The 60,650-nt window shown below is 42.7% G+C and overlaps 1 protein-coding gene across 1 annotated transcript; it reads left to right on the forward strand.

The window, feature by feature from the left end:
* The first annotated feature begins 7,788 nt into the window (after positions 1–7,788).
* On the forward strand, positions 7,789–57,102 carry Stxbp3 (syntaxin binding protein 3). The gene is made up of 19 exons (XM_041650554.1): positions 7,789–7,922; positions 20,789–20,838; positions 21,316–21,397; positions 22,468–22,544; positions 26,648–26,726; positions 27,326–27,426; positions 30,473–30,627; positions 33,986–34,076; positions 37,221–37,345; positions 41,306–41,401; positions 41,526–41,583; positions 46,062–46,127; positions 46,932–47,012; positions 48,376–48,514; positions 49,334–49,440; positions 50,510–50,602; positions 52,558–52,643; positions 55,435–55,586; positions 56,414–57,102. Exons 1-19 carry the CDS (start codon positions 7,874–7,876, stop codon positions 56,506–56,508), a joined length of 1,782 nt encoding a protein of 593 aa, XP_041506488.1. The 5' UTR covers positions 7,789–7,873; the 3' UTR covers positions 56,509–57,102.
* Positions 57,103–60,650: the final 3,548 nt, after the last annotated feature.

The following is a 60,650-nucleotide window of genomic DNA, read 5'->3' on the forward strand; positions in this document are numbered from 1 at the left end:
AAATAGGTGAGCTACAGGCTTGAAGGGACTCAGCCCACTCAAGCATGTGGCTCTGGCAGGCCTTGCCCTTCTCCCCCAATTCTCTCTACCTTGCTAAAAAACCATTAGATTACATCCCTGAAGCTAGCCCCCAAAATCTATTCCTGTTTTTTGGCCAATCCCTCCTCCTGAAGTTGACTACCAAGGTCTAGCTATCAAATTATTGAGATCAAGCAATCAAAAGCTCCCCTTGGCTGACCTAATTAACATGCCCAATTCAAACTGAATACCTCATTCTAACACACGGTTTGCCCTTGTACCTTTATAAACTGCGGTGTTCCTGACAAGTTTGTTTCCACTCTATCCAGAGGCAGTCCTTTGTCCCTCGGGACAAATACCCCTGCTCCCTTTCCTGTGTTCCCTTCCCCTTCTCCCCCTTCGTCTGTCTTCCTCTGTCTTCGTCCCTTATCCCTGCCCTCTGTCTCTCTGGGGCAAATAAATCTCCTTCATGCTGAGAACTTGGTCTTGGGGATCCTGAGCCAATACTTTCCTTTCAAGGTTTAGTGAGATCCTACCTCAAAAATCAAAGGCGGAGAAGTAACTGAGGAAGGCACCCGACATCGTTCTCTGGCTTCTGCACACACATGCTCCCACACAAATGCTCCCCCAACATACAAAGATAATGTATCACACACAGGTACAACGCAACTGGTTTGAGTCCACACTGCTAGTAAGAATCAGAGCTAGCAGCCTACAAACCGCAATCCCAGCCGGGTGGTGGTGGTGCACGCCTTTAATACCAGCACTTGGGAGGCAGAGGCAGGCAGATCTTTGTGAGTTCGAGACCAGCCTGGTCTACAAGAGCTAGTTCCAGGACAGGATCCAAAACCACAGAGAAATCCTGTCTCAAAAAAACCAAAAAAAAAAAAAAAAAAAACAAACCAAAAAAATAAACCCCTCAATCCCAGAGAACTTAGACAACAATGAGGACACTAAGAGAGACTTACATAGACATAATCTACATGGGAGGTAGAAAGTAGAAAAGACAAGATCTCCTGAGTAAATTGGGAGCATGGGGACCTTGGGGGAGGGTTGAAAGGGGGAGGGGAGAAGCAGGGAGGGGAGCAGAGAAAAATGTAGAGCTCAATAAATATCATGGAAAGAAAAAAGAATCAGAGCTAGAATTTGCACATTGTGAATTTGTGTATGTGTGCACTGTCCCTGGGCCTTGAGGGACACATGTCATAACCACAGCTCCTGTGACAGTATTTCCAGCTCTGAAGTGCATTTTGTGTCACTTCCTGACACCTAGGCTTTTGAAGGGTCCAACGACGTGGAGATATCTCACCGCCCCACTTCCTCTGCTTGACCCCCAGGGTAAGCAACCCCAGAGAGACCTGTTCCGTGAGGGTGTTTCTTAGGGGTTGGGCTCCACCCTACTATACATACTAAGCAGAACTTGATTTAAATTTGAAAAGGGAGTGGGAAAGATGGTGCGTATATTAAAAACTGTTAGTGACTGAATCCATTTAGAGGAAGCTTAAGGCTCCAGCTTCTATTGCCACAAAAACCTTGTTGTCATTGTTTTCTACTCCCGTCCACTTTGTTTTCTGGGTAGCACAAGCTGATCCTTTCCTGGTGCAGCACTTGCCGTGAAACCTTGGTCATGTGCAGCATCAAGTCAGCCTTCTCTTTTCTGTGGTCGCTTGAAGATAAAAGAGATAATCCACTCTGTCTGATATGTGGTGCACACTAAGCACTCAGTCCAATTTAGACATTATTAGGAAAAGCACTTACTAACCATTTCACTGTGTGACCGGTGTGAATCTTTGAAACTATGGGCTCTTTGCAAACTCCTGTAGGAATGCTAATGTCTACCGGTGTAAAAATGGTTGCCAGGGCACTCAGTAACTGAGCTGATTAACTGCTTTGCTTCTTTCAGATCCTGAGACTGGTTCTCAAGTAGTCTGTTGCCTAAGTTATCTTGGTATGAGCTCAAATCAGTTCCTGTTCATCAGTTTTTGACAATAATTTTAGGTCTTAAAAACATCAATAATCTTCTCCATGCATTTTTTTTGTACACACTTGTTAAATAACAGAGGATTGTTTTCTTGGTGATTTTTTTTCTGTTCCTATGGCATTCACTTTTTTAGGGCAGTGTCGGGACCACAATCTCTGCTCTTGGTTGAGAATAAGATCACTACCACAATTTAAAGCCAAATTTGAAGCAAGCTTTAATTAAAATACTGGCCAGGTTGATAGACTCTGGCTAGGTCCATCTCTGGGTTTCCAGAAAATGGCTCCTAGTCATGGTTTGCAGGGCTTAAAAAGGCAAACGCCACAATTCACCACATTTTTCATCGGGTCCAATCAGGAGAAAGCTTACGTCCTGGCACATTTCCTGCCTATGTGTCTCCTGCCTACACATGACCAAACACAACCAGTGTAGTTGGATCAAACTCTTTTAGGGAAGTGAAAACAGCGGGGCTTGTTACTGCCCCGTAAACAAAAGCCTCCAGCATTTCAGGAAGTGTTTGTCCTTGGGAAAGGGGCATATAGGTCAGAGACATTTTTATTTCATGGATCTCTTAGGCACAGCAATTAGAAAGTTAGCTCTCGTGGTTAGCCTGAGCTGGGTATGTAGCCAAGGCTGACCTTGGCCTCCTCATCTCCCGGCTTTCATCTTCCAGGTACTAAGACTGCAGATTTGGGTCACCACATTTGGTTTTAAACCATTCAGTGTTTCAAACCTCTTTTGATGACTACAGGAGGCTGAGGAGCTGCCTTACTCCACTTTGAAAACAGGAGCCATTTTGTCGTAGTGTTAAACAAGTTTCCATTTACTCCAAGAGCTGAGTTTCTGTTTCCTGGAACCTGACCCAAGACCTTGACTTGTTTTTGAGAACACCTTAACCCTTGTAACTAGTGACCACATGGTGATGGCTGTTTCTCGTGTTTGAGATTTTCTGTTCATCCTAACTGCCCTATTGCCTACAAACCTGCTATGCAACTACTTGTGATTTTACTCCTTAAAAGGGCCCTGAGAAACGTACACGCAACACTTCTCTCTCTAACCCGATTTAGGAAACAATCGCTGGCCAACTTTCTGGTACACCCAAATAAAACAAAATTTGCTTCCAATATGGCTCAAAAATTATGCTAGTGGGCCTATTCTCACCCAGAGAATTACCATTTTCTGGAAGCCCCAGTGAGATAAGACCACCCACCCAAATTCTTTTTTTCTTTTTCTTTTCTTCTCTTTTTTTTGTTTTGTTTTGTTTTTGAGACAGGGTTTCTCTATGTAACAGCCCTGGATGTCCTGGAACTAGCTCTGTAGACCAGGCTGGCCTCGAACTCATGAAGATCCACCTGCCTCTGCCTCCCTAGTGCTGGGATTAAAAGCATGCACCATCACTTTCCAGCTCTCACCCATATTCTAAAGTCAGACTTTCACTCCAGGACCCCAGAGTTGAGGGGCCACCTCAGGAGGTGTACACTTTGAGAAGTTCCAAAGCTCTGAGGCATGCTTTTGGTTTCTAGGACTACCAGAGTGAACTACCATGCTGAGAAAAGCAGCAAGCATCAACGGAGGCCTCCCTTGATAAGACATAGTAATTTTCTGTGACATTTGGTTCTGCTAAGATCCAGATCTAGAATGAGGAGGGTATGGCAAGACCCAGTACTCTTCCATCCAGAACAAAAAGCAGGACATCACACTGCCCACCTGAGATTCTTGGTCTGGTTTTGTGTCTTGTTTGTCTTGTGTTTGTACATCTTATCTTTGGCCTCATTTTACTGTCTCAGTCATATGTTCTTTCTCTGTCCTGTGTTAATTGATTTATCTTAGACTTGGAGTAACTGAACAGATGGACAGTATGGGTAATAACTAGCAAGTCCAAAAGCCCCCTAGTCTGTGTTCTAAAGAATTATAGCAAACTTTACTCCCCCACACCAGAGTCAAGGGAGATTATGATTATCCCATCACTATAAACTGTAGTAAATAGGGGCGGCGGGGCTCCGTCCCCAGCACCCCGGTTGCCTGGCTAGCTTATGCCCGAAATAACAACACACAAACTGTATTCATTTAAACACTGCTTGGCCCTTTAGCTCTAGCCCTTACAGGCTAATTCTCACATCCCGATCAACCCATCTCTAATAATCTGTGAGCACCAGTCTTACCAGGAAAGGTTCAGCATGTCTAACCTGGCGGCTTGCTTCATCGCGTGCGTCTGCCCGGGAGAGCGGAGCATGGCATCTCTCTGAAGCGTCTGCTCCCGAGAGGAGAGCTGTGGAGTCTGAGGTCACTTCCTCTTCCTCCCAGCGTTCTGTTCTGTTTACTCCTCCCACCTATCTTCTAACCAATGAGGGCCAAGCAGTTTCTTTTTATTTAACCAATGACCTTCCTCCATCAATAAACTACCTCCCAACATCCTGTGAAACTGAATGACCCACATTCAAAGTTGACTGGCCTCTCGATGACGCTTTGATTCTCAGATAGCCTAGGAGGTGGTGAATGTTTCTCTTAGTAAACCCAGCCACCCAAATTATATTGAATACATCTTGCCCTGGCCCTATGCAGAAATTTGGGCCCCACATTGGGTGCCATTTATAGTTGGAATTTTCTTTGGACCACCAAAGAAATATCTACTCCTTCAAAATTCAATCTATTCTCTGGAAGGGGAATGGAAAAAGTTGTTGGTCCAGAAAATTCCCACAGTTTGGGCAGAGGACAGTCCTCCTGGCTTGGTCAAACATGTGCTGCTCCTTATAGTGCATCTAACACCTGAAGCTATTCCCTTTTGAGTCAAGCAATACCCCATCAGTTCAGAAGCCAGTGAAGGGGATTAAGGTTTTCAGCGGGTGCCTTCTTGAGATAGGCATACTTACTCCTTGCCATTCAGTCTAGAATACCCCTACTTTCGTGTCCAAAAGGTTGGAACTAAAGACTATACACCAGTATAAGACTTGAGGAAAGTGAAAAAAATGGGCAGAAATCATTTGCCTGACTATTACAAATCCCCATAGTTTGCCCAATCTATTACAACCAGATAACATTTACACAGTATCAGACTTAAAAGATGCATTCTTCTTCATCCACCTGTCAAAATTAAGTCAGCCCATCTTCATATTTGAACTGGCCATCCCTAAACTCAGGATATTGGGACAGGTAATCTGGACCAAACTGCCTCAAGGATCCAAAACCTCTCCCACCACCTTTGATGAAGCATTCAACCAGGAATTAAGTCTCTTTTGTATTAAGTACCCCAAGGTAACTTTGCTTCAATATGTGACTGATTTACTATTGACTGTTAGAGATGAAGAGGACTATTTGAGAGCCACCCAAGGCCTTTTGGAAACTCTAGCCCAATTAGGCTGTAGAGTTTCTAAAAAGTAAGTCCAAAGTTGTTCACTCCAGGTTACCTACTTGGGATATGAACTGAGAGAAAGGAAAAGAAGGAAAAGACTCCATTTCCCAGGTTGTATAGAGGCCATAATGCAAATCCCAGCTCCAACCACCAAAAAACGTTAGGGAGTTTCTGGGAGCTGTTGGATATCGCTGTCCTTGGATACCTGGGTTTGCTAAAATTGCCAAACCCCTGTACTTTGCCAGGGGTAACACCCCTTTGGGGGTGGACTGAGAAACATGAACAGGTCTTTAATAAACTTGTACAGGTCCCTGATTTAACTCCCCCTGATGTCTCCAAGCCCTTTCATCTTTACATCCATGAAAGAAAGGGTACTGATTAGATCCTGGATCTAAAAGGATAATAGCTTACATCTCAAAGAGACAAGATCCTATAGCCTCTGGATGCCTCCCTTGTTTAAGAGCCATGGCAGCCACTGTGATTCTTGTAAGAGAAGCTGACAAGTTCACACGTTTCTAAATATAACAGCCCAGCCGGGCGATGGTGGCGCATGCCTTTAATCCCAGCACTCGGGAGGCAGAGGCAGGCGGATCTCTGTGAGTTCGAGACCAGCCTGGTCTACAAGAGCTAGTTCCAGGACAGGCTCCAAAGTCACAGAGAAACCCTGTCTCGAAAAACAAAAAACAAAAAAACAAAATAAATATAACAGCCCCGCATGCCATGGAAGTTCTGCGAGAGATGCCACCAATCTGTGGGTTTCTAATGCCTGTCTGACTCAGTACCAAACCCTTCTTTTAGATAAGGAAAGATTGATATATTTTTTTGATTTTTCAAGACAGGGTTTCTCCGTAGCTTTTTGGTTCCTGTCCTGGAACTAGCTCTTGTAGACCAGGCTGGCCTCGAACTCACAGAGATCCGCCTGCCTCTGCCTCCCGAGTGCTGGGATTAAAGGTGTGCGCCACCACCGCCCGGCTGGAAAGATTGATTTTTGATTAATTCTTGTCCATCAATCTTGCCACCCTGCTGCCAGACCACAGACGACTCTGAGGAGCCCACCTGTAACTCACTAGAGATGCTAGACGTCATCCAAGGTTTGCGTCCCAACCTGACAGATGTTCTTCTCATCACCAGAGATGTGATCTCTACATGGATGGCAGCAGCTTCATTCAAGAAGGAACCAGGTATTTGCGGATGGGGGTGGTCACAGGTCAGAAGGAGGTCATTTGGGCACAAATCTTGCACAGGGCCATATCTGCCCAGAGAAGAGAAATAATTTCTCTGGCACAGGCTTTAAGATGGACTGAAGGGGGATGGAGAGATGGTTCAGAGGTTAAGAGCACTGGCTGCTGTTCCAGAGGTTCTGAGTTCAATATCCAACGACCACATGATGGCTCACAACATCTATGATGAGATCTGGTGCTCTCTTCTGGCATGCAGACAGAATACTGCATCCATAATACATAAATACATATTAAAAAAAGAAGATGGGTTGGAAAAAAAGGTGAACATCTACACAGACAGCAGATTTGACACAGCTTATGCTCATGGACAAATAAACAGAGGGAAAGACTATTAAAAATAAGCAGGAAATTGTCCAGTTGCATCTGTCTGCCAGATCTGTGTACTGGTCACAATACATCGGCAAGGACATCAAAAGGGCCAAAGCCCCCAAATTCAAGGTAACAGCTATGCAGATCAAGTCACCAAAAAGGCTGCTCTGGGGGAACCCAAAGTCCAGGGCACCCTGGAACTATCTGCTGTTCCTCAGCCCCCATTCTGCTTCGATAAAGATGTTCCTGAGTACGATCCCGAAGACATCTAGTCACGTTCTGACTAGATCGTTGGGGGCTCAGGAGAGTCGCAATGGATGGTAGATCTTGCCTGACGGAACAATCTGCTTGCCAAAGACAATGGTCCCAAACAGGCAAACTGCCTTGCAACATACCATGTACTTGTTACATAAGATCTCGGGACTCACTTCCTCTCATGTCTGGCTACCTGGACACTGAGCAAAACTTCAGAGCATTTCAGACTGATGCCTGACCTGCGCCTAGGTATGTGCAAAGAAATACCTGTTTCCCCAGGACAACAGAGTTCCAAGACACACATGTGGAAGATGAGCTCTTCTGACCTTCACGAGTGAGCCTGGGCGTGTACACGTGTGCACACATAATCCAGATAATATAATTTTAAAATACAAACAACCATATATATAAATTCATAATTGCATAAATCGTGTAAGTTCACATCCTTTTGTTTTCTGATGCCTAGTTGGTTGGATACTGAATTTTGATTTCCGCCAGGGGGCGCCAGCCAGCTCACAGACGTCCGCCCACACTGCGCAGCCTCAGTGCAGGCGCAGCCTGGGCACGCCCGTGTTGACGCAGGTGACGTCGCCAGAGGGCGCGGTCCGCGGAGGGGGCGGAGCCTTCCCCGCCGCGAGGGGAAGGGCCCGCCCCCGAGCGCAGGTTCCAGGGCCGAAGTAGGTTGCGAGTGGCAGGCGTTGACTGCGGCTCCACTTGGGGAAGATGGCGCCACCAGTGACGGAGCGGGGGCTGAAGAGCGTCGTGTGGCGAAGTGAGTGCGGAGGGGTCAGGGCTGAGACTGGAAGGCTGCGGGTCCGCCGCACCGGGTCTTGCGTTCCCGCTGCAGCCTCTCCGGGAGCCGCACGGGCAACTTGTTGCTTTGGGACCAGGTCCCTGGAAGGACGCCTTCCGGCTTGCCCAGCGAGTCGGGTTTCGTGCCAGCACCAGGGATGGGCGGGTTAACCACACTCGGCCTTCTCCCCGGCCTTGGCTTCGGCTCTCCCGGGTGAGGCTCACCGGCGAAGCCCCATCCTCGGCCACTCGGGCCGCCTTTCCCTCCCGGTCCCTGCGCTGGCCGGGGACAGTGTTTCCACTCCACTCCCCCCTCGCCCCACCAGGCTGGGACGTCTCTCCTTCCGACACAATCTGACCTCTGTGCTTCTCTATCCTGCCCTCGTCCTTGTGCTTTCAGAGGCCCCTTAGTGTCCACATTCCTGTTAGCATCAAGGGTTGTACTACCACGCTTTTCAGTGTCTTGTCCTTTAAAAAGTGCAGATGTTGCTGTTCAAGAGAGCCTTTTGCTACTGTTCCTGGAGAACACGACTTGCTAAACAACAACAACTACAACAAAAGTTCTTGAGACAGGACCATCGGACTGCTCAAGTCTGTCTAGCGTCAGCTCGCTGTATAGTCTGCTCTTTCACGGTTTTAAATGGTCTACTTGTTGGTTCCTGGTTTTCTGCCGCATCAACCACAGCTTTTATTAAAATTACACCAAACCTAGGCCTGCCAAGTTAGAGGAGAAATGAAAGCCTCAAACCGGAAGGACCTTCCTTGTTTGGCATCTCTGGGTTCGAAGTAATTATAGTTTAGTAGTGGAAAAGGAGTAACGTCTTATTAGTGTTTCTTACTCCACCTTGGTGAGCAAGAAACAGAATAGAAATTAGTTAACAGAATTCTGTCTTATAGAAGTCTTGGTATAAAAGTTACAATCCAACTTAGTAAGTACAGGCATATACTGTTTATATAAGTATATAAAGAGATTTTGTGAAAGACAACATTATCCTTTAAACATTTAGTTTGGGGACCAGTGAGGTGGCTTAGTGGGTAAAGAGAGGTGTTTGCTGCCAAGCCAGAGAACCTGAATTGGATACCCTGGGACCCATGTAGTGTAAGGAGAGAATTACCTTAGGCAGCTTGTCTGTATTGACTCTCAAACGAAAATGGGTGGCATTTTTGAAAATTGGGTTGTATAAATTATTTCTGAGTTTTAATGGTACGTTATGTCAGGGCTTATGAGAAAAAGATACCATAGTGCTAGTAATGCCAGTGTCAGTAGTGTGAGAGGGGGGCTAGAAGATGACAGAATTTCCCTCTTAATGTTAACTTGGGGTAACAGTACAGACAGGCTGTACGGGAAGAAAAAGATGTGAAGCTGTAAAATATTCTCTTAAACTTGTGTAACTAGAAATACAACCAAAAGACAAGATAATAATAACCCAGTGTTTATTGCATAAAGCATGTGTGTGTGTGTATATATATATATATATATATCTATCAATGAATATATATATATATATATATATATATATTCATTGAGGGGCTGGAGAAATAGCTAAAAAAATGAAAATAACTCACATTTCTATAGGCTGATGCATGGATGCATAAACAGATGCATATCTTTTTCCAATAAATATAAGTAAAGTGCCGATATATTTTATGCTATTGCATCTTGGAAACATGCTAAGTAAAGAGCCAGTCACGAAGGACCACATGGCATGACACCATTCATGTGAAAAATGTTCAGGACAAGCAACTCTAAAGAGACAGGAAGGAGACTAGTGTGTTCCAGTCTGGAGAGAGGAGATTACAGGGATGGGGTTCTGTGTTGGCTTTTGTTACAATTATTCTTTTGCTTTGGTTTTAGTTGTTTGAAACAGGTTTTCACTGTGTACCTGGCTGTCCTGGAGCTCACTGTGTCTGGGCTGGCCTTATCCTGAGCACTGAAGTTAAAGGTGTGCGCCACCACACAGGGTTCCGTTTTGTTTTTGAAACATGGTCTCATGTCCCCTCAAACTCAACTTTGTAGCTAAGGATGATCTTAAACTTCTGATTTTCCTGCCTTCTCCTACTGAGTGCTAGCATTATGGGTAAATCCCACCCTAACTGGTTTTATGCAGTACTGGAGATTGAACTCAAGGCCTTTTACTAGGTGAGCAGTCTACTGACTGAGCTACACATATTCCAATCCCAAGGAATGAGGTTTCCTTTTAGAGTAGTGTAAATGTTCTCACAACACTTGTTGGTCATGCAGTAATGGATGCATGACCGTGAGCTTGCTGAAAATGGGTAGGGTGTACACTTTTGAGTGAGTCAATTCTGTAGTTTGCGGTTTATATCTTGATAATGCTATTAAAATGAGTCTGACAAGAGCTGTTAAATCTAGACCCAAGAGTCAGGCATAGTGGCACATGCCTGTAATCCTAATCCTTAGAGGTGGAGGTACGTATCAGTTCACCCGTAGAGCGAGTTTGAAGCCAGTCTGAACTTTGAGATCTTGTCTCAAATAATAAGTAAAATCTACACCTAAGATTTATGCCTAGGTCTTTTGACTACAGTCAGGGTTAATGTTTGACACAGCTGTGGCTTCTGTCATATTTAAACTTTAGTTTAGGATCTTATTTTATACACAGTCTATTGCTTTAGCCTCTTAACCAAGCTTCAGAGTTCTTGCTTTTCTTTCTTTCCAGTTCATCCAGCAAATACTTGCCAGAGTAGTTTCTTTTATTAGTGCTGACTTGAAGACCCGCAGAGGCTCCCAGTTGCCTAATGTTCATCCCAGCCCACTGTAGACTCTTCCCTAGCTCAGTCCCCTATAGACTCTTCCCTAACTCAGTCACTATAGACTCTTCCCTAACTCCAGTCCCCTATAGACTCTTCCCTATCCAGTCCCCTATAGTCTCTTCTCTAGCTCAGTCCCCTGTAGACTCTTCCCTAGCTCAGTCACTATAGACTCTTCCCTAACTCCAGTCCCCTATAGACTCTTCCCTTACTCCAGTTCCCTATAGACTCTTCCCTAGGTCAGTCACTATAGGCTCTTCCCTAGCTCCAGTCCCCTATAGGCTCTTCCCTGGCTCAGTCCCCTATAGACTCTTCCCTAACTCCAGTCCCCTATAGACTCTTCCCTAGCTCCAGTCCCCCTTGTGTTACAATAGTGATTTCCCCCGTGGCCATACTGTTTCTTCTCATTGCATTATTTTATCTTCCTATCTTGGTGGCGCACTCCTCTGTCTTTTGTTCGCTTTCCCTTATTCTTTACCTACTCACATTTTAGCCTCTAAGTCTTACTTCAGATGGGCTTCTACTTCCATTAGTGGCTTTTATTTTCCCCCACCTTTCTTTGCGTTAGCATTTAGTTTACCCTTCCCACAACTGCCTAAGGGGAGCCCCTTCTGTTTTACTTTGCTTTGCTTTTTGTCTTTTCCTTTTGTTTTATTTCCAGACAGGTCTCTCTCTGTAGCCCAGGCTGGCCTGGAATTCGCAGTAGCCCTCCTCCCTGCTGAATGCTGAGGTTGCAGGCATGGGCCACCATTTGCAGTTAGGAGTCTCTTGAAAAGCTTTCATAAGGTAGATTCACTTTTTTTTTGTCTTACACCCCTTTAAGTTTGTGTGTGTGTGTGTGTGTGTGTGTGTGTGTATGCGTGCATGTGTGTGTGTGTATGCGTGCGTGTGTGTGTGCATGTGCAAATTCCAGTGCCCATGTGCATGCTTGCAGAGGCCAGAGGTCAATGTCAGATGTCTCCATCTAATGCTCTCTACCTTAGGAGACAAAGTCTCACTGGACCTGGAGCTTCCTCGGCTAGGCTGACTGGTGAGCTCTGAGGATCCTGTTTCTGCCTCTCCAGAACTGAGCTTACAGATGTGCTCACCATGCCTGACTTTTGTGTGTGCTCGGTGGGTCTGCACTCAGGTCGTCATGCTTTGGGTAGGCCCTTTACCAGCCGCCTAGGCTGTAAGTTTTTAACAGTCCTCTGACCCGCTCACCAGCCTCTCTTGTAAGTTTTTAACATCCCCAGCAGAATGTGGTGGGTAGTGTGTATTTTTGTTTTAAATAAATGACACACTTTCTTAAATTTTCCCTTGTTCCCTACCTCAAAGACCCCATTAATGCAGCATTGAATTCCTGTGGGAAAGTTCCCAGTGCTCTTAAAGCTTTTGTTAAGGTGGGGATTAACAGGACATGAAGAGGAAAACTCGGGGTGAACATGATTATCTCAGTTTGTGACGCACAGGGAGAGAAGCTGCACGAAATAGGTGCATCAGGAAAAGTTGGTCTGACGAGGTGACATTTCTCGGACCTAAAACACGAGACAGAATCAGCCATTAGGAACTACCTTAAAACTCTTTAAAAAGATGAGGGCGTGAGGTGATGGTTCAGTTGATAGGCGCCTACCTCACAAGCATGAGGACCTGCGTTTGAACACATAACACTCAGGTAAAAGTTAGGCACGGCAGTGTCGTCAGCTGGTCTAGTCGTATTGATGACCGTGTTCAGTGAGAGACCCTGTGTCAGAGGTTTAGGCTGAGAGTGGCGGAGGAAGGCTCTGCTGACCTCCAGCCTCCTTGCTCGTGTGCACACACCCACATGAGTTCTTCCGGACACCACACACAGTGCAAGGCATTTGTTACAAAGGTTGGGGGCGTGTAGAACAAAAGGTAGGTTGGAGCCAGTTGTTGAATGGTTTAGGCATGCTCTGGTTAATGGAGAATCATTGAAGATGACATTTCCCCTTCTTCGCAAATAGCTGACATTGGCGTTTTGCCATCTGTTAATGCCAAAAGGAAGCCATTTCTTGTTCCTATTTCTGAGGGGAAATGACCTTTAAATTTTAATTAAGTGTAATAAGCTATACTAATGTTAAGTGTACAGTTAGGTAAGTTTTTGCTCATGTAACTCCCACCTAAATCAATCTATAGAATGTCTCTAAGCATTTAGGAGAAGGTAGCCCCTCCCCTACCCCCCAATGAACACCGTTCTGACTTTTGTTATCATCCAGTAATTTATAGTATAGTCTGTTTTCCTCTTGACACTCATGTTTAAGAGAGAATCCTTCAAACTGCATTAGAATGTGTGTGTGTGTGTGTGTGTGTGTGTGTGTGTGCGCGTGTGACAAGCAAGGACTCTGTCACTGGGCTACATCTGGGCCCTGCCTTTGTATTTAGTTCTTGCAGTAGTCTTTGTTTTCATAGGTTCTAGTTTCATATACTATTTGAATTAAATATATAAGGTTGAAGAAATTATCAACTAGACTTACTGTATTGATGAATAAAATAATGGTCCAATAGAAAAATGAGCAGAGGAAATAAAAAGAAGCAACCTACAGACGACATAGTCTGCTTTTGACTTGGAGAAATCCAAATTAAGGCCAGATACCCCCTTTAACCCATGGCAGAATCAGGTGATTGATGTCGTGTAGCACTTGGAAAGCTGGCTGGTGGGGCATGATTAATTACAGCCTGTTGAGAAAGCGGCTGGCGACAGTTTAGTGAGACAGAAGACAGTGCTGTGTGATTTCAACAATCCCACCTGAACCTTTCATAGTAAAAGTGATAATAATATACACACAGACTTAAAATTTCTCTTCTCAAAGGATTTTTAAATTAGATTTTAAAATGTATTCTGTACATGCATGTACGCCTGTGTATACACTGTGGCACATGTGTGGAGGTCCCTGCCGGACATGTGGGTCCCAGGGATTGCACTCAGGTCACAGGTGTGACAGCAGGTGTCCTTACCCACTGAACATCTGACCCACCCATACTTGAAGTTCTTTTTTTAACATTTATTTTTAAGTATGTGTGTTTTGCCTGCATACATGTAAGTGCACTGCGTGTTTGCCCGGTGCCTGCGGAGGTGAGAAGAAGGTGCTGGGTTCCCTGGAACTGGAGTTACAGATGGTTATAAACCTCCATGTAGGTGCTAGGAAGTACTGAACATGGGTCCTCAAAGAGCAGTAAGCATTCTTAACCGCTAAGGCATCTCACTAGCCCCATTTAAAGATCCTAAGGCAATAGTATAGTACCAAAAAAATTGGGAAAATATAGCAACCTGGTGCATAAGAGAATAAGTAAGATGTGTCAGTATTCTTTTTAGTCACTTAAAAAGTTACTGATGTTAGAAAAAGAATAAGTTATCTTTGTTCGTTATTTATATGACAACTATTCATGATGCATCTTTAGCAGAGAGGATAATAACAGAATAATATGTATATGCCGAATCTTTTTTGTGATAATTTGATTTTCAAACCAGGACAAAGTTATAAAAGGGGAGGGGATATGCATTTGAGAAGTTAATCAGAGTAGGATGCAGTAGGGCTGTGGTTAGGCCGTGTTGTTGGAGAGAAGGCTGGAATTGTGGAAAGCTGGTGAGGAAGATGGATGAGAATAGTGGTGAGCTAGGAGCTAGAGTCATCTAACTGACATTCCGGGCCAGGAGACTAGGTAGTGGTGCTGTGTACTGATGAGGAGAAGGAAGGGGTGAGTTTGTGGGGGAAACACAGTTCTGAGTTACAGTACAGTAATTTTCCATGCTGGGTTAGGCCTCTGGTAGGCTTTGCAGATGTAAAGGTCTGCAGATCTTAGATACAGGAGCTGGACTAGAGATCAGGGCTCGGGTCACAGCCCGAGTGGTCCTGAAGCCGCGGGTTACAATGAGCAGAGCAATTAGAAACTAGTTACCTCTTCCCAGCTGAAATAGAGATCTTTTAGAAGGGGCAGGTTTTTTCACTCTTATTTCCTTGTTTATGATTTCCGCATTGCTTAGGTTTTAAATGTCATTCTTTTAAAATTCTAGCTATCCATAGGTTATTTCCTGTTTCTAATACATTGTTATCATGTTCTCAGAAACTCCTTTGTGCCTTAAGGTCGTATGCAAGTGTTGCTTGTGTTTCTTTCTAACTAGTTCTTGCATTCTGCCTTCACTGTGGCCGCCTTTGCCCTCTGCACTACAGTTGTGCACAGATTTCCTTTGTACCTAGAGGACCCAAGAGAGAGCAGGTGGGACTTGGTTTTCGTGGGTCACTGTTGGGATAGTGGCTGGGCTAATGGAGGCTGAGCCTAGAGGGTAGATAGAAGCCAGGAAGTGGAGTGTCTTGAATGTAGGGTTTAGATTTTCCTCAGTGGGCAGGTGAGCGTTTCAGGACTTTTTGGGGTAGATATTGTTATAACCGTGGGTTATGTTTCAGGAAGGTGACTAGCAGGAGTGTGAAAAAGGGAGAAAACAGCCAAGCCAGCTAGGAGACTATTACCCCAGCTCAGTGAAGGTGTTTGAAGTCAGGATGGTGCTGATGGCAGTGGCCAGTTGCCAGAGGACAAGCCATAATTCCTGCTGATTGAATGTGGAGGAGGAGAAAATACCCGAAGGCTGTGACTAAGAAAATGTCAGTAAAACAACAGCCATGAAGTCTAGAGCAGTTCTCGTGGAAGGCTGTCTCCTTGTGTGTGCAACTGCTTAAACCTCTTGTGTGTGACTGAATGAAGTCCAGGAAAGCGGTCCGTGCGATTGTTGAGAACTGATGGGCTGACTGATGCTGAGACTTCAGCAGTGAGCGCAGTCTCTGGGGGTGAGTATGGACCAGGCATAGCACGAGCATCAGTCTCGGGGCCACGGTTAGTCGCGGAAGGAAAGATGGGATTCTCTTCACTGTTTTCTCATATGAAGGCAGTACTTAAGTTCTGTAGTACTAGCTGCTGAGGGGTTCCTTAGCCTCTGCTCTCAGCGTCTGTTACCTGGGACCTGCCACTTCTTATCCGTGCTCCCATTCTCTCCGTCCACAGCTCACGACACTGACCGTGGAGCTATCTATAGCATCTCGGGCTGTGCTTTCTACACAGTGAAACTATAATGTGAGCTAGGTGATGTAGCTTAAAGTTTTGTGGTAGCCACATTAAAAAATAATAGAAATAGATGAAATTAATTGTAATTTACTTAACCTGACATAATCAAAAGTATAAGAATTAATAAGGTAGGGAAAAGGAATTCATAGGATATTTTGTAACACCCCCCCCCCACTTTTAAGCTTTAAATTTGTTCTCTGTTTCTATTGTTTTGGTGGCGCTAGGGATGGAACCCAAGCTTCACAGATGCTTGTCTTCTGCTACTGAGCCACATTCCAGCTCTCTCTTTTGTGTTATTTTATATCTCATGATTTTTTTTTTTTTTTAAAGTCAGGTTTACTCTAGCACAGGAAGACTTGGAGCTCACAGCAGCCCTGCTCATCCTCCCGGGTGCCAGAATTTTCCAAGTACGAACCACTGTGCCTGGCTACTGCTAGCTCTGTTTCCAGAGCTCATAGTCACATGTCCTTGCTCCTGTCGTCTAGGGAGGGCAGAACAGGTATAAGGTTCGGAAACTAGTGACGTGCCCCCCTGCTCCAGCAGCATTTGTTTCTTAGAGGGTAGTATAACTGTCGGGACCTGCATTGTCTTCCATGCTCAGCTTGCCGTATATGCAGTGAAGGAGTCTGAGTGTCTGAGCTTTGCCTTAAAACAGCCTTCATGTTTGCCTGGCATGTGCCATAGAAACTCTTGCTTTCTGGTTTAATTACAGTTAAATACTTCAGAGTTTTTTTTTTTATTGTTATTCCCCTATAACATAATCTACCTAGATCTTTCTATCTTTTTTGGGGGGTTGGGGGCTGGTGTGTGATAGATAGAGCCCAGAGGTTGGCAGTAGGTGTGCTCCTCTGGAGCTCTCCACCTTAGTCTCTCCCTGAACCTGGAGCTCATCGTTCATCTTGGCTGGCCAGTGAGCTCCGGGAGCCGCCTTCGCCCGCTCCCCATCCCGTTCCCAGCTTGGGTGCAGACGCTTGCACACAGCTAACTTCCCACATGAATGCTTGGAGTCAGGGTCCGTTCCTTGTGCTTGCACAGCCCACACTCCTTGGCCTCCACTGGTTTTGCTTTGTTTGGGTTTGGTTTGAGATGGATTTTGTGGAGCCCAGCCGGCCTCCACCTCTATGTAGCTGGCGATAATCTTGAATTCTTCTGCCTTTGTCCTCCTGTTACTGGGGATTTGGGTACCATGCCTCCACACTCAACTTTTGGGTGATGTTTCTTAACCCTTCAAAAATCTTCCTGATTACAAAATCGGATCAAAGGTTGTAAAATCCATGTGGGGTGTGTGTAAGGTAGTGCGGGCTCGCACAGGCTGCAGTGTGCCATTGGAGGTCGGAGGATAACTTAAAGGAGTTGGTTCTCTCATTCTTTCATGGAGTCTGGGGTCAAGCTCAGATGGTTCGGCTTGCTGGACAAGCAATTTTACCCACTAAGCCATCTCTCCAGCCCTAGAGCACAACTGTTTTTTTTTTTTTTATTATGTATACAATATTCTGTCTGTGTGTGTGCCTGCAGCCCAGAAGAGGGCACCAGTCCCCATTACAGATGGTTGTGAGCCACCATTGTGGTTGCTGGGAATTGAACTCAGGACCTTTGGAAGAGTAGGCAATGCTCTTAACCTCTGACCCATCTTTCCAGTCCTAGAGCACAACTTTTGAATACTGCTTTTTCTCGGAACACTTCTAACAGCAAATATGTTATTTTCCTTCTTACTAACTAGTTCTCCAGCTCTTCACATGCTGATGGGGTATCCTGCCATTCAGTGCAATTCTGACTCGACTTTGGGCCAGCTTTGGCATGGTTAAGGATTCAGACCCATAAGACTGCCCCAGTTCAGATGACAATTGCAAGCAACTTCCCACACTGCCCGGCTTGATTGTGCAGTTGGGGCTTCCTAGACTCTGCCTTCCCTCTCAGGTTCAGTAACTCGGGCCTTCTAACTCCTGTAAACTACTTCCTGTTACCAGGGTTTTTGTTGTTCGGTTGTTCTTTGTTGTTTTTCTAAAGCATACAAATCCACAGCCAGCTGAAGTCTGTAGGTGGAGGTCCAGAAGGGGCTTCCCTCCCTGTGAGCCGGGTGTGTCTCCATTGCTACACAGGACTGCGTTCAGTGACTCAGAAAGTGGGTGGGTTATGGGACTTTCGTTGTGTAGGCCTTCCTGATGAAATCAGGTCATTGCCCCTGTTGTCTCCTTAGAAGTCATAGCTTGGTCTTCTGGTGGAGACTGCTTGCTGCTTGCTGAAGCTAAAAGAGTCAGGTCTCCAGCCTGCCATAGATTCTCCGTCACATAGAAGTTTCAAGGATTTTTAGATTTATGACAGGAACTAGAAAGAACATATTTTTTTGAAAGATGTATTTTTACTTTTAATTATGTGTATGTTTATATGGGTGTGTATACAGAAGCATAGTTGTCTGTGGAAGGTAGAGGAGGGCTCAAGTTACAGGTGGATATGAGCCACCCAGTGTGGTGCTGGGAACTAAACTCTAGTCCTCCACAGGAGCAATACTTGCTCTTAACTACTCATCTCCTCAGCCTCCCCACCCCAGATATTTTTTTTTATTATGTCACAGTAATGCTTATTCATTAGAGTGTTAGAACTGTCTTTCTTTAGAAAAACATGGTGTCAAAAACTTGGTGGTAAACTTCCAAAAAGTATTTACCGAAGACATTTTAATTTAAAAATAGAAAAGTTTAGGGGCCCAGAGAGATAGCTCAGTGGTGAAGAGCACTGACTGCTCTTCCAGAGGACCGGGTTCGATTCCCAGCACCCACACAGCAGTTCACAGCTGTCTGTAACTCCCTTCCAGGAGATTCAACAGTGTCACACAGATGTAGATGAAGGCAAAACAAATGCTGATATACAAATAAATCTTTAAAAGAATAGGAAAGTTTAAACAAATTAAGATGTATGGTGGTACATCTTCAAACACCTGATATTTGATAAAGAAGCAAAAAATATCAAATGGAAAAAAGAAACCATATTTAACAAGTGGTGCTGACATAACTGGATATCAACATGTAGAAAAATGAAAATAGACCGATATCTATCACCATGCACAAAACTCAAGTCCAAATGAATCAAAGACCTCAACATAAAGCCAGCCACACTGAACCTTATAGAAGAGAAAGTGGGAAGTACACTTGAACACGTTGGCACAGGGATCCACTTCCTAAATAGAACCCCAGCAGCACAGACACTGAGAGAAACAATTAATAAGCCGGGCAGTGGTGGCGCACGCCTTTAATCCCAGCACTCAGGAGGCAGAGGCAGGCGGATCTCTGTGAGTTCGAGACCAGCCTGGTCTACAGAGCTAGTTCCAGGACAGGCTCCAAAGCCACAGAGAAACCCTGTCTTGAAAAACCAAATAAATAAATAAATAAATAAATAAATAAATAAATAGGATCTCCTGAAACTGAAAAGCTTCTGTAAAGCAAAGGACACGGTCAACCAGACAAAACAACAGCCTACAGAATGGGAAAAGATCAACACAAACCCCACATCAGACAGAGGTCTGATCTCCAAAATATACAAAGAACTCAAGAAATTGGACACCAAAAGAACACATAATCCAATCAAAAAATGGAGTACAGACCTAAACAGAGAACTCTCAACAGATGAATCTAAAATGGCTGAAAGACACAAGAAAATATTCAACATCCTTAGTCATCAGAGAAATGCAAATCAAAACAACCCTGAGATTCCATCTTATACCTGTAAGAATCGCCAAGATCAAAAACACTGATGACAACTTATGCTGGAAAGGTTGTGGGGTAAAGGGAACACTCCTGCATTGCTGGTGGGAGTGCAAACTGGTACAGCCCCTTTGGATGTCAGTGTGGCAATCTCCCATAAAATTAGGAAACAACCTTTCTCAAGACCCAGTAATACCACTTTTGGGTATATATCCAAAGGATGCTCAATCGTGCTACAAGGACATTTGCTCAATAATGTTCGTAGTAGCTTTGTTTGTCATAGCCAGAACCTGGAAACAACCTAAATGTCCCTTGATCGAAGAATAGATAAGAAAAATGTGGTACATTTACACAATGGAGTACTACACAGCAGAAAAAAATAATGACAGCTTGAATTTTGCAGGAAAATGGGTGGAACTAGAAAACATTATTTTGAGTGAGGTAACCCAGACCCAGAAAGACAACTATCACATATACTCACTCATAGGTGGTTTTTAAACATAAAGAAAGCCAGCCTACAAACCACAATCCCAGAGAACCTAGACAACAATGCGGACACTAAGAGAGACTTACATAGATATAATCTACATGGGAAGTAGAAAGTATAAAAAGACAATATCTGCTGAGTAAATTGGGAGCATGGGGACCTTGGGGGAGAGTTGAAGGGAAGGGGAGAGGCAGGGAGGGGAGCAGAGAAAAATGTAAAGCTCAATAAATATCAATAAAAAAACAAAGAAAAAAAGATGCATGGTGGTGTGTGCCTATAATCCAAACATTTCGGAGGTAGAGACTGGAGGGGAATTGGTTCAAGATTGTCCTTGAAAGATGTCAGATGCCCTGAAACGGAAGTTACAGGTGATGATGAGCTTTCAGATACGGATGCTGCAACCCCACCCAGCTCCTCTGCATCCAGGTGTGTTCTTAACCACCGAACTATTTTCCCAGCCCCAGCCACATGTATTCTTTAACAGGAAAGTAAATGAGGATGAAAAACACTGTGCAGATTTGCCTTGAGCCAGTGAAGGATCTTCCTATGGGTTTTTTTTTTTTCTTAAGATTTAAGAAAGAAGGAAAACCTAAGTCAGATAATAGTTTCAGAACTATTTTCTGGACATGTTCATGCACTTGTTTGAGGGTCTATCACAGTTTAAATCTGCAGGTTAGGTGTTGAACTGTGGTATTTTTACTTAGAGCTTACTCTGCAGTGTTTAGGTAGCTCCTCCACACATCCCAGGTTGCAGTTGTTCTCGGCCGTTTTGAACCTTTAACACAGTCCCACATTCTAACTGTTGCTCTAGATTTCTAACCCTTTTTTCTTTCTTAACAGAGATAAAAACAGCAGTGTTCGATGACTGCCGGAAAGAAGGCGAATGGAAGGTAGGAGTGTGTAATTTGCTCTTCTGTGGAGTGCGGGCTTCGGAATATTGTACTTAGGGTGTTTCCATAAGGTCATAGGCCTAGAATGTCACTTTCAGACTTCATTGCCTCCAAGCTGTGGCACCTTGGACAAGTCGCCTAACATTTCCCTGTGTCCTTGTCCAGAGGCTGGGGATGGTGACATATTGTATTATGCAGATATTAAATGTCTGAGCAGTACTTCTTGGCAATAATTCTGTAAATGACAATTACATTTTTGGAAAATTTGATGTAAATATTAGATATATTTAAAATGAACAAGTGCTGCTTCGAAATAGAAATATTTCTATTTCCTTACTTGTATGTAATATTTACATGTATGTGTATTGAGAAAGTAAACCACCAAATTATGCAGCTGAAGAGGAATTACTAAAATCCTGTTTGTTAATTGTTATTCTTGACAGCAGCTGCTTATGCTCTCTCTTGCTTTGTTTTAAGATAATGCTCTTAGATGAGTTTACCACCAAGCTTCTGTCGTCGTGCTGCAAGATGACCGACCTTCTAGAAGAGGGGGTAACTGGTAAGTGCTGCCCTGCTCCTGAAGACTTTGGCTTTGGGCTAGTGATACTCCTTCCGAGGATGGTATGTTTCCGTTCTTAGAGCTCTAGCCATAGCCGACATGTCGGCCCTCAGTTGTGAGATGTGGAGGTCGGTCCAGTATTCCTCAGAAATCCTGAATGTATAATATTTATGTTTTGATATTTATGAATAAAGTGATTGGTTACCTATTGCATATTCAATTTGCATTTGCTATTACACTAGCATGTTTTTTAAAAGAAATAAAAATATTTACTTTTAAATTTCATCACATTTTGTTGTACATGTGGCGGTCACAGGACAACCTTCAAGAGTCAGTTCTTTCTGTCGACCGTGGAGTTCTGGGGACTGAACTTAGGACATCAGTCAGACTTGGCAGTAGGTGCCTTTACTTGCTGAGTCATCTCACTGGCCCTGAGAATTAATGAAGCCGTGTAACTTGTCTAAATTCCTATAGGCTGCTCTGGTAGAAACTAGAGTGAAACCCATTGATAAATACATAGAGTACCGTGCAACTGCAGAGCTAACTGCACTGTGGGGGCCTTGATTCTTTTATAGACCGTTGTTCCTTATTGTCCATCCAATGTTAGTAGGAGAGAGAGAGAGAGAGAGAGAGAGAGAAGGGGGAGGGGTCACAGGACCATCTGCTGGTGTCAGTTCTTCCTGTCTCCTGTGGGAGAGGATCCTGGGGACCAATTTAGGACATCAGCCTTAGCAGTAGGTTCCTTTACTTCTGAGCCACCACACTGAGACAAGAATTTATTTTACTTTTTGATGCATTTCTTGTTTCTTCTGGCACATTGATGCTTGTTCAGTACTCTGGTGCCCACCTGTAAAAGGTCTACTCTGTCCCTCGGTGCTGACACAATGCCACGGACAGTCTCAAAGAAAAGAAGATACCTTTTATTTTTTTTAAAGGATTTATTCATGAAAAAAGGTCCAATATATAAAAATGTGTTTCTTTATTACTATTATAAATGTAAAATACAATGAAGTTTATTTTAAAATATTTTAAACTTTGGTTCTATCAAATGACTTTTTTGTTGTTATCAGTTGTAGAGAATATTTATAAGAATCGCGAACCTGTCAGACAAATGAAAGCTCTTTATTTTATCTCTCCGACATCAAAAGTGAGTATTTTCAGTCCTGAGAGTGAGGATGGGGCTGGGTGTGCTCTCACACGTGCAAGACGCTGTAAACCCAGAACTTAAGACTTTGTTAATTGATTTTTATTTTGTATGTATGGTAGTCTTTCTGCTTTCTTACGTGTGCACATGTGTGCAGGTACCCACGGAGGCCGGAAGGGAGTATTAGATCCCCTGTAACGGGAACTTCAGGAGAGTGTCACTGCTGAGCAGCCTCCAGCCCCCAGCCCTTAACAGTGACACTCAAACAGTGATCAGTTTCTTCACTAAGTAGTAAATATGCCTTATTAGAAGATTATTTCTATTAACTGCTTTATTTATGAAAGTTTTTCTGTATTATGTTTTATTTGTATTCCTCCTAGTAGAAATGTATAAGGAAAGATTTCCTTTCTCCTATCATATATAAAAGCAGAATTAATGCTATAAAATGGTAGTTTCTTACAGCATTTGAGATTCACATAGCTCCTTATTGACCCTTAATTTTGGAAGAGATGGAAATGTAGACAAATAAGTCTTTTAAAAGATAATTTTAATGCCGGGCAGTGGTGGCGCACGCCTTTAATCCCAGCACTCGGGAGGCAGAGGCAGGTGGATCTCTGTGAGTTCGAGGCCAGCCTGGTCTACAAGAGCTAGTTCCAGGACAGGAACCCAAAGCTACGGAGAAACCCTGTCTCGAAAATAAAAAAAAAAAAAGATAATTTTAAAAAGACGTATTTGTCTATATTTTATGTGTGTAAATGTTTTGCCTACATGTGCATATGTGCATCATGCATGTGCTTGGTGCCCATGAAAGCCAGAAAAGGGCACCAGATCCCTGGAACTGGAGTTACAGGCCATTGTAAGCCCCTCCCCTCCCCTGTGGTGCTGGGTCCTCATGAAGAACTGTAAGCACTCTTAGCCTCTTGAGCCACCTCCCCATCCTTGAGCAATGTCTTTATCTTACTGATTTTCCTGTAGTATACATGTTTATATAGAGATCTATGTGTGTATATGTGTGTTTTATGTCAAAGAAATGTCTTCAGTTTTTCTTTTGACAAATATGACTTGACTTACTTCTTGAGCCAAACTTGAAGTATAGAATTGAATTCATGTTTTTTTCCATGCAATATCTTCTTGGGTTTTTTTTTTTTTTTTTGAGACAAGTTCTCACTATGTGTTTTAGACCGGCCTGGAAGTCACTATTTAAAGTGACTTCAGGCTGGTCTCAAACTCATAGACTCCTGGTTCAGCCTCCTAAATGCTAGGATTACAGGCATAAGCCACCGCGCCCAGCTCTTTGTAATGTCTGAGAAGGCGTTTTTCCAGCACCTTTTTTCACCCCACTTCTAACTCTTAGATATTAGAGAAGTGAGCAAACAGAAAAACAGTACACAAAAAATAATCTGCATATTGGCTGCTAGGAACACAGTGGGTTTTTTAAAATGGTATTTTATCGTTTATCCATGAAGTAATATAGTACAACAAGAAAAAAATTATGACTGGAAAAAAAATGCAACCTAAAAACACCATGTTTAGCGGAGCGTGTGGCTCATGCCTTTAATTCCAGATCTTGGAATGCAGGAGGAGATGGATCTCTGAATTTGAGGCCTACCTGGTCTATGTAGCACCTAACAAACCGTCAAAAGGGTTGTGTGTGCTCCTGCGCTCTCTCACTCTCAGTTATTCTAGCTATCTACGGTAAATGAAGCAAAGCAACATATACTCTTTCGGTTTTTCGAGACAGGGTTTCTCTGTAGCTTTGGAGCCTGTCCTGGAACTAGCTCATGTAGACCAGGCTGGTCTCGAACTCACAGAGATCCACCTGACTCTGCCTCCCGAGTGCTGGGATTAAAGGCATGTGCCACCACTGCCCGGCTCTTAACATATACTCTTATACTGAAAGTAAGACTATCTGTGTAAGAAACTGGGTTCGCCATTTTCTTTTTAAAAATATTTATTTATTTATTTATTTATTATGTATACAATATTCTGTCTGTGTGTATGCCTGCAGGCCAGAAGACGGCACCAGACCTCATTACAGATGGTTGTGAGCCACCATGTGGTTGCTGGGAATTGAACTCAGGACCTTTGGAAGAGCAGGCAATGCTCTTAACCTCTGAGCCATCTCTCCAGCCCCTGGGTTCGCCATTTTCAAGAAGATTTTAAAAATATTTTTTAAATATTCAGTAAGAAATAAATGTAATCATTTAATTAAGATGATAGAAATAAATTGATTAAATTCTGGTAATTGATAAATTGTAGTATAAAAGACCATGTGGTCATTAAAAATAAGATTTATATTGATTTAATTACTTGGAAATTCATTTTTAATGTTCAGTGACAAAAGAATGTACAATTACATATTCAATAAAGTAGCAATTTAGAGAAGGCAGTACCTGACATGGCCCTAGTACTACCCACAACCAACTCAGCATCGCTTCTCACCTTGAATGGGTGGCCTGCAAGCTTTATTGGCCTCTGGGCAGGTGACTGAGGCTTTGGAGTCTTTGGGAGCACTGTGAAGATTGTGAAATTTGCTTCCCAGGGCTGGGAGAGCCAGAGACCAGGGTCAGGGTTCCCAGATGAGAATCATAGACAGATTCCAGGAGGTTGGCTGGAGAAGAGGCTAAGGGAGGTCAGCTGGTGTCAGGAGGGCCTTAGTAGTTTGTGTACTTGGCTTAGGTGGTTTGCCCTTGGGAAGGAAAACTTCTTTGCCTTCCTGCTCCTATGGAAGAGCTGTATTTAGGATTGTCCCAGAGTTGAGCCTAATTCCCGTGTGACTGATAAAGGAAAGCATCCAGCCACATACCTGAGGAGGTCCAGCTGCCACAGAGAGGACATCCAGCGAGATGAAGAGAACCTCCAGCTAGGGACATCAGTGCTTGAAGAGTTTGCTGTTGTGAGCAGAAAAGTAGCACAGCGTGGAGAGACCCACGCGGCTGTTTAAACAGCTGATGGAAGGAAAGGGTTCTCTCCAGAAATTTGAATTAGTGGTCTCTAAGATCAAAATGGATACCTGTAAGGCAAAAGGAAAAGTTAGTCATTAGAGACTTAGATCTGTGGAGTGTTACAGAGATGGAGTTTGCAAGAGAAGAAGGGTCAGATTTGTTTTCATTTTCCCATTCAAATCATTAACATTTTTTTTTTTTTTTAATTTTCGAGACAGGGTTTCTCTGTAGCTTTTTGGTTCCTGTCCTGGAACTAGCTCTTGTAGACCAGACTGGCCTCGAACTCACAGAGATCCACCTGCCTCTGCCTCCTTTGACTCCTTTGCTGGATTTTGGGACCCTACTAATACTGGGTCACCTTCCCCAGCCTTAACACAAGGGGAGGTACTTAGTCTTACTGCAATTTGTATGCCATGTTTTGTTGATACCCATGTGAAGCCTGACCTTTTCTGAACAGAAGGGAAGGAGAAGTGGGTTGGGGGTGGGAGGTGGCGGGGAGGGATGAGAAACTGCCTTCAGGATATAAAATAAATTTATCTTTTAAATTTACTTTTATTTTACATGCATGTATCTTTTGCCTGTATGTATGTCTACATACCACATGTGTTCATGGGTGCCTGCAGATCCAGAAAAAGGCATCAAATACCCTGGCACTGAGGGTGAGGACAGCTGGGAGCTCTGCTCAGGTGCTCTACAAAAGCAGTCTCTCCAGCCCCGCCTATCTCTCTTTCTCAGTCTGTCGCATACGGCATCCCCTGTTCCCTTCCTCCCTGAGGTGCCCACCACACTCGCAGTCACACTTCCTCAGTAATTAGTCTTGGTGATCTCATTGTCAGGTAGTGCTGCCAGTACCTTGGCTTCTCAGTTCCTTGATCTGTTGTCATCCAATAATCTTACCATCTGTTGTCTGTGTCCTAGACAGCCTCTTTGCCCATAACACCATCCATGTATTCATGTTTCCTTCTCGCGTGTGACCTTATTCTGTGGTCTTAGCTGACACTGACTGGAGAAGTGGTTAGCTTTAAAGATCCGTTCGTAGGTTAGACTTTTAGCCAGTAAGGGGTTATTTTATTGAGATATTATAAACTTGGTTACTTCAAAGCTAGCATTTTGAAATCAGTATTTAATAAAATATGTGTTAACATCTCACTTCTTTTTAAGTCTGTAGATTGTTTCTTGCGAGATTTTGGAAGTAAGTCTGAGAACAAATATAAAGCCGCGTATCTGTACTTCACTGACTGTAAGTGCCTTACCTCCTCGTTCAACGTCCTGTTGGCCTTAGAGTCTCTGCTTTTTAGTTACCATGTATGAGCGTTAGGAATCTTAACCATAATTCCAATTAGCAGAAAGCAGCCTGTTGGAAGGTACCAAAGAAAATATTTGTTTGGCATATTTTATGGGAGAAAAAAAATCTACCATATTTTTCCCATTGTATATATATATACCTGAAAAGTGGAAGAGAGGACAGAAGTCCCGAGACATTTATGTTTTATATGTTCTCTTATGTAACTGTATGTAAACAAGAAGTCTGAAGCTGGGTGGTGCTGGCGCATGCCTTTAATCCCAGCACTTGGGAGGCAGGGGTAGGAGGATCTCTGAGTTTGAGACCAGCCTGGTCTTCAGAGCAAGTTCCAGGACAGCCAGGGCTACACAGAGAAACTCTGTCTTGAAAAACAACAACAAAAGAAGCCTGTTACTCCCCGTCTGTGTTGTGCCTTGTATTGACTGTCTGTCTGTGGGGTAGTCTGCTCTATAAAATCCAGCTGCTATGCATAAGAATATGATTGCATGTTAGGATGATTTATTTAAAATGTTTATGGACTTGTGCTTCCCCCCCAGTTTGTCCTGACAGCCTCTTTAACAAGATTAAGACATCTTGCTCCAAGTCAATAAGAAGATGTAAAGAAATAAACATTTCCTTTATTCCACATGAGTCTCAGGTACTGGTAATTTTTATTTTTTAATTTTTGCTCATAATAGATTTTCAGAATTAGTTTTATAAGCTTGTTGCTAAATCATGATCTGAGAATGTTTGATGTATTTATTTGGTGTTGGTAAATGTTGTGCCTAACCTACAAATAAATGAAGAAATATGAACAAAAATTGGAATACAACATTAATAATGAAAAGAGGGGCTTAAATTTCTTATCTGGTCTCACATATCATGTCTGTTAAGTTTCATCCCCAGTCATTAGATTATGAAATTCAGAGCTCTTTCTTTAGCTTTTGTAATCCTTTATGATATTTAAACAAAAGTTTTAAATAAATATTTGATACATATAACTGTGAAAAAAAGACTGTTTATTTGTTTTGTATTTAACACAGTTAACGAGCTTGGTTAATGATGGCAGTGATGAGAATAGTAGTCACCAATAGAGTATTTACTCTCTCAGATCATTTTCTTGGTTGCTTTACATAAATTTAGTAATTTCAACTTTTCACTAGTTCTGTAGATACTTATATTCCCATGTTTTGTCTCGTGTTTTTTTGTTTTTTGTCGTTTTTTTTTAAGGCAAGGCCTCACTATGTAGCCGAAGCTGTCCTGACCAGGATGGCCAGTAACTCAGAGTCAGTCACTCTGCCTCCTGAGTGCTGGGATTAAAGGCATGTACTGCCATGCCTGGCTTTCTATACCCATTTTAAAGGCTGGAAATTTAAGAGGTTAAAAACTTACCCCAAGTTACACAGCCAGTGAATAGACAGTTGTTCTACTCAGTTTTCTGTTTAGACTTTAGATTATCTAGAGGAATATTTGGAGATCTTTGGAACTACCAGGTCAGTATTTGGGACTAGAAAGATCCTAGACACAGCGTTCCTCTTTTCAGCTTTGCTAGTCTGGCAAACACTGTAGTCCGTAGTGTAAGATTTTAAGACTCTATTAAGTTTTCTTAAAATTCATCCTTTACTACAATATGTAACTTTAGTGTAGGATGAAACTAGGCTTCCCGAAGTCATGTGTGCTATAAACAGTAGTCTAGAAAATGCTGTGGGTATTTCCAGATCATTACTTCACAAAAGATAATAAATAGTTTTAGCCCCAGAATTCTTTCAAATCCTATGGTTGCTGTGTTTGCAGGAAGGAATTTTATAGCAACGAGACTTAAGTTGATGGTTTATGGCAGAAAATATCAGTGTATAGAAAGAAGTCCCCTGAGGGAGTTTACTACCAGTCTGTGAAATATGATCGTTAAGGTCCTCTCCTAATTTACTTCCTTGATATACATCTTATGAGAATTTACTTACAAAAATTATTTTGAGGTAGTGTCTGATTGTACCTAATAAGCAGTAGGATTAGAGATGCCCAGTACCATGCCTGGCTTTACCTAATAAGTTTAATTGCTATGGAAAAATTGTGATGAGACTAAAAACATATTGGAAATACATGTGACGTACTGCTAAATGCTCTAAGCTAGGAGCAGGGGCTCATCTGAGATGTAATCATAATGTTATTTCAGGCAGGTGTCATAGCGCATGCCTCAGATACCAGCACTAGGGAGGCAAAGGCAATAGGATCCCAAGGCCAGCCTGGTCCACAAATGAGACTGTCCCAACTAGAGATGGCTACATTCAAGGCAGTTCTGCGGAGTGATGACCGTAATAGCTAGTTTAGTCTCATTCGAGAACAATGACAGATACAGAGTATTCAAAAGCTGTATTAGTTAGGATTAGGTTCAACTGAGTAAAGTAGGAAAATACAAGCTTTCAGTGGCCAAAACAGTGTGAAAATGTACTTCTTTCTGTTTAAAAGTCAGGAAATGGGCTTTATAACACTTACACAGTCTACAGAATTGTCAGGAGCCTATTCTCTTAGGTATTCCCTTCATGAACCAGATGACTATAAAATTATTATATTCTTATTTGGGGTAGCAGGATAACAGAGGGTATATAATAAGTAGAGAGACAGACTAAAATAAGAACCTTCATTTATACTGTATTTGCTAAGATTTAGTCCCACGACTACGCTAAGCACATGGGAAGCTGAAAATGTCTTGGATAGGCTTGTCTAACTGTGCTTCCCAGTGACTGGAGTCGGCACTGTAACTAAGGGAGGACTTGTGTCATAGTCAGCCACAAAAGGAGTGTTTACTAGGAGCCTGTGAATATAGTTTTTCATGGTAGCAATTAAGAGGCACATTCTAGGGGGTAAGAATGACTTGAATGCAAAACTGCAGAAGCAGAAATAGGTGGGGAAAAGCAGGAATCTGGGTCACAGGGAGTGTGGGTATAGTAGATAGGTCTTTCCATAAGCTGGCCGCGAGTGTAGACTGCAGGAGGCTACAGCATCCTCAGGATAGTATGGATGAGGAAGCTTTGGTCCAATCCTCAAATCTTTAAGGGAAAGTGGAGTCTTGGATGTCACTGTGAAGTCATTGTGATTGGCTGGGGTTTTATTTAACATCTTCTGTATTCTGGGACCTAAGCTGAAGAAAACAATAGAGATATAACCAGGAAAAGAAAGAGATATTGGAGCTGCCGCACTTTTAATCCCAGCTCTCGGGAGGCAGAGGCAAGCAGATCTCTGTGAGTTCGAGGCCAGCCTGGTCTACAAGAGCTAGTTCCAGGACAGGCTCCAAAGCTACAGAGAAGCCCTGTCTCGAAAAAAACAAACAAACAAAAAATATGTTGGAGCCAAACAATTGCTTTTGTTACTCTTGATGGTCATTTTTGTTGTTGGGGATTTGTTTGGTTTTGGTAGGTGTTGGGGATCAAGTCCAGGGCCTTGAACATGCCAGACGAGCATTTAACCCTCCCTACCCCATCACACTTGTGTATACACACACACACACACACACACACACACACGAGTGGTTCTTAGAGCTTCGTGCATGATACGTGTCTGTTGTACTAACATTCCATAGTCAAGACATCCGTGGGTGGGAAATACGTTCCTATAGGGCAGTGTTCTCAATCTCCCTAATGCTGCAACCTTTAATACAGCTCTCGTTGTGGTAACCACAACCACAACATTTTTCTGACCTCCTTTAGGTTTATACTCTTGACGTACCAGACGCGTTCTATTACTGTTACAGTCCAGACCCTAGTAACGCCAGCAGGAAGGAAGCGGTCATGGAGGCGATGGCTGAGCAGATAGTGACAGTGTGTGCCACTCTGGATGAGAACCCTGGAGTGAGGTATAAGAGGTAAGGCGTGGAGTGTGCATGTTGTTCATTTGGGATGAGGCCTAAAGCACCGTAGCTCTGTTTTTTGTATCGCTTTGCAGAGTAGAGCTCCCTTGTATGGTCTCCAGGCTCTGCATAAAGAAAATCGAGAGTTTAGGCTTCAGATCGCAGAGTAACAGCCTCTGTAGCGGAACCTCAGAACTGAAGTTTGCTTTCGTTTACTTATAGAAAGCTTTGTTTGTTTGATCAGTTTAAGGAATGCTTCAAGGGTTGTTTTATTGGCTGTAATCTTGGCATTTATTAATCTATCATTACATTTACACCAGATTTAAATGGCTGTGTTATCTGAACACTTGTTACGGTACCTAAGCATTTGTGGTATTTGATCCCAGTGGGCATTTTAAATAAATTTTAGAATTTTTTTAAAAGGCGAAATTTTTTAAACTTTTATACTGCATACCTTTATTTACTTTTTTCTTTATGAAAACAAAGTTTAGTGTAAAGTACATTCATTTTTTGTATCAGGTTTGTAAGTTCATTCCAGTATGAACAGTAGCTGCTCGACCCTCATGTGAAGAACAGCTCTGCAGTATCCCACAGCCCCCCAGTTCCTACTGGCCACCTTCCCTCTCCCTCCCCAGAGCAAACTGCTGCTCACCTTTGAGGTGCGGCTTAGTTTTGCCTGATTTTGAACTACTATAGATGAGATCATAGGATTTTGTCTGTTTCATAGTGTTTTGTTCAATGTTACTCTCTAAGAGACACTGCTGTGTGTGCTGTCGGTCACTTGGGTTGTAATCCTGGCTCTGCTGCTGGCTGTGTTTAATCTGGTCTTAGAAGGTATGATTATAAAATGGGAGTGATGGCAATGGCCTTCTCATGGAGTTGCTAGAATAAAAGGCCGTCACGTGTAAATTCCTAAGAAAGGCAGTGCCTCCACTCCACTGCTGCGCATAGCAAGTGTGCCATTGACTTCCTGAGCAGGTTCTGTGTCTCAACAGTGGCATCTGTCCAGTTGACTGGTAAACTCTTTAATTGCACATTTATGCATTGCTGCATGCTTCATCACTCTTAATGTTGGCATTTTAAAATCCGCTGTTGGTAGCTGGCAAGATGACTCAGCAGGTAAAGGGCTTGCTACCAAGGGTCTGATACTGAGTTTGAGCCACGAGGCCTCCCTGGTGGAAAAAGGGAATTGATTATCACAAGCTATCCTCTGACCTCTATACCTGCACTACTCCATGCTAGAGTCCACAAATAAACGAGTGTAGAAAGCAGTAAAATCTGTTAATTAGTAGAGCAGTATAATAAATCTCTTTAACTCAGACATCACCAAACAAGCTTTTTACCTTGGGAGTGAGGAAAACTGTAAATAATATGCTAATGATAATCTGGGCTTAGTGGAATTTAGCTGAGTGGTTTGCCTCTTGCTGGAGTTTAGTGTCTTTTAAGCTTCTACTGTTGATGGTTGGTTAGACTCAGAAAAGTGAGTAAATATAAACCATTTATAATATAATAGTTTTATTACAGATATGCTTTGATTAGCTTTAAAAATTCTGGGGCCGGGAGACGGCTGCATTGGTAAACCACTACTTGTGCAAGCATGAAGGCCTGAGTTCAGATCCCAGCAATCACACAGAGGCTGGTCACATGTCTCCTACGCCAGTCTAGCTGAGAGGGCGAGTTCCAGGTTCAGTGAGAGACCCTGTCCCCTCTGGCCTCCATAGACACATACACACACATCATAAATACACAAATTCTACCTGTTCTTTAACAGAATACTCCTTTATGCTATAGAAACTTTTAAGGTAAATTCTAAAATAAAATGACTTTTTTTAAAAAACATTTTCAGCAAAAATATAAAAATCGCTATTTGTGCCTTTATTTTTTTTTTTTTTTTTGGTTTTTCGAGACAGGGTTTCTCTGTGGCTTTGGAGCCTGTCCTGGAACTAGCTCTGTAGACCAGGCTGGTCTCGAACTCACAGAGATCCGCCTGCCTCTGCCTCCCGAGTGCTGGGATTAAAGGCATGCGCCACCATCGCCCGGCTTGTGCCTTTATTTTTAAAATCAAAAGATTCTTAAACACTTTTAAAAGCGTCATATGAGAACCCTTCCCCATTTTGCAGGTTAGTGTGCTAGCTGAAGAGCATTTTCCAACATTTTTCTTGTAGGTTTAGAAAATATACTAATACCACTAGTCATGAAGTTACAATTTAAAGTATGATGCTACCATTCTTGCATTTTTTATTATTAAATATTTATTTACTTTTGTTTATATGAATGTGTTTGTGCCTGCATGAATTTATGTGCACCACGTGTGCACAGCTGCCCTAGAGGTCGGAAGAGGAACTGCAGTTAGAGCCTCATGTGCGCTCTAGGAACAAAAACCAGGCTCCCTGCAAGAACATTAAGCATGTTAAACCACCGAGCCGTATCTCCACCCACAGAACATACAAGGTTTTAATGTGTAGCTGTCTTAGAAAACAGCAAAAGAGCCGGGCGATGGTGGCGCACGCCTTTAATCCCAGCACTCGGGAGGCAGAGGCAGGCGGATCTCTGTGAGTTCGAGACCAGCCTGGTCTACAAGAGCTAGTTCTAGGACAGGCTCCAAAACCACAGAGAAACCCTGTCTCGAAAAACCAAAAAAAAAAAAAAAAGAAAACAGCAAAAGAGAGGATGTGAGGAAACGGCATGTGCTGCTGGGGGAGAGTTGTCACTTCTTTTGGAAAGCAATTTGGGTTTTTATTTATTTATTATTTATTTTGGTTTTTTTTTGTTTGTTTTGCCTTTTGATTTGTTGTTGTTGTTTGTTTTTTGAGAAAGGGTTTCTCTGTAGCTTTTGGGGCCTGTCCTGGAACTCACTTTATAGACCAGGCTGGTCTCGGACTCACAGAGATCCGCCTGCCTTTGCCTCCCGAGTGCTGGGATTAAAGGCGTGCACCACCACTGCCCGGCTTTTGGAAAGCAGTTTGGTAACATTTAGAATGCATATATTCTAAGGCCCAGGATTTTTACGTTCATATGCAGTGCACCTAGAGAAATGTGTACGTGGAGAAATGTCCCAAGCGTTTTCTTTCTGTATGTTGAGAATGATTTCAGAGTCCCTCCACTTTTAGGGGAATGAATATATAGAATCCAGTGTAGTGATAGAGGGAGGGATACAGGAATGGCAACTTTATATTTAATATTTTATTTCTTCATATTAAAATTTCTGAAGCAGATGCTAAGGCTATGGCATATGACATGTTTGATAGTTTTCTATGTTTGTAAATGTTTGCATTTTATAACAAAGTTGTAGTCTTCTTTTAGAATTTACCTTTATAATATTGTAAAGTATGTCCTGAAAGATAATTGTTAAAATATTTTTTTCCATTTGTAGTAAACCTCTAGATAATGCCAGTAAGCTTGCACAAATGGTTGAAAAAAAACTTGAAGAGTACTACAAGATGGACGAGAAAGGCCTGATAAAGGTAACTGTAAACAGCAAGCAGTGGCTCTGCGGAAGCTCTGCTGCATCCCTAACCAGAGCAGCCTGTGCTCATCAGTTTTCTAGTATTGATTTGGGGATCATTAAAATGGATCTTCAGCTCTGATTTGATAGTCCTTAGCGGAAACTTTAGTAGATTGTGTGGTTTGACAGTTCTGTCTTGAGGGAGGCTGAGGCTTTGACGTCAGCCGTGTGTTCACATCTTGGCTCTGCCATTTAATGAATAATTATTTTAAATAAGGCATCTTTAAACTAATTTTTTAAGCCTATTTTTAAGCTAATGAAAGGATTAAATGAGTTAATTGTATGAAGTCTTTAGAATAATGCCTTCCACTGAGTTAGTATTTAATAAAGGTTGGGATTCCTGCTATTACTAGCTTTGCAATCTTGAGTTGTTTCTCAACTCTGAAGTGAATGATAATGTGTGCCTTGCTTGGTTGTTATGAAAATTAGATGAGGTAACATCTAAGTATTTTGTACATGTAAGAGAAATACATAGCAACCTTTGTTATTGTCTGCTAAAAATAATATAATGTAATCAAAGCCTAAAGTTGGAACCTGGGGAATGCCAGCATGTAGGCATGGCTAGAGAAGGAAGAGCCACGGAAGAAGATGGACAAGTGGTGTCAGAGGCTAGGAAGCCACACAATAGCTAGAGCATAAAGGCAGGAACTGCCCTAGTCAGAAGAGGAGAAGGCCAAGGATGCTGATTGGCCGTGCTGTGCAGTGGGCGGCTTGAGAGGAATGCACAGAATACAGTGGCAACACAGGCTGGGAGTTATCTTACTCTAAACCTGGCTTAGAAGGTATGCTGCAGGAGGAGGCCCCGAGCTTCAAGAATGACTAGAGCATAATAAAGACAGTAATATCTTATTGCAAGAGTAACAGAGTTCTTTGGGTGGAGACATAGAAGGATAAAATTCAGTGTTAAACATGAATGGAAGATGTCAGTTTAGAAATTATGCTGGTGCCGGGCGGTGGTGGCGCACGCCTTTAATCCCAGCACTCGGGAGGCAGAGGCAGGCGGATCTCTGTGAGTTCGAGACCAGCCTGGTCTACAAGAGCTAGTTCCAGGACAGGCTCCAAAACCACAAAGAAACACTGTCTCGAAAAACCAAAAAAAAAAAAAAAAAAAAGAAATTATGCTGGTTACTTGAAAGGTTAGTGACTCTGGGCATAGAAGTCTAGTGAAAGCTGTGAGTCTACAAAGGTGGAGTGGCTTAACAACCATGGGAGGCAGTGACAAGTGTTTGTTAAGGCAAGGAAGTATAGTAGATGTCTCTTTAGTCCCATAGAGGTTCAGTGGGGAAAAGGCAGATGCTCGCTCTCTCCCTCCCTCTTTTTATTCTCTCTCCTGGAGAACTGCACATCCTTCAGGTGGCACCTTCCTTTATTCAAGCACCTATGAGGCTTACCTTGTTTTGAACCTTTCCTAATTCGTCAGCCAAGTGATACCATGGTCTTTCAAATATTTCTATAAATGCCCAGGATTGCCTTTTCATTTGTGTGTTTCTGCAGACTCTCAGCTCATGTATGTTGTGTTTCATTGTAAATACATTTAACCTTCACAACAATCTCCCAAGGGAGAGGTCCTGCCATTTGATATAATTTTTACCAAGTGAATACTAACGTAAGAAAGGTTGAGAAACTTAACCGAGGTCATACAACAAGAAACCGATCGCAGCTGAACTCAACCCCATATCTGGTTCCACAGTATTCTCTTCCTCACTGTACCTCACTGCTTCACCTCTCTCAGGAGAGGTGGTAATTCAGACGCATTTTCAAGTCTAGCTACGTGATTTACCTGTCTGCTCTGTGCAAATACATAGGAAATGTTGTCTGAATTGTAGCTAGTTACCTCTTGCTTAGGTATTTGACTGCTAAGCTAAAGAGTTAGCTACTTCTAAGAATGGAGTACGAACCAAGATTGCTACCACAGGGCTGTAATCCTAGTTACTCTGGAGACTGAGGAAGATCAAAGTTCAGGGCCTGCCTACAAAGTGAGCTCAACATCAAAAGTGAATAATAGCTTAGTGGTAGAGACCTGCCTAGCATGAAAGCCTGGGTTTGGTTCTCACTACCATACCGCTCACCCTCTCCAAAGAAAGAACTGGAGAAGATTCAAGCATTAGCAGTGGAATTTCCAACACTGCTCCTCGTCTGCTGTTTAGTGGTTGATATTGTTTTTGAATTAATGTTAACAGGGTTTTTTTTTATTATGATTTATAGTCTTGATTGTCATTAATATAATCTCTACTTTTTTATTTTGTTTTTGCTTTGTTTTTTTGTTTTCAAGACAGGATTTCTCTGTGTAGTCCTGGCTGCCCTGGAACTCACTTTATAGACCAGGCTTGCCTGGAACTTACAGAGATCCACCTGCCTCTGCCTCCCAAGTGCTGGAATTAAAGGCGTGTGCCACCACTGCCTGGCTAATGTAATCTGTACTCTTAAAATAGCTGATTTAATGCTGAACTTTAATGGCCTCTTTGTCATGTGGATATGATAATGTCTGTCTCAAGGGTGCCATAAAAACTGTGAGGTGGTATCTCTGTGAAATAAAATAGGCTTTTCTTGACTAGCAAATATCAACACAAAGAACTCAAGTAGTAGCTGCTGTTCACAGATTATGTCAGCCTTACTATTTGTAGAACTGAATGCACAAGAAACTAACTTTGGCCAGGTGTTGTAGCACTGTGTGTCTGTAGGCGCAGCATGGGGGAAACTGAGGAAGGATGGCAAGTTCAAAGCTAGCCTGGCTTAGCCACATGGTGAGAGCCCGTCCTAGAGAGAGAGAAAAGGAAGAAGGAGTATTTAGGGAAAGGTAGATGTTACTTCTTCAAAGAAAATTAGGGAGTATTAAATTGATGTATATAGCCTCAATCTGATTATGAAAATGTTAGTTGCATAGCCTTGTTTTTCCCTACTGTGCACTCATGCTTTTGTTTGTTGTAATATAATTTCACATCTTAGGACATTCATTTGTTTTGTTTTATTGTGTGTTTTTGTTGAGGGACAGGATTAATCTTTTATTAAATACCAAAATTATTATTAAAAGTTTTAAATATTAAAAATGTGTTCACATAAAGATACTGAAATTTCTTAAGATACTTTTATCTTGTTATTCTAGGGTAAAACTCATTCCCAGCTCTTAATAATTGACCGTGGCTTTGATCCTGTGTCCACTGTCCTGCATGAACTGACCTTTCAGGCAATGGCATATGATCTACTACCAATTGAGAATGATACATACAAGCAAGTATAACTTGAAGGGCTTTAAAGGGCTGTAGACAGACTATCTAATGAAACCTGAAAGACCTGCAACCTGTTCATACAGAAGCCTTCTCTCTCTCTCCCTCTCCTGTAACTGTAACCTGACAAGATGTTCACTTTGTAAGCTAATGTGCAGCTTGCTTCAGAGCTTTTAAGTGGATTTGCTCCTTACCTGTCCTGCAGTAGAGGTGCTAGTCAACAAGTTGGTAGGGGTTGGCACTCATTCAGAGTAATGTCAGGCTCATTATTATCATTTCTTTTTTTAATTTATTTTTATTTTGTGTACTTGATGTTTCGCCTACATGTATGTCTGTATGAGGGTGTTGGATCACTGTATCTGGAGTTACAGACAATGGTGAGCTGCCATGTGGGTGCTGGTAATTGAGCCCAGGTCCTCTGGGAGAGCAGTCAGTGCTCTTAACTGCTGAGTCATCTCTCCAGCTTCCCGTTATTATATTTCAAAATGTGTGTTATATCGAAAATGATTAAGCTGTGTTAATTCTAAATCATATTCCCAAAAGTGTTTTGTCGATATAATTTATTTTAAGACACCCAAAACCCAGTATAACGCTGCTGAGAATGGGCACAGTTTTACTGTTTCCATAGTTACTGATGTAATCTCTAAGCAAGGATATTAGGACATGAGACAGCCTTTCTCAAGAAGCCATTTTACTTCTCATCAGTTTACAGGTATACAAACACACTCACAGAGCTTTATGATACCATGATCTCTAAATCCAAGTAGTAATTTTTCAGACAAGATTTGCTGGATGTTTCCGGCATTTGTAAACATTTAGCAGAAAAATCATGAATTTGATGCCAACCTGGGGTGCATGCCAGGTTAAAGGTTTACTACTTGAACACAACAGTAAAACTAAGTATTAGTTTTATGAAATTTTGTTTATATTAATTTAGTAGAGCTGGATCCAGTGGTTCAGACCTATAATTCCAGCTGCTTGGGTGGCTTAAGGAGGTTTATGCAGGAGAGTCACAACTTCAAGGCTAGCCTAGGCAGTGTAGTAGGCCCTTAACTCAAAAAATTTTTTTTCTTCCTTTAAATAAATGAGTAAAAAGAGGACTTAGTTGTAGAACACTTGCCTAGCATATATGGGGCCATACATTAAATTCATTGAACCACAAAAATAATTAGGAGTAGTTTTATTAAAATAATGCAACTTTTGATAATTATGATACTTTGCAATATTTCTTAAATTGTGTATTTTCTATTGTGTTTTTATTTGCATTCCAGTTAAATCCTGATTTTTTTTTTTCTGTCTTGTTTGTGTCGATATCAGCCAGGAAATCAACAGAGCCATTATCTACACCCCTGCTACCCTCTAGGTCACCAAGCTGCATTGTTCAGTAGATTTGAAAGAATCTGGTATCAGGCAATAGAGAATTTTGTTCTAGACTTGCCAGAAGTTTAGAGAGTCCTGACCTAGTATTAAAATGTGCTCTCTCCAGATTTGCTGGCAAACGAAGGCAGGTTTAATTGCTTGGGGGAAGGAAGGCAGCTAGTTTTCACAAAGACAGCGATACCCTCTTACTCTAAGCCCCAGAAGTTGAGAGAAGACTGATGTGGGAGTATAAACTCCCCGTGCTCCGTCGGTCTTTACATGGGGCATGACTTCTTACTGAAAATAGTGTTGTAGTATTTGCTGTATGTGCGTGCGTGCGTGTATGTGTGTGTGTGCTCACGCACGTGTGCATACGCACAAGTACACACATACCTCAGCATGCATGTGGAGTTCTGAGGACAGTTATGCAGAGTGGGTTCTCTCCTTCCTTCATGGGTCCCAGTGGTTGAACCCAAAATTCAACCTGTCATGTTTCTGCTGCGAGTACTTTGATCCACTGAGCCAGCCCAGAAACTCTACCCCTCTGTCACTAAATCCAAAAGTCTGGTCTAACTGGTTCCTTCTTAATCCCTGCTTCCTAGGGTTGGAATGTTCTAGTGCTCAGTTTGTAGACTCTGTTTATATACTTTTGGAAGCATATTAATCTCAAGGTTTGTCTGTGATTGGCTCAACTGAGTCTTCTGCTTTAACTTCAGATTTACACCAACTCCCTAGTGAATATCTTCATTTGTAATGTCTGGTGAGCATCTTCAGTGTGTGTGTCCACACCTGAGTTGCTGGGAGCCCCCTGTAAAGTGCAGTGCTCCACATAGTAAATGCATCTCCTATCTCATAGCTACTTTCTCAGGCCCAAATTTCAGTCATGGCCAATCAAGTTCAAAAACGCTCAGTTCAATAGTAAATCTTCATAACTACATTTTAAAGACCCAATTTTCCAGCTTGCTTATGACACCAGACTTAGCCTGAAGCTCACGATGTTAGCTCTCTGACCTCCCCCTCGCTGTCTTCCTCAGACTTCTCACTGACCTCTCATGTTCTGCTTCTGTCTTCGGGCCCCGCCCCCATCAGCTTTTCCAACTCGGGAGAAAGAGAATCTTACTAAGAGTCAGGTCAGCGTGCCCACTTCACTCAGAACCTTTAAATGGTTTCCCATTATCCTCAGAGAAAAAGGAAATGTAGGTACAGCAGTCCCCAAGCCACACATTACCTGTGTCCCCCCATTTTAGTTTGATTTGATTGCCTGCTCTTCACCCCTATGTTCAACACACTGTAGAGGGACTCCCCTCCCTGCCAATCTCCATCACATCCTCCCAAGGTCTCACTATGTACTCCTGGCTGGTCGCCTTGAACTCTCAGAGGTCCAAGTGCCTCTGTCTACCAAGTGCTGGCATTAAAGGCATGTGTCACCCTGCCTGGTCTCCATCACAAGTTTTGCTGGAACCAGCAATTTTTCTGCTTATTCATGCATCATAGAGACTGTAAATGTACTCTAATGGACTGTTGTGTCTTGGAGTGTTGCCCTCACACTACTGGTTTGCTTATAAGCCACTTAAATGGCAAAGGTATTACATAAGTACACACTGGTATTTTGCATAACAAAGGACTTCCATCCTTAGGTTAGTTAGCCTTGTAATTAAACACAGCCATTTATCTTTGGGTATCTTAGATCACATTGTTTTGTAAACGAAGCCTATAATTTTGGGGTTATAGAAACTACTGCATTTATATAACAGAAATCAACATGCATTGTCCATAGTTCAAAACTAAGAAAATGCTGTGTAGTTCCTATCTGCCCGAGGAAATTGACAGCTGAGTCTTTCCTACCTCCACAAGGAAAAGGGTATCTGCATTAAAAAAGGAAATTACGTTGAGGAACTCAGTTTTTTTTAAGCTAATATTATGGTCCCGTGAACCTCCTAAATTGCTCTTACTCCAGTAGAACTTGATAAAGCTGTCACAATGTTTTTACAGCCATATTAGTTTTCTCACTTCTTCCTATTTAAAGGAGACATGACTTTAGGCTTGGTTAGGAGAAGCTGCAGATGCTGTGTTTGTGATTTTACACAAGCACTCTGAGCAGGCTAACTAGCGCGATGGCTCTTGACGGATGGACGTGATGACTGCGCTGTGGATCGCTAGCGTATCATGATGTTAAGTGACTAAAGGCGCAGCTGCTTGGGTATTCAGCTTTGCTGCTTGATTGGTCTTTGTAGTCTTTGTATTTGAGACCGGGTCTCCTGTGACCCAGGCTGGCCCTGAACACTGTTGCTGGCGTGACCTTGACTCTGGTCGTTCTAACTGCCTTCCAAATGCCAGTCCACCTAGCTGCTTCTGTTCTTAAAGCTCACTGTGGGATGTTGAATTTTCACTTTGTAAGATGGCGTTCTGCCAAGACTATAAACCTAACATTTGAGATGAAAAAGATGTTTTTCCTAAATTTCTAATAGAAGGGTTCTAATCTGCTTTAGGTTTTGACCCCCTTAAGTAACAAACTGAGTCTACTTTTCAGTACTGTTGTTTAGAAAAATGTTTTTTCTTCTTTCTGAGGAAGAGATTCTGAAAATGTTCTCCCCGGCCTGTTTAGGTACAGAACCGACGGGAAGGACAAGGAGGCAGTTCTCGAAGAAGACGACGACCTGTGGGTCCGGGTCCGGCACCGGCACATCGCGCTTGTGTTGGAGTATGTGAGCCTGTTCTAACTTTGTTCTGTAGTTTTTAGGTACTAAATTATTAAAGTATATTTTATAACTTTAAAAGAGTTTTGTAAAGAACTAACTTAGAAATTTTTCTCATTTATCTGACAGGGAAATTCCAAAACTTATGAAGGAAATTTCATCAACAAAGAAAGCTACAGAGGGGAAGGTAAGATGATAGCAAAGGTGCATTTGGACTTTAAAGACAAAGTCTCATGAGGCTGAACTCAGGCCGATGGCAAACTCACCGCTTAGCTGAGCATGACCTTGAACAGGAGGTCCTGCTCCACTCTGGTGCTAGGATTGCAGCTGTGTACTGCACGGGTCACTTAATAATTGTGTGTGAATTCGAGGCCAGCCTGGTCTACAAGAGCTAGTTCCAGGACAGGAACCAAAAAAGCTACGGAGAAACCCTGTCTCAAAAATCAAAAAAAAAAAAAAAAATTGTATGTGTGTGATGTGTATCTGTCTGTGCCTGTGTGTGTGTGTGCGTGTGCAGTGTGTTTGTGTGTGGTGTGGATGTGGGGGGGTGAGTAGTGTGTAATATGTGTGTGTGGTGTGTGCGTGGGGGGTGTGGTGTGTAATATGTGTCTGTGTGTAGTGTGTATGCATGTGTGGGGTGTTGCGTTGTGGTGTATATGCAGTGTGTAATGTATATGTGTGTGGTGTGTGTGATGTGTTCATGTGGTGTGTGTTTATGTAGTTGTATATGTAGTGTGATATGTGTGTGGTGTGTATGTCTGTATCTGTGTGTGATGTGTAGTGTGTGTGTGTGTGATATGTGTTTGGTGTGTGTGATGCATGTCTGGGGTGTGTATGATATAGTGTGTGATATAGTGTGTGATATAGTGATATGTGTGTATGATATAGTGTGTGATATGTGTATGATATGTGTGTATGTGGTGTGTGTATATGTAGTATGTGATGTGAGTGTAGTGTATGATATATGTGTGTGGTGTAGTGTGTGATATGTGCATGTGATGTGTGTATGTGGTGTGTGTGTGTGATGTAGTGGTCACAACTTTTTGATTTCTCTCCCACCTTTACATGGATCCAGGACTCAAACTCCGGTTGTCAACTTGCACAGCAAGTGCTTTTACCCACTCAGCCGCCTTGTCGGCCCTGCAAAGGCAAATTACAAACAAAGTTGAAAGGAAAAGGGTGAAAATTACTGTAACTTTCTATTTGGGGCTATTCTAACACAGAGAGAATAAAGAAGTGCCTGTGTGCTGTGACCTCAGTTTTATCTGTGCTACTGCCATTAAAATTTAGTATTTAAAGGCCAGTTAGTCATTTTCATCAGCACATAGATGAGGGGTTTGGTTTTGTAAGAATCTCACTATGTTGCCCCTGCTGGTTTGTAGACAAGGCTGCCCATGAACTCAGAGAGCTCAGTCTGCACCTGTTGTAGGCAGAGGCCACTAGTTTGTTTTCGGCTGCTCAGCTCCAAAATAATCAGATAAAAACCATATTATTTGCAATACTGTTTGGCCAATAGCTTAAGCATATTTCTAGCTTGCTCTTATATCCTAAACAACCCATCACCATTAATCTGTGTATCACCACGAGGTCATGGCCTACTGGTAAAGTTTCGGCGGGCTCCAGTAGAGGGTTCTGTCCCAGGTGTGGCTACATGGCTTCTCACCAACTTTGCCTTCTTTCTCCCAGCATTGAGTTTAGTTTTCCCCACCTAGCTCTACTCTGCTAAGCCACTGGCTGAAATAGATTTGTTCATTAACCAATAAAAGCAACACATAGACATAAAGACTTACCACACCATGCTCCCAAGTGCTGAGATTAAAGTCCTGTGCCGCTCTGCCAAGTTTTTGGTATTGAAGTATAGTACACAAGTGAGTGCACAGACCGTAATGTGTGCTCGCTGGCTGTTCACGTGTACACATTCCCGTGTTATTGTCCTCTAATGTTAGTGCACAGATTGTAATGTGTGCTCGCTGGCTGTTCACGTGTACACATTCCCGTGTTATTGTCCTCTAATGTTAGTGCACAGATTGTAATGTGTGCTCGCTGGCTGTTCACGTGTACACATTCCCGTGTTATTGTCCTCTAATGTTAGTGCACAGATTGTAATGTGTGCTCGCTGGCTGTTCACGTGTACACATTCCCGTGTTATTGTCCTCTAATGTTAGTGCACAGATTGTAATGTGTGCTCGCTGGCTGTTCATGTGTACACATTCCCGTGTTATTGTCACGCTAATGTTACTCTACATTTTCTTTTGGGCGTTTTTATAAATAGCATTAGTTTTAAGATTCTATTTTGTTAGCATATAAAATATAGGTGATTTTGTAAATTTTTACTATGGGTCCAGTGACCCTGTAATCAACTTACTTCCTTAATCCTAATACTTAGTTTAAAGATTAGATTTTGTTTGTTTGTTTGTTTGTTTTGTTTTTTGAGACAGGGTTTCTCAGAATAGCCCTGTCTGTCCTGGAATTCACTCTTGTAGACCAGGCTGGCCTTGAATTCATAGAGATCTACCTGCCTCTGCTTCCTGACTGCTGGGATTAAAAGTATGCACTACCACACCCAGCTTCTTTCTGCATTATTCTATTAACATAATGAATTATATTCACTCTTTTTCTGATGTTAAATGAGCTGTCTTTCTAAAATGAACTCCACTTGGTCATGATGCCCTGTTCTGAGTGCTGATGGATTCTGTCTGCTGAGCACTGGGTTTGCTTGTTTCCTGTCTATGAGAAGTATTTCCTGTAACATGACTCTTTTGTAACAGTCTTGTGCAATTTTCACATAAAATTATGTTAATCTTATAAAATGAGTTGTGACTCTCTCATTTTACCCTGAAAGGTTTAAATATTTATTTATTTATTATGTATACAATGTTCTGTCTCTGTGTATGCCTGCAGGCCAGAAGAGGGCACCAGACCTCATTACAGATGGTTGTGAGCCACCATGTGGTTGCTGGGAATTGAACTCAGGACCTTTGGAAGAGCAGGCAATGCTCTTAACCACTGAACCATCTCTCCAGCCCCCTACCCTGAAAGGTTTTGTGTAACTTAATTGCTCTGTTGTGATTGGAATTCACCATTGAGGATAGAGTATCTTTCACAAAGAAGTCTTTAGTTATAATTAATGTAAATTCATTAGAATGTATATATATGCATATATATTATATAGAACACAAACATTGTATGTGTGCCTTTACCAAATTTTTGCTTGTGTCAGTTTAGAAAGACTATTTTTCAAATAATTTGTCTACTATCCTTAACTTTTGAACTCTTTTCTTAGCCTCTCAGTGTGAATAGAAGCCATTGCTAATGTTCCGGTTATTAATCTTGATTACTGATTTGGTTTTTTTTTTTTGTTTTTTTTGGTTTTGTTTTGTTTTGTTTTGTTTTTGGATTTTTTTTGAGACAGGGTTTCTCCATAGCTTTTTGGTTCCTGTCCTGGAACTAGCTCTTGTAGACCAGGCTGGTCTCGAACTCCCAGAGATCTGCCTGCCTCTGCCTACCAAGTGCTGGGATTAAAGGCATGTGCCACCATCGCCCGGCCTACTGATTTGTTTTTCTCACGATTTTTAATGCTCCTACATTTAATATCTTTAATATTTCAAAGAGCCATGGATATAGCTTAGTGGGCAAATGCCTGTCTAACATAAATGATTGCCTGTATTCAAACCCTAGTAGTGTAAATATACGTATTTTGATTTTGTTGATTTTCTCTGCTGTAGGTTCATTTTGTCTGTTACTGTGTGTTTGATGTCTGTGCGGTGCATGGGTGCCGTGGTGCGCATGTGGAGGCCAGAAGACCTTAGTAAAGTCACCTCTCCTTCCATCTCCCTGTGGGTTCTGGGACCAGAGCAGATCGTCAGGCCCTCACAGCCAGCAGTTTACCTGCTGGGATGTTGCTGGCTCTGTATCGGCTAGTTTTAGATTTAGTTTATTTATACACAGTTTTAATGTCTTTCAATTTTGTTTTAACTTTTTTCTAGGTCCTTGAGTTGGACATTTGGAGTATTTGCTTTTAACTTCTCTCCTACTGGGTCTATTTAGAATTATTTCCTTCTCAGCATTAGCTAAATCTCAGGGGATTTGAAATAGCTTTTTACCTCTTTTGTTTTTAGTTTTGGTTATTTGAGATGTGGTCTAGATGTCTGCAGTGTTTACTTAAATCTTTTTGTTTTGTCTGTATCAGAGAATGCTACCATGTCCTTAGCACTGAGACTCTTCTGAAATCTCTGTCTGGGCTTAATTACCCATGTTAGTTTTCTCTGCTGGATCCTTGAGCAGTGTAGGGCTAAGGACACCCACCACACATGGTTATATTTCCGTTGGTTCCTTCCTCTCCATACCTCTTAGCTTCGGGAGCCGGCCTAGGCAGCCCTCAGTAACTGTGCCTGGGGACAGGAGGCTGATCTCAGTGATCACCTGCTCTCTTCCGCCATCTCGCTGGTTGTCTGCTGCCCAGAAGGACTGTTTTATCTGTCCATAGGGAAGAGTGTGACAGAGACAGAGGCCTCCTAACATTATTTTAAAACTTAGCTCATTTATTAAATTAGCTAGGTTTATTAGGACTTAAAAGCTCTGGATTGGAAGCTATAATGTGGAGTAACTGAATCATGGGCTTGCTTAAGTTTGTCTTTTTTGTGTTTTTTTGTTTGTTTTTCCTAGACATCACTTAGTGCTCTTACCCAGCTGATGAAAAAGATGCCCCACTTCCGCAAACAGATGACAAAGGTAAGCCATGGCCTGTGTGAGACTCTGCCTTTGACTGCTTGTCTGCTCCTGTGGTTGTCTTAGCCGTGCCCTGGAATAGTTGGTTGTTGCTAGTTGTCTTCCCAGTCTTTCCTGTAGAGCTGAGAAATTCCCAATTAACCAAACTAGCCTCTGACTTTTCTAGCTACATCATCTGGATTTTGTAAATCTTTTAAAAAAAATATTTGTCTTAAACAGCTGAACAGAATAATTTAATATTTCTCGACCTCAAAGAAAAAGTCAGTATGAGATTATCTAGTGGCTGTTTTGTTTGTTTCCTGTGTTGGGCACCAACCCATGCATTTCCTTAAATTAATAGTAACAAATTAGATTTAAAATCATTTAAATCCAGACAAACTCACTCGCTTTCTTTCCATTCTTTTCCCTCCATCCCTCCGTCTCTCCTTCCATCTATCTGTCCATTTATCCACTGGTCCATCCATCTTCAGCAGAGCTGGGTTAAGACTCACTCTAGCTCCCACTGAACTGGAACTCCCCTAACTCAAGGCTTGTGTCAGACGTGAGCAATCCTCTGGCCTCATCCTCGAGACTGCTGGCACTGTCAGCGTGAGGCACAGCCGCAGCCTCAGCCAGCCCGGCCTCTCCTAGAATAGCTGTCTTTGCACATTCTTACAATCTTGGAGCCCAGTTAAGAACCAGTAATGTAAAAGGAACCTTTTGTTTTGTTTTTTTGAGTAACTGACATAAGTTTTTAAAGAAGTTGGATATCAGTTACACAAAAAGTAATTAAAATGTTATAAATAATGACTTCCCTCTGTTTTTCAGCAAGTTGTCCATCTTAACTTGGCTGAAGATTGCATGAATAAGTTTAAGCTGAATATCGAGAAGCTCTGCAAAACTGAGCAGGTATGTGCAGGGCCAGAACCCCCGCTTCTGCGGTAGAGTTCCAGAGCAGCTGTGTAAGCCAGCATGCGGCCTCCGCTCAGCGCAGCAGCTGAGCTCCACACAGTCACAGATTCTTAGACAGGGACTGACCTAGGCAGTATTGATGCCTGGTTCCCTGCTTCCTTACTCAGCTTTGTGTCACTTTAACAAATACCTGAAATGATAAAATTATTTTAGCTCACTGTTTTGGTTGGTCGTGTTTGTTTTAGATGTTGGGGCACACTTGGTTGAGAATACTTGAGATCTACAGGGTTTTGTTCTTTTTTTTTTTTTTTTTTCTTTTTGTTCTACAAGACAGGGTTTCTCTGTAGCTTTGGAGCCTGTCCTGGAACCAGCTCTTGTAGACTAGGCTGGCCTCAAACTCACAGAGCTGCCTGCCCCTGCCTCCCGAGTGCTGGGATTAAAGGCTTGCGAGATTTACAGTTTTATGATCAATTCACTTCACTGCTTTTGAGTGTGTGGCACATTATAGCAGAGATTTGTGGTACAAAGAAGCCAAGAGATAGACAGAGATAGATCGGCAGTTCTACTGTCCCCTTCAAAGGCACAACCCAAAGACTTGACGACCTCCTTTAGCTCCCTGCTCTTAATTCCCTCCAGAATTAAGAAGAAGCACCAGAGGACAAAATCCTTACCACATGGCCCTTTGGGGCCAATTCTAGGTCCAAACTGTAGACCCAACATTGACAAGTCGGTCCTCCTGCTCTGTGGTCTTGCAGTGTGCGTTGTGGAGTGCTTTAAATTACTGGAGCGTCTTTTCAAGGCTCTCTCAGAGTTCGGTACAAGTACTCTATCCTGCAGCAGTCTACACAGCATCACACTACACAGTTCCTAAGCTGTGCAGAGCATCACGTTAACAGAAATTGAATGCCAGTTGTTTGCACTGTTAACTATTCTGGTAGCCACATTACAAAGGAAAAAAGGAGTTAAATTTGGTAATAAATTTGACTTAACCTAATATGTTTGTTTTATTGTTTCAGCATGTAATTAATATAAAAACTGTTAGTGAGATATTTTCTGTTCTTTCACACGTGTTCAGAAATCCATTGTCTGGCGCCTAGAGCACACCCCGACTAGACAAACACATCAGAAGTGCTCTCGCCCTCATTTGTGGTGCCTGCCGCAGTGCCCAGTCGGGTTGTCATGACTGTCTTCCCCTCTGATTTGCTTTATGGCCATCTGTGTTTTGTGTGATGAATAGTTTGCAGCTAACGTTCACATTTCCTGTATTACGTCATCAGGGTTCCACAACTAATGATAGATACTTTTGACCAGAAGGTAAATTTGGATTGTGGAGCACTGTCTGCATTTTACTGTCCTTCAGGACCTGGCACTGGGAACAGACGCGGAGGGGCAGCGGGTGAAGGACTCCATGCTGGTGCTCCTCCCAGTGCTGCTCAACAAAAACCATGACAACTGTGACAAGATCCGCGCAGTCCTGCTCTATATCTTCGGTATCAACGGTAATGACGCCTGCTCACCTCTGCGACTGTGCTAAAGTAGTCGCTTGGAAATCACTTAGATTCTTTGTACATTTACCTACTGTATATTATTTCTGTGTGTGGTGGAGATCGTAATGTCATGGCCTATGACTAGAGATTATTTTATATCCAGATTTTAGCATCCACCAGTACTGATCATTACTTACGTGGTATCTATTCTGTGGTCTTGCAGGTTAGGTACATTTTGAAGTCCTGTTTTCTCCTTCCAGCATGTGGGTTCCAGGGACCAAACCCAGGTTGTCAGTCTTAGCAGCAAGCCTCACAAGCACCTTTACCCACTGAGCCATCTCCTTAGCCCCTAACACATTTTTAAAATAGTTTGTTACTCGCTGTAAGGGAATCTTAGGAAACCCGGAAGTAAATGCTAGTTAAGATAGGAAACAGAACAATGGCAATGGGTTTCTGATCCTACTGCACGCACTGGCTTTGTGGGAGCCTAGGCAGTTTGGATGCTCAACTTACTAGACCTGGATGGAGGTGGGGGTTCCTTGGACTTTCCACAGGACAGGGAACCCTGATTGCTTTTCGGGCTGAGGGGGGGGACTTAATTGGGGGAGGGGGAAGGAATTGGGAGGCGGGTGGCGGGGAAGAGACAGAAATCTTTAATAAATAAATAAATTTAAAAAAAAAGATAGGAAACAGAGAGAAGACTAGAAGGGACATGAGTTTGTTTTGTTGTTGTTGTTTTTTAAGCTTTAGCCCTCGTACTAATTACTCCAAACCTAGAATTAGTTTTGGTAGCAGTTATCGGACTGTGCACTCTGCTTTCCCTTCCTTAAGGAACGACTGAAGAAAATTTGGACAGACTGATCCACAATGTGAAGATAGAAGACGACAGTGACATGATTCGGAACTGGAGTCACCTTGGCGTTCCCATCGTTCCCCCAGTAAGGGAGTGTGCGCGGAAGCTTGCACATGTGTGTGTCTGTGTGTCTGAAGGGGAATGTGACTAAAGTAATCCCACACTAGCTCCAAATAGGGTATAATAAGGGGTTCTTTATTTAAGAGGGGAGAGAGAGAGAGACAGAGAGAGAGAGGGCAAGCCAGTGGGCCTGGGTCTTTTTGGTACCCAAGGCCACGCCCTACTTGGTCCAGCCTCTCAAAGGCCATTGGCTGAAGGAGGTTCCCCATGTGTCTGTGTGTGCATGTGTGTGCATGCCTTAACTACTTTTGGACTTAGGCACACTGCCATTGCACCATAAGGTCCGTACATTAACTGTTTTTGTTGATGGGAATCTTATAGACATTCTTGACTTCATCTTATAGAATTTGATTATTAAATAAGCAGTTGGGATTTTTGTTTTGTTTTTGTTTTCATTTTCTGTGTCAAGGTCTCATGTAGTCCAGGCTGGTCTCAAATTTACTATGTTTAAGGATAACCTTAAACGCCTGTCTCTACCTTCTAGCGCTGGGTTACAGTTGGGCCTACCACACTGGCATATGTGGTGCTGGGACTACGAGGCGAGCGCTCTGGCCGCCTGAGCTGCGCACCCACCCCGATGTTCTTTTCTAAATACCTTTCTCCCAGTTGATTCACCTGTGTCAGTGGCACAGAGAGAAATCACATCCTCCGGAAACAGTTTAGGCTCAGACTGGGCACACAGCTTGGTAGTGTGGAACTTGCCTAGTATACCTGAGGCCCTTATAAATATAAATGATAAATAAGCAAAAATAAGGCTCAGAGTCAAATTTGAAAGCTCTCCATTTAGAACACTTTCCCACCAAGTTTTATGATACTTTTACGTAAATTAACCCTTTATGGCACTCAAATTTACTGCGAAGGTACAGATACTGTTAAGTGACCTCACATGCACCAAGTTGGTGTGATTTCTTTTCTTTTTTTTTTTTAAGTAGGTGGTTTTCCTGTTAAATGGAATGCAGAGTTGCTGGTAATTAAACCTTCTTTAGAAAATGTAAGTGACATTCTGAAATGATCTGTCCCTTTAATTCTGTTAGTCCCAGCAAGCCAAGCCAGTAAGAAAAGACCGGTCTGCAGAAGAGACCTTCCAGCTCTCCCGGTGGACACCCTTTATCAAGGACATCATGGAGGTAAGATCACAGCCTCCCACTAACCTGAGCGTCCCCTGTGGCTGCGCCTTACTCTTGTTTACTATCATTGTGAGCATAGCTGACATGCAGGGGTGTCTGGAGTGCTTGGAGGGTCACAAACGAAAGTTTATCTACTGGGATTTCATAGGCAGAGAAGCTTTTGAAGTCTTAGGGTCCTCAGGAAAATTCATCACTATCTGTAAATTTTTTTAAAAATGAGCACACACATTTCTTGAAAAACATTGCTGTTCTTTTAAATAACTACGTAGCATAAATTAATTTGAATGACAGTTGGACACAATGACATTTCGATATTACGTAATAAATGATAAGCTGGGCAGTGGTGGCATGTGCCTTTAATCCCAGCACTCAGGAGGCAGAGGCAGGCAGATCTCTGAGTTCAAAGATAGCCAGGACTAAACAGAGAAACCTTATCTTGAAACAAAAAGCAAAAAACTGAAAAGTATGTAATTAAACTGTAGTTTGTTGTTAGAGTCGTCAGGTGGATTGCTTTTTTTAGTGCTGTTTGCTCTTAGAAAATATTAATTTATAGGAATTATAAACTAATTTTAAAATTGCCTTAGGAGCTCAATAAAAAAAATTCTTCCAGCTTTCCTTTGACTAATTATAGCTCTAATTTCTACTTTCCTTTCAGTGCTAATGCTCTTACTATTATTCTGCTTTTCAAAACTAATTTTACGTCACTTGTAAATGCATGAAGACATCCGAAAAGTGTAAGGAACTTAGACTTTGTCTTCTGCGATGTAAGTTGCCTCCTACCCCAACAGTGATTATCCAGGAACAGTTTCTGCATAATCGTCCTTGTTTTAACTCTTAACAAGGTTTTCATGCTAAATCCAGAAACTGCACATTGGCTCTGTGGCTGTCTACGGCTTCTAGGGTTTCTCCTAACTTAAAACATGATTTCTTCCTCTCTGGCAGTCTTGTTTGTTTGTTTGTTTGTTTTGTTGCTTTTGTTGTGAGACAGGGTTTTGCTGTATAGCTTTGGAGCCTGTCCTGAAACTCACTCTGTAGCCCAGGCTGGCCTCAAACTCACAGAGATCTGCCTGCCTCTGCCTTCCAAGCACTGGGATTAAAGGCGTGTGCCACCACCACCTGGCTCTCTAGCAGTCTTATTAAAATCCCCTTGAATTGCTTTGTCCTTCTGGGTCCACTTTTCTTTGCCATCATCTGTAAAGCAAATTGTATTGACTAATAAAAATGGAACCATAATAAATTCTAAAATATGAGCATGAACTTGTTGACTGACCAAATATATACTGCTGTATTAATAAAGCATTCATAATCTGTTTATATAATCCAAACACATATACATAGCATATCATAAAATGTAGCACTGAGAAAAGAGGGAGTTTTTTTAAAAACCCAGTGAACAGAAACCCATTCCACAGCCATTGGATTGTCCTCAGTGTCTCAGGGTTAGGTCTGTGCATTCTGTTTCAGAGGCACTGCCATGAGGGACAGTGGCCTGCGTGCCACTTAGGAACTCCAGTATCCCTAGAGCTGACAGGTTCTCAGACCACTGCAGACCCCCAGTAAAGAAAGGCAGATCTGAAATGTGTTTTGGTTTATTATGTGAGTAAACTAGTACATTCATTTTTAAGTTTACTTTTATTAATTTAATTGTGTGTGTATATATGTTTGGGTATGTGCACGTGAGTGCAGGTGCCCATGGAAACCAGAGGCATTGGATCCTGGAGCTAGAGTTACAGGCAGTGTGAGCTGATGTGGGTGCTGGGAACTAAATTTCAGTCTCCAGAAGAGCAGTAAGTGCTCTTTCTTACTGAGCCATCTCTCCAGCCCCAGTGTATTCATTTTTACTGCAAGACTTAGGGGTGTAAAGAAGGGCTGTGCACCTTTAATCACATTAGAGCTGTGTACAGAACAAATTTCTGGTACTACATTTTCTTGATGGTTAATGGTTTTCTTCCTAGGATGCCATCGATAATAGATTGGATTCCAAAGAATGGCCATATTGTTCCCGGTGCCCAGCAGTGTGGAATGGCTCTGGAGCCGTGAGGTAAATCTATAAACAAAGTCACTAAAATGTTTGTGCTAAGAGGCTACAGACAGTGATTGAAGATGCTGCACAGTGTTCTCTCTGAAGCATGTAGTAATGTAAAAGGTAGTTTTCTTCAGCTGTGACCTGATCAGAAATTATAATACAGAATAATGAAACTGCCGGGCGGTGGTGGCGCACGCCTTTAATCCCAGCACTCGGGAGGCAGAGGCAGGCGGATCTCTGTGAGTTCGAGGCCAGCCTGGTCTACAAGAGCTAGTTCCAGGACAGGAACCAAAAGCTACGGAGAAACCCTGTCTCGAAAAATCAAAAAAAAAAAAAAAAAAAAGAAAAAGAAAAAAAAGAAACAGAATAATGAAACTGGCACCTCCCCACACACCTGCCTCCTTTTATAGCATAGTTCCCTCCCTCCCTCCCACCCTCCCTCCCTCCCTCCCTCCCTCCCTTCTGTTTTGTGCTCTGATTTATTCTCCTATTTTTCTTGTCTTCTGAGTTTAGTCACTTACCTGTATGTCTATTCTTCTTTTCTAACTATATTTCTTCCTATGGAACTTACTGAATTCTGCTTTGCAGGGCTTTGGGTTTGGGTATTTTTACTACTGTATGTTGATGCAGAAATGACATAGCACTTGTGCAGAAGTCAAAAGACAACTTAGGAGAAAGTTCTCCCCGCTACCATGTAGATCCTGAAAACTGAACTCAAGCCATCAGGCCTGGCTTGCTGCAAGACACTTTACCTAAGGAGTTGTCTCATGGCCCGTGTAGGGTTTTCTCTTGATATTTGGCTGCTTTCAATTTAACTGTGTTATGTCAACATGCAGTTCTCTCTTGCTTATTCTACCTGGGGGTTTGTTGTGTTCTTTCGTCTTTATCAAGTTTGGGGGTTTTCGGTGTTGTATTTTTGAGTGATCCCTTTCTCTTTCTTACACTCTGAAGACTGGCGTTGTCCTGGTGTTGCTGGAGCTCTGCTTTCCCTTGGTTCTGCAGTTGTCTCCCCTGTTTACCTTTAGTTCCTTTGAGGGTCAGGGCTGTTCTCTGCACGTCTGTTGACTGTATTTCATTGTGCGGCATGTCTGCATTTGCCGTTGGGTCTCTGCAGTTTCTGCTTCTGATGTTTGTTTCATTAGTCTTGATGCTGAAGGTGAAACCTGGGCTAGGTGAGCGCATCACTTCTAAGTCACTGCCGGTCAGCTCTCATGCCATTCACTGAGCCTGCACTGGTGAACGACATCCATCTTTACAGTCTACATTCAGACAGGTGTAGATGTGATGTGGATAGAATCTGCTTCGAAGACTGCTCAGTACAGCCTCTGCCAAAGTATGGACCACAGCACATTGTGTCTTTGCATGTTCACTACCCTTTATTGAAAATGGACCTTTTAGAGAATGTAGTAGAGCAATTCCTGAGTTGCTTTCTGTGGAAGATTTATTTTAATTATGAGTATATTTGGGAAAGTGTGTGCAAATGTCCACACAGCCCAGATATATTGGATCCATCTCCTGGAGCTGGAGTCACAGGCAGCCATGAACCGAACTTGAATCCTGTGAGAGTAATACCCACCGTCGGAGCCTCTCTCCAGCCCCTTTTGGTATAATTGTGCAGACTTAAACTGTAGACTTTTTCTCCCTTGCTGTGTAGAGTCGCATAAGCCTTTGGAGTTTGTTTATTTTCAGCTTGACTCTAGCGATTGTTTCTGTCTGTGTAGTTTAGTGATCAGTGGTTGTCTGGGCAGACATTGTCATTACTTCAGGTATGTGCCTTCCGTCCTCCGTTGATCACACCGAGGCCTGAAGAATACGCTCTCCCATGGCCAGCTCTCTGGCCCGCTCTTTCCCTTCCCATCTTTTCCCAGATGGTCTTGAGTCTCCCTGCGTGTGAGCGGATGAGCAGTTAGCTAGCACAGCCTACAGAGCATGTCCTTGGGTTTTGTTTTGCTGTTGTTTTTTCGACTTTTGGTTCCTCAGGACACTCCTGTTCCACTTCTGACAGATGTGATGGACACGGCAGCTGTCCTTGCTTGGGTCCCAACAGTGTTTGTCCACCATCCAGTTGTGGAATCCCAGCAGTGGTTGTCCCAGTACCCCTAGGTCCTCCCCTTGTCTTCAGATCTCACTCTTCAGGGTTTCACCCCTGATTTCCTAAAAATTTCAGCACATAGACTTTTCAGGGATAATAGGTTCTCATATTAAATAAAAGAGGACTCTAGAAGGATGGCTCAGAGGTTAGGAGCTCTGGCTGCTCTTCCAAAGGATCCAGGTTCAATTCCCAGCACCCACATGACAGTTCACAACTGTCTGTAACTCCAGTTCCAGGGGATCCGATACCCTTCTCTGCATACAAGTGGTGCACAGACTTACATGAAGGCAAAACAGCCATGCACACAAAATGAAAATTTAAAAATATTTTAAACATTAAAATAAAATAACATTAGCCTTATAAGTAAAAATGCTGAGCTAGACTTAGTGGGTTTTATTTAGGTTTTGTAATTAAGGTGTTATGTGTATCTATCTATCTATATCTATTTATATCTATATCTATCTATCTAGCTAGCTAGCTATATCTCCATCCATCTCCTAGGCCAGCCTTGAGTTCTCTGTCCTACTATCTTATCCTCCCAAGTAAAACTGTAAGTGATTTATTCAAATTGAACTCTGGAGTGAGGCGAGTTGCCTTTGCCTACTGTGGTGAAATTGTACCCTGATTCCTTACTTCATTAAGATCAAGACAGCTGGTTCCAAAGGTAAGTTTGAGAATGGTTATAATGTGTTTGTTTTATTTTTTACTTTCTAGTGCTCGCCAGAAACCCAGAACTAACTATTTAGAGCTGGACCGGAAAAATGGGTCCAGGCTGATTATTTTTGTGATTGGAGGAATTACATACTCTGAGATGCGCTGTGCTTATGAAGTTTCTCAGGCACATAAATCCTGTGAAGTTATTATTGGTAAGACTTCTGTCTTTTCTGTTTCTTAAATGTGTAAGGCAATGTTTTGTAAAATTCCTGAAGATTTTTCTTCCTAGTTGGTATTTTGATAATTTTATTTTAAAATATCCTGTTTTTAGAGGCTTGAGCTTGCTCCTTTAAAACTGTGTCTTCTGATATTATTTGCTGTGGCCATTAAGTACTTTTGTGACATATTAATGCATTTTTACTTCAGAAGTATTCGTTTTCACATATATGGATCTAACATGAGGCCTGTGTGGAACTGAGTTTGAAAACCAGCCTGGGCTAGCAATGGATAAAAAATGCTTGCCGTGTGAGTCCGGCAGCCTCCAGGCCCAGAGCCCATGGTGTTGGGAGAGAACACTCTCCTGAGAGTCATCCTCTGGCCTCCATGATGTGCCACGGCACACATGTAACTGCATGTATGCATGCGTGTGCATACACACTAATAGTGAAGTCAATTAGAATTTTTTCCAGTGAAGCCACTCATAGGTAAAGTCTCCTAGCCCAGAGCGCTGCAGGGCTGTATGCCAGGCTTCTCTGCCCGCAGACGACGGCTGCTATAGTTCTGTGCCGAGGACGGGGAATCCCCGTTTTTCTCTTTTCTGGACACCAGTGTGTAGCATAGATCAGACAAAACACTAAGATGGGAGGCCGGTATTTCTGAAGAGTCGCTGAGTATGCTCAGTGACAAGGTCGGTGTGGCTTCTATAAAAACTCTGTAGGAGGTGTTGTTCAAACGCACCAGGCATTGGTGTATGGGAAGGACAAGATTTTAAGCCAAATAAGTTTTTCTAATTCTGAAAATTTACAATTTCTTCCACCAGGTTCTACACATATTTTAACGCCCAGAAAACTGCTGGATGATATAAAAATGCTGAATAAATCAAAGGACAAAGTTTCTTTTCTTAAGGAAGAGTAGCTTTTTATTACTGTTTAAGGGTTTTGTTAATATGTTCAGCTAAAACAGAAGACGTTGCTGTTATAATTTAAACAATGTAAATATTTTATGGAATAATGTGCTTTTCAAGTATATTCTTAAAGGACTTATGTATTATTGAATTTACCATTTCTAATAATTTAAATACTGTTGCTGCTTTGTACAAGATACAACATTTAAGTGCTCTCTAACCAGGAAGTTTTCACCTCTGGAGCAGGATCTGTTAGAGATATGAGTGGTTTTTACAGCCACCTATATACATACTAATTACTTACTGGATACTTACGCTGAAATACAGTGTTTTGGGGCAAAATAATTTTGAATGAAGAGATTATAAAACTAAAAACTGTAAATGTATGTATGATAGAATTGTTTCCTATAAGTGCAGTTTCTTAAAACTGAAATAATTTTTAATGTATAAAATAATTCCAATTATTAATATGATTTTACTGTGTATATTACCTGCAAGATATTCCTAAAGAACACAGTTTTATAGGTTTGAGATCATGTCTGCTCAAGTTAGAAACCAAAAATAATCATGAACATTCTAAGAAAATAAATATATAGTTATCAAAATTTTCTAAGCTTTTTCTCTTTTTTGATTCTGAATTGGAGCCAGAAAGAAGAAAAAGGAGAGCCTGTAATACTTCCGTCAACTCAATACCTGATGATTTTCAAAACCAATATATTGTCTGTGTGAAGCTCGGTGATGCAGCTAGGTTTGCAGGTGTGTGTTCCATAGGGGAGCATCTTTTTCAGATCTCTGCCTGACTGTGAGCATTCTAACTTTGAATTGCTCCTGTTCAGAGTTTTGTTTTTATAAATAATGCTGCACTATCTGCCAACTTGCATGAATATTTCCATACTGCAAATAGCTACCGCGGTCCAGCATGTGTGTGCTTAGACCTTTGGTGGGTCTCACTGCGGTGTTATTGTCCCTCCAGGGCTGAGGATCAGACACAAGTGCTCTACCGCTTTATAACTGTTGTAGTCGGGGTTCTCTAGAGTAACAGAGCTCAGACTGGATCATGATCCCCCACCCCCTCTATCCGCTGGTCCAACAGCGGCTGCCTATAAACAGAAAGTCAGTGGGAGAAGGGGACGGAGGGGGAACTGGGGTTGGTATATAAAGTGAAAATTAAATTTTTCAAAAATATATTTAAAAGATAAACAGAAAGCCCAGCAATCCAGCAGTTGTTCAGTCCACGAGGCTGAATGTCTCAGCTGGTCTTCATATACGCCAGACCTGAAATAGGTTGGAAGGCCAGTGAAGGAGGGACTTGCTGGTGAGGGCAGCAAGCCCGCACAGAGCAGAACTTCTCCTGTGTCTATATAGGCGGACAGCAGAGCGTGCAGCCAGAGGAGAGGTGGGTCTTCCCAGATCAAATGTTCTGGACGAAAGGTGGGTCTTCCCTCCTCAAAGATCTGTTAGAAGTGGGGCTTCCCACTTGGAATGATTTAATTAAGCAAAAATCCCTCACAGGTGTGCCCACCAGCCATTTCTGGGTGTTAGTTGATTCCACATAGAGTCAAGTTGACAGCAAGAATAGCCATCACAATTGTTATGCAAGCGTTTATAACTTTCCTCTCGGGGCTCCAGAACTTCACCCTCGGAGTACAAATTCAGTTTCTTCTAGACCATTTGACTTTCCGCAGTTACTTCCATCCGACGGAACAGAAGTTAATGTATGAACGTGTGTGTTCAGTATTGGCTCCAGGCTGTTGGCATTGTCTTACCCCTCTCCCCCCCGCCCCATACCACTGAGAGGAAAACCTGGAAGTGATGTTTTATAGGTTCTGAAGTGAAGGTCTGTCATTCATAAGCATTTGTTTTGTCAAAATTTGGAAGGCAGGAAGAAGGCAGAGGCCATCTTGGCAGCCACGCTAGTACGGCCTGTTGTCTGGAGCAGTCTCGGCCAGTCTTAATGCCTCAGTGCCTGCTTCCTGCCCGCCCTCGTGGTCATATTGACAGTGGCCTTGATTCCTGTTTTCTGTATCTGTGGACTGTTCAGTGATTTTGTAAGGATCTAATTCTTTTTTTGAGATTATAATATAATCCCACCAACCCCCCCCCCCGCTCGCCTTCAAATTCATGGCTTCTTTTTTTCACTAATTATTATTGTATGCATATATATTCCTAAATATAACCTGTTCAGTCCATATAGTGCTAATTTTCTCTTAAATCCCTTTCTGTTTAAAATAGAGGATGTGGCCTGTGCTACCACGGGGGCCTCAGTGGCAGCCCAGCCCAAGCGCGCTGCTGAGGGATGTCTGGTCTGTCCTGCTGCAGCTGGGGTCAGTGGTGACAGTCATGACCTGTGTTGGCCCAGAGGTCATTGGAACCATGCTGTACTGAGCCAGTCCCACCCTTTACTGGGTACCACAGGGGTGACCTCCCCCCAACACACTCCCCTTGCCACAGGCATGTACTTCACTTGGCTGCACAGTAGAGCTGACCCTGTGGTAGGGATGCAGCCAAGCCAACCCTGAGGGAGTGAGAACAGGAGAGCCAACCCTGCTCTCCTCCCACCATACCCCCTATAGCAATCAGGAAAGAGGGCCCTGCACCCTGCCTGGGCAAAACAGCTGGCCTTGGTGACCTACGAGTGGGGGACCCAGATCTGAGGACCCGAGAGCAGAGAACAGGCCTTGCTCCTTGCTGCAGGCTGCAGAGGGTGAGGTGGCCAAGAGAGCGCTGGAGAGCTCACCCAGTAGTGATACGGGCAATCACTGACAGCCCAGCTACCAGCCTGGCCAGAACCAGGGCTGTGAGGTGGCCCACCCCGGCATCCACGGAATCTATGAACTTTTGGAGCATGTGAAGGGGACAAAAACTACAGATCCAAAACAACAGGATCTCCATGACACCGGCCAACAATAGGGTATCCAGAAGAAGCCCCAGTGAGAGCAGAAACCAAGGCCTCCAGCCAGACCGATGATATTTACAAGTAAATATGAACGGACTAACGGGTAAACTGTGTCTCAGTGGGCCACACTGCAACTTCCGCGACAAGACTGTGTGTGTGTGTGTGTGGTTTTGTTGTTTGGTGGTGGTGGAGTGAGGTAAGTAGGATGAGACCGGAGTGCATAATATGAAATTCACAAAGAATCAATAAAAGTTTGCTGTTGTTTTTGTTTTTTTAAGATTATTTACCTTCCAGACAATCGGGGTTCGATTCCCAGTATCCACATAAGTGGCTGCCACAGGCATATGATACACTTACATACAAGGGTGCAAAACCTTCATACACATAAAGTTCATAAATCTTTAAAAAGAAAAAAGATATCTAGAGGAGTTTGTTTATTTCCCGTAGGCTTTGTGATCTCCCTCCACTGTTAAGGATGCGCTGGAGGAGTCTGGAGCTGAGTTCACTGCACCCCACCCTCAGGCAGGAGAGAGCCCCAACTCAGTGTCAGGAGGACAGTTCTGCGTAACTAACTGGGTTTTCTAGTGTGCTAGCAGAACAGAATTAGAAGAAAGGACATCCCAGAGCTAGGACAGGAGAGCACAGCTTCAGACTGAGCAAGTCCCCTTGCAGATCAGAACTTGCTGGGGTGTTTGTTTGTTTGTTTTGGAGACTGGTCTCTCTGTGTAGCCTTGACTGTCTTTAATGCCTCTGCCCATTCCTTTATTTCTTGAACTAGTTGTGTTTCAGTGAGTACTCATAATGATCCAGACATTGGGGAAAATAAAAAGTTACACTTAGAATATGATTTAATAAGACAAAAGTAGGATGTGGTTTATTTTATTTTTTAAATCAAATGTGTAGGATCTAGGATTCCATGGACTTGTTTCAAGGAATCCATGTTTTTTTTATTTATTTTTTAAGATCTATTTTTACTTTAATTGTCTCTTTCACCTATGCACTGCGTGAGTGCAGTGCCTGTGGAGACGGGAACAGGGTGTCAGATTCCCCTGGGTGTCGGGTCCGCTGGAACAGCAGTCACAGACTACTCTGAGCCGCCATGTTGGTCCTGGAAATCAAATCTGGACCCCCTGGAAAAGCAGCTCCTGACCCATCCCTGCAGCCCCTATCCATAAATGCTTTAAACATGTGCATGATTGTGTAAGTGCAAACACCCCTTGTAGGAGGACAGCACGAGGAAGGCAGGCTTGGTGACTA

The sequence above is a fragment of the Microtus oregoni genome, unplaced genomic scaffold (genome assembly GCF_018167655.1).
Source record: "Microtus oregoni isolate MIOR12 unplaced genomic scaffold, Mior012 000000F_ref0000247, whole genome shotgun sequence".
NCBI lineage: Eukaryota > Metazoa > Chordata > Mammalia > Rodentia > Cricetidae > Microtus > Microtus oregoni.

Coding starts and splice junctions, on each gene's coding strand:
- Stxbp3 (XM_041650554.1), top strand. CDS start 7,874: ATGGCGCCACCAGTGACGGAGCGGGGGCTGAAGAGCGTCGTGTGGCGA. Junction 26,727..27,325: donor GTATCTGTACTTCACTGACT/GTAAGTGCCTTA, acceptor CTTCCCCCCCAG/TTTGTCCTGACAGCCTCTTT. Junction 50,603..52,557: donor TTATCAAGGACATCATGGAG/GTAAGATCACAG, acceptor TTTTCTTCCTAG/GATGCCATCGATAATAGATT.